The 72,089-nt window shown below is 37.0% G+C and overlaps 1 protein-coding gene across 1 annotated transcript; it reads right to left on the minus strand.

Annotated features, from left to right (window-relative positions):
* Positions 1-8,851: 8,851 nt before the first annotated feature.
* Positions 8,852-55,950, minus strand: LOC100969231 (zinc finger protein 676-like). The gene is given in 6 exon segments (XM_034945645.3): positions 8,852-19,397; positions 19,399-19,476; positions 19,478-21,690; positions 33,112-33,207; positions 36,696-36,822; positions 55,715-55,950. Coding segments are annotated over 6 exon segments (2,775 nt in total). The 5' UTR covers positions 55,718-55,950; the 3' UTR covers positions 8,852-19,139.
* Positions 55,951-72,089: the final 16,139 nt, after the last annotated feature.

Here is a 72,089-nt window from a genome sequence, read left to right on the forward strand (position 1 = left end):
CTTTGTTCATTTCTTTTTACTCTTTTTTCTCTAAACTTCTCTTCTCACTTCATTTCATTTATTTGATCTTCAATCACTGATACCCTTTCTTCCACTTGATCAAATCGGCTCCTGAAGCTTGTGCATGCATCATGTAGTACTCGTGCCATGGTTTTCAGCTCCATCAGGTCATTTAAGGTCTTTTCTATGCTGTTTACTCTAGTTATCTCTTCTTCTAATATTTTTTCAAGGTTTTTAGCTTCTTTGTGATGGGTTTGAACATCCTCCTTTAGCTTGGAGAAGGCTGTTATTATTGATCATCTGAAGCCTTCTCTCAACTCGTCAAAGTCATTCTCCATCCACCTTTTTTCCATTGCTGATGAGGAGCTGTGTTCCTTTGGAGGAGAAGAGGTGCTCTGATTTTTAGAATTTTCAGCTTTTCTGCTCTGGTTTCTCCCCATCTTTGTGGTTGTATCTACCTTTGGTCTTTGATGATGGTGATGTACAGATGGGGTTTTGGTGTGGATGTCCTTTCTGTTTGTTAATTTTCCTTCTAACAGTCAGGACCCTCAGCTGCAGGTCTGTTGCAGTTTGCTCGAGTTCCACTCCAGACCCTGTTTGCCTGGGTATCACCAGCAGAGGCTGCAGAACAGCAAATATTGCAGAATGGCAAATATTGCTGCCTGATCCTTCGTCTGGAAGCTTCATCTCAGAGGGCCACCCAGCTGTATGAGGTGTCAGTCAGCCACTACTGGGAGGTGTCTCCCAGTTAGGCTACTCGGGGGTCAGGGACCCACTTGAGGAGGCAGTCTGTCCATTCTCAGATCTCAAACTCTGTGTTGGGAGAACCACTACTCTCCTCAAAGCTAGCAATAGGAGCGTTTCAGTCTGCAGAAGTTTCTGCTGCCTTTTATTCAGCTATGCTCTGTCCCCAGAGGTGTAGTCTACAGAGGCAGGCAGGCCTCCTTGAGCTGCGGTGGGCTCCACCCAGTTCGAGCTTCCCAGCTACTTTGTTTACTTACTCAAACCTCAGCAATGGCAGATTCCCCTCCCCCAGCCTCCCTGCCACCTTGCAGTTTTATCTCAGACTGCTGTGCTAGCAGTGAGAAAGTCTCTGTGGTTGTGGGACACTGCAAGCCAGGCATGGGATATAACCTTCTGGTGTGCTGTTTGCTAAGACTGTTGGAAAAGCACAGTAATAGGGTGTGAGTGTCCCAATTTTCCAGGTACAGTCTGTCACAGTTTCCCTTGGCCAGGAAAGGGAATTCCCCAACCCCTTGCACTTCCCAGGTGAGGTGATACACTTCCCTGCATTGGCTCACACTCCATGGGCTGCACCTACTGTCCAACAAGCCCCAGTGAGATGAACCTGGTAGCTCAGTTGGAAATGTAGAAATCACCCATCTTCTGCATCACTCACGCTGGGAGCTGTGGACTGGAACTGTTCCTATTCAGCCATCTTGGAACCTCTATCAACTAGTTGTAAGTATTCTTGCAACAATATAGTTGTTTGCATCAATGAAACAAAAATCCTTTTTCTATTTTTTCATTCTTTTGAAACATAGTCTCGCTCTGTCTGTGGCTGGCATGCAGTGGCAAAATCTTAGCTCACTGCAACCTCTGCCTCCCAGGTTCAAGTGACTCTCCCACCTCAGCCTCCTGAGTAGCCAGTACTACAGGTGTGCACCACCACGGCCAGCTAACTTTTGTATTTTTAGTAGATATGGGGTTTCACAATGTTGGCCAAGATGGTCTTGATCTCTTGATCTGCCCACCTCAGGCTACCAAAGTGCTGTGATTACAGGCGTGAGCCACTGTGCCTAGCTGAAAAATCCATTTTCTTATGCAGTGAAACACAATAGAAAAATGCTAGTTCTTTAGAAAGGCTTTAACTGGAAGGGTGTGTTTTCCTTTAAGAAATCAAGTTTAAGTTGCAAAGCCAGTAACAGCCTCTTGGGAAAGCTGGTCTCATACCTGTAGTCTACACAGTTCTCATACAGATTTCCTGGCCTGTGGTGAGTAAAAAAATGTCTCTTTCTAACAGACTCAGAAACACTATGATCTTGGGACCTCAAAAATACAGGAGTTTACCCAACTCACAAATATTTAAGGGTACAAATCCATGGCTTAGCCCAGCTTTAAAAAGTCCTATCTAAGATTTCTTTTGGAACAGAGTTCCATCAAAGCTTATGAAAAGGGCCTATGGAGAGATAGTTACTCTTGCTGCACTATGTTCAAATAGGCCAAGTATAATAATAAAGTCTATTTTGCAAACAATTCAGTCTATTGTGAGTTGTTTTTAACTAAAGAAAATCTAAAAAAAAAATCATGTTTCAAAGCTTATCATACATTTCTCATGAACTTCTAGTCTCATTCATTGTTTTAGAGTTTTTGATGACATTTTAAACTAATCCTGCTTATTCCTGTAAGCCAACCAGCAATCTCTGCCTGCAGCTCAGAAAAAAAGATAGGGAAGGGTAATGTAAAAATCTAAATCAATATGCTAGTTCTGAGCAATTATTCTGTAAATCCAGCTGGAAATAAATAAGGTGCCAATAACCCAGAGGTTTCTTTTATCAGAAAGTAAAATCAAAGGAGCTAACCAAAGCCAAGCCTCATGCACCCAAATCTTAGCAAACATAACTATAGCTACCAGTTATCAGGGTGTGTCAGCAGCCTCAACATTTTTAGGCTTTTCCTACCCCCCTTAATTCATTTCAATGCCTCTCCTCTACTAAACCAGATTGTTTCTTTTTGCCTTAAAAACTATCAAGCTCCAAGTGGTAATGCAAATGGAATGATGCATAAACACATGTTTCTTCTGAGGACAATTAAACCAGCCATGGAAGAAGTCCTAGCTGCTGTTTTCTACACAGCACCCCTTTCCAGCGAGGAATAGCCAAAAATATCAATGCCTCTTCTCCCTAACAGCAGTTAGGGTCTCCACTCCTGAGGAGGAACTGAGAGGGATTAGCTAGCTAGCCTAAGGTAGACAGCAAGGGAAGGGTCCCTGGAGAGCCCCCAACCCATGAGTCAGTGCATCATAACTACATATCCACCAAGCCCGGCATAATGGCACACACCTGTAATCCCAGTGACTCAGGAGGCTGAGGCATGAGAATTGCTTGAACTTGGGAGGTGGAGGTTGCAGTGAGATCACACCATTACACTCCAGCCTGGGCAACAGAGCAAGACTCAGTCTTAAGAAAAAAAAAAACTCATCTTTCACCAATATTTTAATCGTTTTATGTCTGCACACTTAAGCATCAAGGACAGGGCCCTGGATGATGATAAGTGCATATTTCAATTTATAAAGTAAAAAATGACCATCAGAGTCTAATAAATGATGAATACAGCAACATCATGCTTCATAAAATCATTCCAGGTATGTTTGACAAACAAGAAGGTTGCATAGGACCTTCTTGTGCTACTCATGTGAAGTGCTCTTCTCTCTCATGTTAATCTCAACTCCCAACCTTACAAATACCACATACTCACATACACAGAAAAAGAAAAATTAACTTATTTTCATAGGAGGCTGTGATTCACATTTTATTCTATTACATCTTTTCCACATTGCTGTTACAATACTGTTGAAGTGCACCCTCTTTCACCAGAAGAATACTTTTGTGAACATGAATAGACTGACACTGGAGAAGACCAGCTCAGCACACTCACTTGAATGATCCCTTTGCTTTTCAGGCAATAAAAATCGGGGAGTGAAAACAAAGTGACTACGGATTAAGCAAAGAGTTATACATGGAAAAACATTTGTCAGTTGTTTGAAGATTACATTACATGGTCTACAACTTTTAAAATATAAAATGCATAGCATAAATGTTGCACAAGAAAATAGAATAAAAATGATGGAGTTGGCCACAAAGGATAGCTAAAGCTGTACTATAGCAATATAGAAAAATACATATTTACTGTCAGAAGAAGGTAACTTGAAGTATTTGAAAGATGTTCTCTAAGAAACTAAAAATATTTTTAGTTTTAGATTCTGTAAAAAATGTTTCTTAAGCATTTTTAATTTTCAAAAACATTTGAGTGCATTTTTGTCAGCTTAGTTTCTCTGAAGAATTTAAATATAATAGAGTAAAATAATACACATTAAAAATAACTTTTCTGGCAATAGAGAAGCTTAATTTTTAGATTAAAAAAGTAAAATTTTACACAATTTTATGCTGACCAATTTAATCAAAAGCTTCTTTCTTACAACTGGGAGAAATGACAAAAAGATTCAACTTTTATGTTGGGTGGGAGAGAAAATGATTACCAGGGGCTAGAAACTTGTTTCACTAATCAATGTTGATTTTTATTGCTATATTGTCTCAAATTATGTTAATAATAAAATAATGGCCTTGATCCAAAAAATTTTTTAAAAACTTATTGCTTCAATCAGCCAAAATATTAACCAAAAGAAGGCATAGAAATAGAGGTATTTAACAGTCATAATTTATAGTATAAAATTAAAATGTTTCTAGAAATAAAAAAAGAGATATATAAACAAATAAGAAAAGGAAAAAAAGTGGATTCCTCACAATAGGTAGGGTGTGAAATCAACATAAGGGTACATCAACAGTTGAATGAATTTTAAAAAGTGGTATATTTACACAATGGAATGCTCTTTATTCCTTAAAAAGAAAGAAGTCTTGCAGGTGGGCTCAGCAGTCTGTGTCTTAGCAAGCCTTGCAGAAAAGTTTGAGCATCACTGGAATGGATAGTGTCCAAATGATTGCTGGGTCACCCCACCTATCCTGAATGTCAGGAACATCCCGAGTGAGACCAGTCAGTACATTGTAGCTCTTTCTCCAGCCACAACCAGAAAGTCTTTGCTTCCCCTTTGCCTTCTACCACGATTGTAAGTTTCCTGAAGCCTCTCCAGCTGTGCGAAACTAGAAAAAGATGCACACCCAAAAGCCCCATTTGAAGCTTCTAGACAGAAAGCCAAGCATTTGGAGAGTGTCTTTGGACAGTTTTAAACACAATTGTGGAAAAGAAAGCAGCCCTACTCAGTGTGAAGATGATGAGAATGAAGACCTTTATGATGATCTACTTCCACTTAATAAATAGTGACTTCAGAATCCTTAACACAGCACTCAGCTACCAATGCCAATGAATAAAATTTTGCATCACTGTTGAAATCTGTTCACCACTCCTTTTGTAGATGTTCTGAGTTGGGTACCAGAAGTCAATTATCTCATTATTAAGATGGCTTCTAAGGTGATTCATTTTTGTGACACATAATCAGTGTTAGTTGAGGTCTAGCTGTATGCTGAAAAATGCTGATGAAAAATGTCTACAGAGAGGATAGTCAACTTATATTAACTGTGAGTTATACTAGGAGCTATACTTAATTCATTTAGACTTTATTTGGTCAGCTTTTTTAATATTTCATAAAAAGAAGAAAGATTAAAAAAAGAAGTCTTTTTAAATATATATTCTGCTCAAATCACCATTTCCTTTTTTTTCTGATTCAGAGGACTTTTTCAAGATCTTTCAGGGATTATGTTTTCTTTCACCTTCTATCTGCATTCTCTTTCTTCAGCCAATTGATTAAAAAAGAGATGCAGAGAAGACACATTTGCTTCTCATCCACACATCACTTCCACTTGCTATTAGTCATTGTGAGTAGAGCTGAGAATAGCAGTTTTCTAGTATGACAGCAACTTCTCAGAAAAAAGCAACACTCGGAAACAAAACTATAAATCTTTTCAAAAGCTAATGTATTTTAAGCAAAATAAGCAGATGCATCAATAATAAAATGCTTGTGGTAGAATCGATTTATTTTGTTGATTTCTATTGAGTTCAGATAAGATTTGACCAAAAGCTAGCAAATATAGAGCAGAAAGAAGAATATTATCTGAAATCAGAATATGGTAAATGAAGTTAATTTGTCAAAAGAAATAAGAATATTATGACCTCATGCTAATAGTCTCATCTATGGTTGTAAAACATCAAATGCTACTTTTTATTATAAACTGTATTTCATATAAGTATTCCATTTATATCACCCTCTTTCACTATTTCAATGTCTTCTCCACTTTGTATCAGTGGAAAACAGGCCAGCTGCTTCCAGGAAAGCAGGCAATGCTCTTCTTACTTTAACAATGATGATGAAGAGCACTTGTTTTGGTGATACTCCCATGCCAAAAACTGTTATTTTGCCTGAAGTACTCTATATTTGTTAATAAAATAAAATTATTAACCAAGAGGAATTTATCCATTCAAGTTTTATGGAATTTTGGTTACATTTAAGTGTCTCTGACTTTCGTGGAATATTGAAATTTTTATGAATCTAAATTGAGTACTATAAATAACCTGTTACTAAAAGACTTTTTGAAGTGGAGTGATATTTATAAAAACTTTTCATAGCATTGAAGAAATGTTTTAAACATGTTCCCAGTAACTACTCTGAGCACAGAATTTTCCATTTTTAGTATTCACTCTGAGTCACTCAGGGGAAATTGATATCTTTACGAATGGGCAAAAAAAGGTGCTGAGTGGAGGTGCAACACATTGCACATCAATGCTTTTCACATGCAACTATTAGGGTCTTAATTTAATTGAACTGTCATTTGCATAGCTAGACACTTACTGAATCTAGTCATACTATTTTTTGGCAACTAATGCCATGTTTGTTACCCATTAGTTTTATACACTTATTTGCTTGGCTGAAAAAACTAAATCTTCTCTTAATTTACTCTAAATTGAGAGACTAGATTTACAGTCTGGGTCTATAATAGTAGTTGAATGTTTTTAATACTATTCTTGGCAAATTCTCATATATTCACATTCAAAACAGATATAAATTTTATGAAAAGATAAGGAGTTGACAAAAAGTAAAAAATTTCAAATAGGTTAAGTAAGTTTTGAGATCTATTGCACAGCAGGGTAACTACAGTAAACTATAAACTATTCTATATTTCAAAATAACTAAGAGTAAATTCCAAATGTACCACCACAAAAATGATAGGTAAGCAAGTTCATAGATATGTTATTAAATGAAACTTAATTATTCAATATTTTATACATATACTAAAACATCACATTGTATCCCATAACTTTATGCAACTGTAATTTGCCAATCAAAAATACTACTAATACATTTTTTTAATAAGAAAGAGTGAAATAAACTTTAAAATATTGCACCAGAGAAAAATGTGGCTGTTAATCTTAAAATTTTAGGAAACATATACATATATGTGTATTTTATTTCAAATAGCTTGCTCATTTACAGATGTAGGTAAGTAAACTTTTTATATCATGAACAGTCAGAACCCAGCACTCAGAAATAGGCTGTTGATTTTTAATGTTCAAAATAATATAGTACTTTAAAAGACAGACTCTAAAGCAACTGTTTACAGTAAAATTCTGTTTTTAAATAAATGATTTCCTTCACTTGTTAGAAAAAAATTTTAATATATATTTTTAAACTATATTGAAATTTATCAAATTAACATAAATTTATTAAACAAGTAAATAAAAAAATGCCTTCTTGTCTCTAATTATAAAACTGACAGAGACTCTGCATTTAACCAAATACTTTGGTAAATGGATTTTAACAATGATATCTCTCATGACTTAAAAGAGCCACTAGTTTTAATTTAGAAGTATATTAAATTTTTATATTAAAATCTAGGATTAGTCTATTATTACATAGAAAATTTGTGGTCTGCATGTACATCATCATCCATTGAATGGTCCACAGTTTCTGAGTTTCAGAAATGTTAATATAAGAATACTTCTTCTGATTGAATAATTTAAGTTTTCTCAGGAACTAAAAAAGATTGGAATTATTGATCACTCACTTATAATGTGGTTTTAAATGTTATTTAATGAAGATATATAAAGTTTCTTTTAAAATCATTTTAACAACATATTTCTTTTGCTTTTCACTTTTATTAGAAAATAAGTATGAAAATTTATGTTACCACAAGCCTATAAATTTTATTTAAATCTAGACATAATGCTAATCTTAAAAGATCTGTATGTTTAAGATTATGGATAACCAATTTACACTTAAAAGATAAATAACTGCTTTCCAGTAAATCAAATGGGGCAATTTTGACTCTCAATTATAAGCTATTAAAATATTAATACTATCACCTATGTGGAAATTTTAGGTATCTGCATGTTCATGTTTTTTAGCATATAATAAATCAGAAACTATAAATTTTTATAAACTATAAATAATAAACTAAAAATTTTAAGTATCACTTTTTGTCAGTTTTGAAATACTGTCATTATTTCTAGGTGATATAACACTCAATTACAGAGGCTGTGGATGTTGAAATTAGAAATGTCATGGTTGATTCTTCTTTACTTGCTGCCTTTTTATTTCACACAAACTCAGCAGCACAAGGAAGGCAAGAAATGCTACACCTTGATTGCAAACACACCAGTGCCTTTCAAAGGAGAATAAATGTCTGAGCATATTCTCTTGAAATTCATGGCATCTTTTGCTCAAGTACAGACTTTCATATGGAAAATAATAAAGACAATAATTTCACATGGCAATAGCATAAGAAAAGTACTCTAAAAATACCTTCTGACCCATTATTTCTATTTTTCACAAGAATGATTGTGATGGAATGAGCACTTGCAGCACTGTGGTCATAAATAACCCCCACTTTCTGTTGAATTATTTTTGGAATGTGACCATAAGACTTTTGTGCTTTTTTTTTTTGGAAAAAACATTTTATATTTCTAATTCAGTGATTTAGCATAATTTTTAGTCTCACACTTTCAAAAATAGTTCATTCTGAAAAAAATAAGACTAAACCACTTACCACCTTTTCCCCCAAAAGAGTAACAAATTAAATCTATAGTCTACTGCACAGTTAATACATAAACGATAAAGGTGTAATTTGTTTTACCTGCACACTTGAAAATAAAACACTTTTTGGGCTATAGACCAAGAACTTTCAGAGAGGTTAGCTTATAAAATGTGAGGAGACCTGGTATAGAAACATTCACCACTATGCCTTAAGGGGTGAAAATTTGTCTTTCACCCCTAATTTCAACCATTAACCCAGAGCTGGAAAAATAGAACATGTCATTATACCAAAAAGCATTTTATTATTTTTATTTTATATTTAAGGGGTACATGTGCAGATTCGTAAAACAGGTAGACTACATGATATTGAGGTTTGAACACTTAATAATTCCATTGTCTGAGTAGTTTACATCATACCTAAGCCAATTTTCAATGCTTGTCACCCTTCCTTCTCTTATTGTTTTCATCTTTGTTTCCATGTGCGCCCAATTTTTAGCGTCCATGTATGAGTGAGAACATGTGGCATTTGTTTTTCTGATGCATCAGTTTGCTTAGAATAATGGCCTTCTGTTGCATTCATGTTGCGGCAAAAGACATTACTTCATTCTCTTCCATTGCTGCATAGTATTGGAGGTTGTATAAGTACATCATTTTTCTTATCCAATAAAAGATTCATGGGCAACTGGTTTAATTCTGTTTTTGCTATTGTGAATAGTGTTGCAATGAACATGTGAGTGCTTTTGTCTCTTTGGCAAAATTATTTATTCTTTTTTGGGGCAGATAGCCACTAATGGGCTAGATTAGTCAAATGGCAATTCTATTTCTAGTTCTTTGAGAAGTCTCCAAACTGCTTTGCACAGGCCCTGAATTAATTTGCATTCCCACCAACAGTGTAGAAAGATTTTCTTTTCTCTGCAACTTTAACATCTTATTTATCTTACTTTTAATAACAGTCATTCTTACTGGTGTGAAATGGTATCACACTGTCACTTTGATTTACATCTTTCTGATAATTAGGAATGTTGAGCAATTTTTACATGTTTATTGGCAGTGCTTATGTCTTCCTTTGAGAAGAAGCTGGCTATTCATATCATTTGTTTGCTTTTTTATTAAATGGTTTATAGATTCTGCATATTAATCCTTCATTGTCGGCAGTTTGCAAATATTTTATTTCATACTGTAGGTCATCTGTTTACTTTGTTGATAGTTTCTTTCACTATGCAGAAGTTCTTTGCCTTAATTAGATGTCATTTTTTATTTTTATTTTTGTCGCACTCATGTTCATGTTAGTCATAAATTCTTTAGAGAGGCCAATATTTTCTAAGTGTTCTTCTAAGAATTTTGTAGCTTGAAGACTCACAGATCAAGTTTTTAATTTATGTTGTTATTTTTTATAGAAAATATATATATAGAAAAAGGTAGGACTCCAGTTTTCTTCCACATATGACTAACGAGTTTTCCCAGTATTATTTACTGAATAGGGATTTAATTCTGTTGGCTTTGTAAAAATAACCTAGTTGTAAAGTATAGCTTAATTCAGGACTGTCTCTTCCATTTCATTGGTCTATATGTATATTTTTGTACCAGAATCATGTTATACTGGTTACTCTGATGCAATCTTGGCTCACTGCAACCTCCACCTCCCAGTTCAAGTGGTTCTCTTGCCTCAGCCTCCCAAGTAGCTAGAATTACAGGCATGTGCCACCATATCTGGCTAATTTTTTGTATTTAGTAGAGACGCAGGTTTCACCATGTTGGCCAGGGTGGTCTCAAACTTCTGACCTCAGGTGATCCATCCGTGTAAGCCTCCCAAAGGGCTGAGATGACGGGCATGAGCCACCACGCTCAGCCCAGATTTATTCTTTTAGTTTGAAGTTGTCTTGGCTATTTGAGCTCTTTAATTCTTTTGTATATATTTTAGAATAGTTTTCTTTTTCTAATTCTATAAAAAAGCATCATGGATAGTCTGATAAAAATAGCACTTAATCTGTAGGTTGCTTTAGTCAGAATGACCATTTTAATTATATTCTTTGAATCCATCAGCATGCAATATTTTTCCATTTATTTGCATTCTCTCTCATTTCTTTCAGCAATGTTTTCTTCTTCTTTGTACAGATATTTTAGCTCCTTGATTTAATGTATTTCTTGGTTTTTTTTTTTTTGTTTGTGGCTATTGTAAATAGAGCTGTTTTTTATTTTGTTCTGTTTGAATATTATTGGTGTATAGAAGTGCTATGCATTTGTGTTGATTTTGTATTCTGAGGTTTTTTTGAAGTCTTTTTTCAGGCTTCAGAGTCTTCTGGTGAAATCTTTAAAGTATTCTAGGTAGACAATTCTATCATCAGTAAAGATAACTTTACTTTCTTTGTTTTCTGTTTGGATTCCTTTTATTTCTCTGGCTAGGACTTCGTAACTTCAATAGGACTGTTTAGAATGGATATTCTTGTCTTATTTTTATTCTTATGGAGAATGCTTCCAGTTTCTGCTTTTTTAGTATGATGTTGGCTAAGGATTTGTCATAGATGACTCTTATTATTTTGGGGTATGTTTCATCAATGTCTAGTGTGTTGACAATATTTTTATGAGTCAATATTGGATTTTCTTGAATGCCTTTTCTGCCCCATTGTGTTAATTAAATATTTTTTATTTTATATTTACATGGTGAATCATACTTATTGACTTGCACATGATGAAACATCTTTGCATTTATGGAATAAAGTTCACATCATTGTAGCAAAATAACTTTCTGATTTGCTTTTGAATTCAGTTTGCTAGTATTTCATGGAGGATTATTGTTCCAATATTCACCCAGAATATTGAACTGTAGTTTCTGTTTTTGTTGTGTCTTCGCTAGATTTTAGTTTCATATATTTCACTGATTTCATATAACTAGTTAGGGTGAAATCCCACCTTGATTTTTTGGAATACATTCAGTAGGCTTAGGACCAGCTTATCTTTGTATATGTGGTAAAACTTGTCTGTGATTTCATATGATCCAGGGCTTTTTATGATTAGTAGGTCTATTATTACTTATTAAATGTCATTATACATCTTATACATTTTTGTTGTTAAAGATTGCTGTTATTAGGCCAGGGGCGGTGGCTCAGGCCTGTAATCCCAGCACTTTGGGAGGACAAGGTGGGCGGATCACGAAGTAAGGAGATCGAGACCATCCTGGCTAAAATGGTGAAACCCCGCCTCTACTAAAAATACAAAAAATTAGCCGGGCTTGGTGGCGGGAGCCTGTAGCCCAGCTAACTGGGAGTCTGAGGTGGGAGAATGGCATGAACCCATGAGGCAGAGCTTGCAGTGAGCCAAGATCACGCCACTGCATTCCAGCCTGGGTGACCGAGTGAGACTCCATCTCAAAAACAAAACAAAACAAAACAAAAACAAACAAAAACAAAACAACAACAAAAAAAGACTTCTGATTTTCTGGTTCAATCTTGAGAAGTTTTGTGCATCCGAAAGTTTATCTATTTTCTCTAAATCTTCTACTTTGCATGCATGTTCATAGAAGTCTCTGAGAATATTTTTAAATCTATGTAGAATTAGATGTGATTTCACATCTCTAACATTTAAATAAATGCAGAATAAGAGTTAAACAAAATTCAACATTCCTTCATGATAAATTTCTGAAAAAAGTAGGTATAGGACAAACGAACCTCAAGCCAATAAATGCCACATATAACAAACAAACAAACAAAAGCACAGCTAATAACATACTAAACAGGGAAATCTTGTAAGCTTTTACTCTAAGAGCAAGAAGACAAAAATGCCCACTTGCTTCAGTCTTATTAAACATAGTATGAACTATCCAAGACAGAAAAATTAGAAAATAAAATCAAAGCGCTGAGATTAGAAAAATTGTTAAATTATTCCTTTGCAATTTTTTATTTCTATACATAATCTTAAGTAAACAAAAGCCTAAGACATTACTAAAAATTAGTAGGACTAATAAACAAATTTATTGAACTTGCAGAATACAAAAGCAACATCCAAGTGTCAGTAGAATTTCTATATATTGACAACTATCTCTAAATGAAATGACAGAAATTAATACACAATTGGAAAATATTACTCCTTCATAAATTGGCATTACTAATATTGTTAAGCATCTGTATTATACAAAATGATGTACAGATATAATGCAACCTCTATCAAAATACCAGTGATATAATTAACAAATTTTAAAAACTACATCTAAAATTTATAGGGTACCACAAGAGAACCTGAATAGCCAAAGCAACCAAGCCATAGAAAAAGTGAAGGTATCACTACCTGACTTTGAAATATATTAAAAGTTTTAGTTAAAAAAAAAAAAAAGTATGGTACTTGCACAAAAACAGACACACAGGCCAGTAGAGAAGAAAAAGGAGACTAAAATATACTGATGTATTTACAGCCATCTGCTTTTTAAATAAAGGTGGCAATTTCTTAGGGAAAAGGCAGTATTTTCAATAAATGGTGTTGAGAAAACTTTATATCCACATGCAGAGGAATATAATAAGACCCTCAACTCACACCATATATAAATAAATTAGATATTTAAATAAAATAAAAACACAAAATAAATTTGATACTTAAATGTAAGGTCTAAAACTCTGAAACTACTACAAAAAATAAAGACTGAAAGCCCTGTAACATTGGTTGGGCAGTGACTTTTAAAATTTGACCTCAAGTCTCAAGGAGCAAAATGAAAAAACTAGATCAATCAGATTATTTAAATGAAAAAACTGCTGCAAAGAACATAATACGATCAACAGGATGAGACAACCAAAAAATGGAAGGAAATATTTGCAAATCATAAATGTGACAAGGGATTAATATCAAAACTATGTAACAAACTCAAATGACTATAGAACAAAAAACAAGTAACTATTAAAAATGAGAAAAAGGCTTAAATATTTTTCAGAAAAAGACATACATATGGCCAACAGATATATTTTTAAAATGCTCAATGTCAATTATTATCAGGGAAAGACAAGCAAAAAAAAAAAAAGAAAAACTATGAGCTATCAACTCGCTTCTGTTAGAATGACTCTAATTAAGAAGAAAACGTGTTGGTAGAAATCTGAAGAAAAGAAAATGCTTGCACACTATTTGTTTGAATGTAAGTGAGGACAGCCATTATGAAAAACTTAATAGAGTTTTCTTAAAAAACTTAAAAATCAAACTACCATATAACAATTGCACCATTGTATATCCAAAACAAATGAAATCAGAATGAAGAAACATTTGCACTTCTAGGTTGTTTGCAGCACTCTTCACATGTAAAATATATAAAATCAACAGTTCAACATCTAATGAGTAAATAAAGACAATGTGGTAGATATATACAATGGAATACTATTCATCTTTAAACAATAAAAATTCTGTTATTTTCAATCACAGGGATTAACCTGGAGGACATTTTATTAGTTGAAATAAGCAAGGCACAGAAAGATTCATGTCTCATGATTTCACTTACACATGGCTTCTAAAAAAGTTCATCTCATTGACGTAGAGAGTAAAATGGTGACCACCAAGTGCCAAGGTATTTAGAAGAAATAGGGGCATTGAAAGATGTCTGTCAAAGAATATATAATTATACTTGGATAAAAGAAATAATTTCCAGAGATTTATTGTACAGCATGGTGACTATAGTTCATAATAATGCATTTGTATTTTTGAAAAATGCTTACAATTTCATGTTGTCTAACCACAAAAATGTTACCAATATGAGACAAAGTATTAATCACATAGAACTAAGCATTTGACAATGTATATACACTTCAAAATGTTGTTTTATAAAATAAATACATTTTGTCAAGTTAAAAATATATTTTTAGACACTATAGAAGGATAACAATATTCCAAATACTGTCCGTTTCTTTTATAAAACTTAGCAGAATCCTATCGTATAGTTTTTTAGCTGTTTTGCCAGTCATAACCATAGGAACGTTGATGTTCAACAGCATGTTCTGAACCCAGCACAGGGCATGGGAGAAGCCAATGACTTTAGGGCTTTTATTTTAAGCTTGGGGCACCTGGAGTTACTGGTGCTTACGGTAACAGTATGAAAGACAGGAAAAGGGCGGGTTGCTTATGCTCCCATGACTGGCCACTGTGTGATCACAGTAAACTGGTTTGCATGCAAACTCACAGGAAATGTTTTAATCCAAAAGCTGCCATTATCTCCAAAAGTTTTCAGAGAAAATGATCAAGGAGATCGCTACACTTAGGTGACCAACAATATAAACTGTAGACTAAACTTCAGCCACTAAAAAATTTATTTAAAAAGTGAGCGATACATTTCTCCAAATTGTAGTATCAATATGGAAAATAAATATTATTCCAAATTTACAGGTTATTTTATTGTTTTGCAACCTTTAACATTCACACTTTAAAATAGACAATTTTGCATGGAAATGTAGGTTGTGCTGTAAGTACATCCTAAATAACTAAATTTAAAATTGCTTACTTACTATTCTCTTAAAAATTGAATCTTTATAATATACATATGGTCTAGCAAATTATGTATTTGCCACACTATGTATAAAAATCTAATATTTTTCTTTTACAAAGAAACACCATGTTGATTTAATCCTCTCTTCGGTAGACAGTGTATGTCTTTTATGTTAATTAACCAATCTTAAAGTTATACTGATAAGCAAACTTTCCAGTTAAAACCAATGTTTCAGTGCATTAAAAAATACCGATGTTCTCCTTAAAACCTACAACATACCATGTGAAATCGCATGGCATGAAAACAACAGTGAGAAAACTGTAGCCATAACACAGAAAAAGGACTGTGATGCATATATGGTTTGAGTGCACTTAAAAAGACAAAACTTAGATAATTAAGACATGAATGAAGCATTTCTCTTTAAATTCAGCAAGATTCAGCTTTGCAGCCTGGAAAAAGATGTTCTCCTCACATGAAGAATCAATGTTATTTCTTCATAATTTGTATTTTCCATCTCTGACTTGAAGTTGCAAACTTCAGCAGGAATATTTATAATTATAAAGCATCTGTTACACACTGAGCACTGTCATGTTTGTTTGCTACATTTATATATAAAAGCATCCACATGACTTATGAAGCTTCCCTAGTACTTACTGAAACAAATTGACTCAATAAATAAAATTTACTTTTGTTACTTATAAAAAGTTAAGGGAACAATAACTAAAGAAAAGTAAGCCTATATATGGTTCTCCCATAGAAGCTAATGGAATGTTTTAACTAAATAAAATGTAACAATACAAAAATTGTGGAATTATATCTAAAAATAATTTTGTGTGCATGATGAAATTTTACAAAAATTATTCTTTTAACTACAAATCAGCTCAGATAAATACTTCATAAACTATAAAACAAAAAAATAAGAAACAAAAAGATTATGGGTCTAGCATGAGTATCATGCAAGTAAAAACAAAATTTACATGGAAATATTCTAAATGATAAGCTATAAGATAGGTATATAAATTGAATACAAAGCAGAGAGTATACATTTGCTTTTATTTTATTTTATTTTTTTAATTTTTGTATTTTTAGTAGAGACGGGGTTTAGTAGAGGTCAGGGGTCTCGATCTCCTGACCTCGTGATCTGCCCGCCTCAGCCTCCCAAAGTGCTGGGATTACAGGCGTGAGCCACCGCGCCCAGCCTACATTTGCTTTTAGCATTTTTGAGGATTTTTGTTTCCTAGTAAATTAGACATCTTATTAAATGCTTTGTGGTTTCAATATTCCTCTTTTCTCCTGAAAATAGTTACAAACTTACAGTCAAACAAACACACTTACTCCTTAAACCTAAGTTATATCTTTAGACTAATAGATGTGTATATTTAACTCTATGTAAGTCAAAACTAAAACTCGATTATGTGCTTTCAGGCAGAGGCCACATGTGCAAAAAATACATAATAAATTTTTGAAAATTATTCAGGACTCAGAAATATATTGATTTTATTTACACTTATTTACAATTTTTATGATGACCATAAAAATAACCATGTAGTCAATAACAATTTAATTGTACAATTTAGAATAACTAAGACTGTAGAATTGGTTTGTAATACAAAACATAAAAGCCAGAGGTTATAGGTACCTTATTTATCACAATGTGATTATTATATATTGTATGACTGTATCAAAATATGCCATCTATGGCATAAATGTATACACATATTATGTACACACAAAAACTAAGAAAAATTTAAATGTAAAAAAAATTTAACCTGCAGGAACCATATTCTTTAACTTATTTGCAGTTTAAAGCCACTGAAAAAGAATACTAGAGATGTTAGTCTATTATGTTACCAAATAGTGTATTGTTACCATCTTTTAAATATACCCTTAAGTAAGGTGGAATAGGCTAAAACTAGTGGCATAATAACACTTTATTGAATGTATAACAGTATTTAACATGTTATAAATGTTGAAATAAAAAATTAACACATAATCTAAAACTTTAAAAATGTAATTTTATCACATAAAAGTACAATTAATAAAATGACATACTAATTTAATTAATTTTAACTATAATTAAGCATGATATTCTTTCATAATACTACATTAGTATATCACTTAGAGCCAGGTGCAGTGGCTCACACCTATTATCACAGCACTTTGGGAGGCCAAGGCAGACAGATCACATGAGGTCAAAAGTTCAAGAACAGCCTGGCCAACATGGCAAAACCTTGTTTTACTAAAATACAAAAATTAGCTGGATGTGGTTGTGGGCACCTGCAATCTCAGCTTCTTGGGAGGCTGAGACAGGAGAATATCTTGAACGTGGGAGGAGGAGCTTATAGTGAGCTGAGATCATACCACTGCACTCCAGCCTGGGAAACAGAGTGAGATTCCCTCTCAAAAAAAACAAACAAAAAAAAAAAAACAAAAAAAAAAACAACAAAAAACCTCTGAATGCCTACCTCATACATCACTCAATTCTATAGGTTAATCACAAATAGCCTTCCTACTTAGATTTTCATCATGCATCTTACATTTTAATGTCCTTAGTCATCCATAAGAAATGTCGTAATGACCATGTAAAAAGTCTCCCAAATCTTTGATGCAGAAAGAATTGATCACATGCTTTTATATGGGAATACAAGAGAAATTAAGAAATAGCATGAAGCAATTTAAGAGTTGAATTCCGTCATTATTCAGTTTCCAAATAAGCTTTTTTTTTTTCTTTTGAGACAATCTCATTATCACTCGGGCTTCAGTGCAGTGGCAAAATCTCAGCTCACTGAAACCTCTGGCTCCCAGGTTCAGGTGATTCTCATGCCTCAGCCTCCCAAGTAGCTGGGACTACAGGTGTGCACCACCATGTTTGGCTAATTTTTGTATTTATTTTTAGTAGACATGGGGTTCCACCTTGTTGGCCAGGCTGGTCTTGAACTCCTGACCTCAGGTGATCTGCCCATCTTGGCATCACAAAGTATTGGCCTTACAGGTGTAAGCCACTGTGTCTGGCAAAAAAAAAAAAAAAAAAAAAAAATCAGTATTTTTAAGATAAAAGTATACTTTAAATGTAAATGTAACTCTTCAAAGGTCTACTTCTTTCAAAGTCATATACAAATAATTTTTCTTTTTAACAACTTTAGTTTTGGATTTTTTCCTATACTCAGTAGTCTGATTTAGTGTAATGTCTGAAGTTTGAGAGATAGGTATTTCTACTGTGAATTATCTATATTTACATAAACAATTTTGGATTAAATATTTTTATATTTACTGTATCTGCAAAAATATATTTTAGTATAAACTCTTTTGTGTTTTATAATTCTGTAGTTTTTGTAAAAATGTTTTTCCAAATTTATTAAATTTGCACGGTCATTCAATATAAATTCCCTGATGTTGAGCAAAGCTGGAACAACTACCTGAGGTTTTCCTGTAGTACAAAATGTGTACAATAAAATCTGTGATACAAGTAAAGGCACGACAATCCTCTTTATATTTGTAATGTTTTTCCTCAAAATAAATATTCTTCTGTATTTTAAGGGCTTTTATCTTCTGAAAGATCTAGTGCCAATAATTGCACTTTTAATACTTTATTTAGTATGAACTCTCTGATGTTGAATAAGATGTGAGAAGATATTAGTGGCATTCACAATTTTTTTTTTCCCAGACAGTCTCTCTGTTGCCCAGGCTAGTATATAAATGCTTTCCTTTGCAATAAGGCATGAGTATTGGTTAAATGTGTGCCACATTGTTTATTCTAGTAGTTTTCTCCAGTATATTATCTTACCTACAATCAAGTGTGACAGCCATTTAAAGGCTTTGTCACATTCTTCACATTTCTAGGATTTCTCATTCATATGATTTCTTTTATATTCAGAAAAGTCTGAGGTGTTGCCAAAAGCATTGTCACATCTTTCAGGTTTGTAGAGTCTCTCATGTATGAATTAGCTTATGTTTCTTAAGAATTGAGGATCTGTTAGAGGCTTTCCCACATTCTTCACACATGCATGGTTTCTCTCCAGTATGAGTTGTCTTATATGTAGTAAGCCTTAAGGACTGGTTAAGGGCTTTGCCACATTCCACACAATTGTAGGAATTCCCTCCAGTATGAATTACATGAATGTTTAGTAAGGATTGAGGAACAGCTAAAAGGCTTGCCACATTCTTCACATTTGTAGGGTTTCCCTCCTGTATAAATTCCCTTATGTTCACTAAGGGTTGAGAACTAATGAAAAGCTTTGCCACGTTTTTCACATTTGTAGGGCTTTTCCTCCAGTATGAATTCTTTTATGAGTAGTAAGGTGTGAGGATCAGTTGAAGTCTTTATCACATTCTTCGCATTTGTAGGGTTTCTCTCCAGTATGAATTCTCTTATGTTCCACAAGGTTTGAGGACCGGTTGAAGCCTTTGTCACATTCTTCACGTTTGTAGTGTTTCTCTCCAGCATGAATTTTCTTATGTGTAATAAAGGTTGAGGACTGTTTAAAAGCTTTGCCACATTCTTCACCTTTGTAGATTTTCTCTCCAGTATGAATTTTCTTATGTTTACTAAAGACTGAGAATCAGCTGAAGGCTTTGCCACATTCTTCACATTTTTAGGGATTCTCTCCAGTATGAATTTTCTTATGATAACTAATAGTTGAGGATGACTTAAAAGCTTTGCCACATTCTTTACATTTGTAGGGTTTCTCTCCAGTATGAATTCTCTTGTGTCTAGTAAGGCTTGAGGATCTGCTGAAGGCTTTGCCACATTCTTCACATTTGTAGGGTTTCTCTCCAGTATGAATTATCTTATGTTCAGTAAGGATTGAGGACCAGCTGAAGGCTTTGCCACATTCTTCACATTTGTAGCGTTTCTCTCCAGTATGAATTATCTTATGTTTAGTAAGGATTGAGAACGTACTAAAGCCTTTGCCACATTCTTCACATTTGTAAGGTTTCTCTGCAGCATGAATTCTCTTGTGTTTAGTAAAGCTTGAGGACCAGGTGAAGGCTTTGCCACATTCTTCACATTTGTAGGGTTTCTCTCCAGCATGAATTCTCTTGTGTTCAGTAAGGCTTGAGGACCAGCTGAAGGCTTTGCCACATTCTTCACACTTGTAGGGTTTCTCTCCAGTATGAATTCTCTTATGTTCCATGAGCTTTGAGGATGAGTTGGAAGCTTTGCCACATTCTTCACATTTGTAGGGCTTCTCTTCAGCATGAATTGCCTTATGTGTATTAAGGGTTGAGACCTTACTAAAGGCTTTGCCACATCCTTCACATTTGTAGGGTTTCTCTCCAGTATGAATAATCTTATGTTTAGTAAGGATTGAGGATCGATTAAAAGCTTTCCCGCATTCTTCACATTTGTAGGGTTTCTCTCCAGCATGAATTCTCTTGTGTTCAGTAAGGCTTGAGGACCAGCTGAAGGCTTTGCCACATTCTTCACACTTGTAGGGTTTCTCTCCAGTATGAATTCTCTTATGTTCCATGAGCTTTGAGGATGAGTTGGAAGCTTTGCCACATTCTTCACATTTGTAGGGCTTCTCTTCAGCATGAATTGCCTTATGTGTATTAAGGGTTGAGACGCTACTAAAGCCTTTGCCACATTCTTCACATTTGTAGGGTTTCTCTCCAGTATGAATTATCTTATGTTTAGTAAGGATTGAGGATCGATTAAAAGCTTTCCCACATTCTTCACATTTATAGGGTTTCTCTCCAGCATGAATTCTCTTGTGTTCAGTAAGGCTTGAGGACCAGCTGAAGGCTTTGCCACATTCTTCACATTTGTAGGGTTTCTCTCCAGTATGAACTCTCTTATGTTCCATAAGATTTGAGGACGAGTTGAAAGCTTTGCCACACTCTTCACATTTGTAGGGTTTCTCTCCAGTATGAATTATCTTATGTTTAGTAAGGATTGAGGATCGATTAAAAGCTTTGCCACATTCTTCACATTTGTAGGGTTTCTCTCCAGTATGAATTACCTTATGTTTAGTAAGGATTGAGAACTTACTAAAGGCTTTGCCACATTCTTCACATTTGTAGGGTTTCTCTCCAGTATGAATACTCTTATAATAAGTAAGGGTTGAGGACAAGTTAAAAGCTTTGCCATTTTCTTCACATTTGTAGGAATTCTCTCCAGTATAAATTCTTTCATGTTGAGATAGGTGTGAAAGCATGCAAAATGAGCTGACATATTCTTTACATTTCAAACCTTTCTCTCCAGTATGCCTTATCTTATGTCTGTTTGAATTTGAACATTTATGAAAGACGTTTGCATATTTGCCACATTGAAATACTTTGCTCTGTGTAGTTGTTAAACTCTGGTTAAGTTTATTATAACCTTCTTTGTGCACGTTACACTCATCCACATTGGTACAACTAATTTTTAAGTGTAAATTCTCATGTCCACATTTGTCATATCTTCTCAATATCATTTTTTGGAAAGAATCTTCTATGCCTTGCTCTGGCCAAAACTCTTGAGAAAAATGAGAACATATAACTGAAAAGAAATAAAAATAACAAATTAATCTACATATTAGACTCAGATAAGTACAGTTTCCAAATCTAACCTATAAAATTATTCAAACTACATAAGCAAGATGACATTGCAATATGACACGGGCCCTAATTCTTCATAGACATATGAATGTAATAAAAACATATAGACCAAAATACATATGTGAATAATTTATACATGAGTTAAGTGTGTGCATTTCCTCAATTAAGCCCAATGCAAAGAGCCACATAGAAAACAAGAAAAGTTTGTTAAATTTACCCAATACAACTCTTTCTGCTCCTCAGTATTACCTAGTCCCTTCAGAAGCAAATTGTCCATTTCTGATTTTTTTTTTTTTAAGGAAAGTAAAATATTGACACATCCAATTTAATTTTTGTCTTCTATGGCTCTTTCCACACACTGGTTTCTATCTCTCATGACATAAAGTGCTGAAATACATGGTGGTATACTTTGAAATGAAAGTTTGAGCCTGTTGAGATCAAAGGTAAATGCACTGCAGCAGACCACTGCAGTGCCATAGAGAGAGTACAGGTGTACCAAGTGATTACTTTTCAGAAGAAACATAAATAGTCTCTTTTAACTAAAAATAAACACAAAATTTCAGACAAGACAAACCTGAAGATGTTTGAGAGACCCACATAATCTCTAGCCAAGAACATTATTTTCTGACTATGCCAGGACAAAGCTACATTATAAATTTTGTGACAGGTGGCCTTTTTAAATGTCGAAATCTCAAAGATTACAGTCTATACAAAATAGGGCAATATAATCTTATCTAAAATATAAAGTTTTCAGAAAGAAACCATTGAAAATGTATATACTAATTTTAAAAATTGAATAGCACTCAATGAGTGAAGCAGGAACACAAAAGACTATAGAAAATGAGAAAAATGAGGATAAGAACAAAAATAACCAGTGAATTGTCAACAAAAGATTTGCAGGATAGAAGAGAACAGTGTGATATAGTCAAAGTTCTAAAAAAAACAAACAAAAAACAAACAAAAAAAAGAAGCTATAAAGTGAGAATAAATACCATCAGCAAATCTGTCCTGCCTAAAAGAAAAAAAAAAAAAAGAGCTTTCAAAATAACCAAATTCTTAAAAAGTATATTTTGCACTGCATACGTCTTCCATAGGAAAGATGCTGAAAGTAGTTCTTACCACTGAAAATAACATAATGTAAGAAAACAACACCTAGTCATATAAAAATACATTATTTTCTAGGAAAGATATGCACACACAAAAAAATTGAATTTCTAGCATTATTCTAATGGTGCAGAAAACATTTTTAATTATTCTCTAACATTTGAGAGATAAAAGCACAGGAATTATTATAAACATCTGTTAATGAATATACAACATAAATAGATAAACTTAGCAACATCAGTGAAAAATTTAAGAGCAGACATAATAAAGAGGACTTTTTTATGCAACTGCAGTTAATTTTTCACCTGATTAAAATATATTGTTTTATTTTTAGAGGTTTTATGTAATCCCCAAGATACCACACAAAAAAATCTGTATACATACACAAAAGAAAAATAAGAAAATGAAAACATATCAATACGAAAACCAGAAAGAAACAAAGGAAGACAGAAAGAGAAAATGAGGGACAAGATGCAAGAATTAAATAGAATAGGTAATAAAATAAAAGTAACTCCTTTACTTTCAGAAAATTATTTAAATATATGGAAAATTAACTTTCAAATCAACAGAATTTTAATAGATTTATTAACATTTTTTCTTTTGAGACAAAGTTTTACTCTTGTTGCCCAGACTGGAGTGCAATGACACTATCTCAGCTCACCATAACCTCTGCCACCCAGGTTCAAGCAGTTCTCCTGCCTCACACTCCCGAGTAGCTGGGATTACAAAAGTCTACCAACACTACCAGTTAATTTATGTATTTTCAGTAGAGATGAGGTTTCACAATGTTGGCCAGGCTGGTCTGGAACCCCTCACCTTGGGTGATCCACCTGCCTTGGCCACCTAAAGTGCTAGGATTATAGGCATGAGCCGCCATGCCCAGGTTATCAAAAAAATTTTAAATGTCAAGATCCAACTTGCCTTTCTACAAGAGTCAGTTGAAATCTAATGTTAAAAAGACTCAAAGTGGCAAGATGGAAGTAGACATTTCATGCAAATATTAGTCAAGTGAGAGCAGAAGAGGTCAAAATAATATTACACAAGCTAAATCTTAAGTCAAAGACTCATATTTTATAAAATGCACTTGACAATGAAACTCCAAAGAGACAAAGAAAGATATTAAAAAATAATAGATTAACTGGGAATCTGTGAAAAATCTGAATGTGTGTGTGTATGTGTGTGTCTCACATTAGGATTACAAATATATAAAGCAAATATTGACAGAATAGAAGAAACACAAGGAGATCAATATAATTATAGTAGGATATTATTTTACCACACTTTCGGTAATAAAAATGAAAACAGAGGAGGCTGGCAAGATGGCCAAATAGGAACAGCTCTGATCTACAGCTCCCAGCAAGACTGACACAGAAGGTGGGTGGTTTCTGCATTTCCAACTGAGGTACCCGGTTTATCTCAATGGGACTGGTTGAACAGTGGATGCAGCTCATGGAGGGTGAGCCGAAGTGGGGTGCAGTGTTGCCTCACCCAGGAAGTGCAAGGGGTTGGGGAACTCCCTCTCCTAGCCAAAGGAAGGGTTTAGGGACTGTACCATAAAGAACAGTGCTCTCCAGCCCAGATACTGTGCTTTTCCATGGTCTTCACAACCCACAGACTAGAAGATTCCCTCTGGTGCCTATGACACCAGGGCCCTGGGTTTCAAGCACAAAACTGGGAGGCCGTTTGGGCAGACACCAAACTAGCTGCAAGAGTTTTTTCTTTTTTTTTCCCCATACCCCAGTATAGCGCCCAGAAGGCCAGTGAGACAGAACCATTCACTCCCCTGGAAAGAAGGCTGAAGCCAGGGAGTCAAGTGGCCTGGCTCAGTGGGTCCCACACCATGGAGCCCAGCAAACTAGGATCCACTGGCTTGAAATTCTGGCTGCAAGCACAGCAGTCTAAGCTTGACCTGGGAAGCTCGAGCTTGGTGGGGAAAGGGTGTCTGCCATTGCTGAGGCTTGAGTAGGCAGTTTTACCCTCACAGTGTAAACAAAGCCACCCAGAAGATTGAACTGGGTGGAGCCCACCGCAGCTAGCAAGACCAGACTGTATCTCCAGGTTCCTCCTCTTTGGGCAGGGCATCTTTGAAAAAAAAAAAAAAAGGCAGCAGCCACAGTCGGGGGCATATAGTAAAAACACCCATCTCCCTGGGACAGAGCACCTGGGGGAAGGGACAGCTGGGAGCGCAGCTTCAGCAGACTTAAACATCCCTGCTGGACAACTCTGAAGAGAGCAGTGCATCTACTAGCACGGAGTTCAAGCGCTGCTAAGGGTCATACTGCCACCTCAAGTTGGTCCCTGACACCTGTGTCTCCTGATTAAGAGACACCTCCCAGTAGAAGCTGATAGACACCTCATACAAGAGAGCTCTGGCTGGCATCTGGCAGGTGGCCTCTGGGACAAAGCTTCCAGAGGAAGGAACAGGCAGCAATCTTTGTTATTCTGCAGCCTCCGCTGGTGATACCCAGGAAAAAGGGTCTGGAGTGGACCTCCAGCAAGGTCTAGCAGATCTGCAGCAGGGGGGCCTGACTGTTAAAAGGAAAACTAACAAACAGAAAGGAATAGAAGCAACATCTACAAAAAGGATGTTTACTCAGAGACACCATCCGAAGGTCATCAACATCAAAGACCAAAAGTCAATAAATCCATAAAGATGGGGAGAAACCAGTGCAAAAAGGCTGAAAATTCCAAAAACCAGAATGCCTATTCTCCTCCAAAGGATCACAACTCATCACCAGCAAAAAAAAAAAAAAACAAAACTGAATGGAGAATGAGTTTGACGAATTGACAAATTCAAATTTGCAAATTTCAGAGGTGGGTAACAACAAACTCCTCCAAGCTAAAGGAGCGTGTTCTAACCCAATGCCAGGAAGCTAAGAACCTTGAAAAAAGGTTAGAAGGATTGCTAATGAGAATAATCAGTTTAGAGAAGAACATAAATGACCTGATGGAGATGAAAAACACAGCACGAGAACTTTGTGAAGCATGCATAAGTATCAATAGCTGAATCGATAATGCAGAAGAAAGGATATCAGAGATTGAAGATCAACTTAATGAAATAAAGCAAGAATACAAGATTAGAGAAAAAAGAATAAAGAGAAACAAACAAAGCCTCCAAGAAATATGGGACTATGTGAAAGGACCAAATCTTCGTTTGATTGGGGTACCTGAACGTGATGGGGAGAATGGAACCAAGTAGGAAAACACTCTTCAGGATATCATCCAGGAGAATGTCCCCAACATAGCAAGACAGGCCAACATTCAAATTCAGAAAATACAGAGAACACCACAAAGATGCTCCTCGAGAATAGCAACCCCAAGACAGAGAATCGTCAGATTCACCAAGGTTGAAATGAAGAAAAAATGTTGAGGGCAGCCACACAGAAATGTAGGGTTACCCACAAAGCAAAGCCCATCAGACTAACAGTGGATCTCTCTGCAGAAACCCTACAAGTCAGAAGACTGGGGGGCCAATATTCAACATTCTTAAAGATAGGAATTTTCAACCCAGAATTTCATATCCAGCCAAACTAAGCTTCATAAGCGAAGGTGAAATAAAATCCTTTACAGACAAGCAAATGCTGAGAGATTTTGTCACCACCAGGCCTGCCTTACAAGAGCTCCTAAAGGAAGCACTGAACATCAAAAGGAACAACTGGTAAACCAGCCACTGCAAAAACATACCAAATTGTAAAGACCATCGACACTATGAAGAAACTGCATCAACTAATGGGCAAAATAACCAGCTAGCATCATAATGACAGGATCAAATTCACACATAACAATATTAACCTTAAATGTAAACAGGCTAAACGCCCCAATTAAAAGACACAGACTGGCAAATTGAATAAAGATTCAAGATCCAACAAAGTGCTGTATTCAGGAGATCCATCTCACATGCAAAGACACATACAGGCTCAAAATAAATTGATGGAGGAATATTTACCAAGCAAATGGAAAGCAAAAGAAAGCAGGGGCTGCAATTCTATTCTCTGATAAAACAGATGTTCAGCCAACAAAGATCAAAAGAGACAAAGATGGGCATTACATAATGGTAAAAGGATCAATGCAACAAGAAGAGCTAACTATCGTAAATATATATGCACCCAATACAGGAGCACCCAGAATCATAAAGCAAGTTCTTAAAGACCTACAAAGAAACTTAGATTCCCATACTGTAATAGTGGGAGACTGTAACACCCCACTGTCAATATTAGACAGATAAATGAGACAAAAAACTAACAAGGATGTTCGGGACTTGAACTCAAGCAGACCTAATAGACATCTACAGGGCTCTACCCCAAATCAACAGAATATACATTCTTCTCAGCATCACATCACACTTATTCTAAAATTAACCACATAATTGGAAGTAAAACAATCCTCAGCAAAAGTAAAAAAACAGAAATAATAACAGTCTCTCAGAGCACAGTGCAATCAAATTAGAACTCAGGATTGAGAAACTCACTCAAAACCATACAATTACATGGAAAATGAACAACCTGCTCCTGAATGACTACAGGGTAAATAATTAAATGAAGGCAGAAATAAAAAAGTTCTTTGAAACCAATGAGAACAAAGACAAAACATACCAGAATCTCTGGGACACAGACAAAGCAGCAGTGTCTACAAAATTTGTAGCACTAAATGCCCACAAGAGAAAGCAGGAAAGATCTAAAATTGACAACTTAAAATCACAATTAAAAGAACTAGAGAAGAACAAACAAATTCAAACCCTAGCAGAATACAAGAAATAACTAAGAACAGAGCAGAACTGAAGGAGATAGACACAAAAAACCCTTCAAAAAAAATCAATGAATCCAGGAGCTATTTTTTTTTCAAAAAATCAACAAAATAGATAGACTGCTAGCCAGTCTAAAAAGGAATAAAGGAGAGAAGAATCAAATAGATGCAATCAAAAATAATAAAGGGGACACCGCCACTGATTCCACAGAAATACAAACTACCATGAGAGAATACTATAAACGTCTCTATGCAAATAAACTAGAAAATCTAGAAGAAATGAATAAATCCCAGGACACATACACCCTCCCAAGTCTAAATCAGGAAGAAGTCAAATCCCTGCATAGACCAATAACAAGTTCTGAAATTGAGGCGGTACTTATGGGCCTACCAACCAAAAATGTCCAGAATCTGATGGATTCACAGCCTTTGTACCAGAGGTACAAAGAAGAGCCGATTCTTTCTGAAAGTATTCCCAATAGAAAAAGAGGGACTCTTCCATAACTCATTTTATGAGGCCAGCATCATCCTGATACCAAAGCCTGGCAGAGACACAACAAAAAAAGAAAATTTCAGGCCAATATCCCTGATGAACATTGATGCAAAACTCCTCAATAAAATACTGGTAAACCGAATCCAGCAGCACATCAAAAAGCTTATCCACCAAGATCAAGTTGGCTTCATCCCTGGAATGCAAGGTTTGTTCAACATACACAAATCAATAAATGTAATCTATCACATAAACAGAACCAATGACAAAAACCACATGATTATCTCAATAGATGCAGGAAAGGCTTTCGACAAAATTCAACACCTTTCGTGCTAAAAACTCTCACTAAACTAGGTAGAGATGGAACATATCTCAAAATAATAAGATGTATTTATGACAAACCCACAGACAATATCATACTGAATGGGCAAAACTGTAAGCATTCCCTTTGAAAACCGGCACAAGACAAGGATGCCCTCTCTCACCACTCCTATTCAACATAGTATTGGAAGTTCTGGTGAGGGCAATCAGGCAAGAAAAAGAAATAAATGATATTCAAATAGGAAAAGAGGAAGTCAAATAGTCTCTATTTGCAGATGACATGTTTGTATATTTAGAAAACCCCATTGTCTCAGCCCAAAATCTACCTAAGCTGATAAGCAACTTCAGCAAAGTCTCAGGATAGAAAATCAATGTGAAAAAATCACAAGCATTCTTATACACCAATAATAGAGAGCCAAATCATGAGTGAACTCCCATTTACAATTGCTACAAAGAGAATAAAATACCTAGGAATACAACTTACAAGGGATGTGAAGGAACTCTTCAAGGAGAACTACAAACCACAGCTCAAGAAAATAAGAGAGGACACAAACAAATGGAAGAACATTCCACGCTCATGCATAGGAACAATCAATATCATGAAAATGGCCATACTGCCCAAAGTAATTTACAGATTCAATGCCATTCCCATCAAGCTACCATTTACTTTCTTCACAGAATTAGAAAAAACTACTTTAAATTTCACATGGAACCAAAAAAAAATCTCACATGGCCAAGACAATCCTAAGCAAAAAGAACAAAGCTGGAGGCATCATGATACCTGACTTCAAATTATACTACAAGGCTACAGTAACCAAAACAGTATGGTACTGGTATCCAAACAGATATATAGACAACTGAAACAGAACAGAGCCCTCAGAAATAACCTCACACATCTACAACCATCTGATCTTTGACAAACCTGAGAAAAACAAGAAATGGGGAAAGGATTCCCTATTTAATAAATGATGTTGAAAAAACTTGCTAGCCATATGCAGAAAAATGAAACTGGACCCCTTCCTTACACCTTATACAAAAATTAACTCAAATTGATTTAAAGATGTAAAAGATTTAAAGATGATGTAATACCCCAAACCATAAAAATCCTAGAAGAAAACCTAGAGAATACTACTCAGGACACAAGCATGGGCAAAGACTTCATGACTAAAACAGCAAAAGCAATGGCAATGAAAGCCAAAATTGACAAAAGGGACCTAATTTAACTAAAGAGCTTCTACACAGCAAAAGAAACTATCATCAGAGTGAACAGGCAACCTGCAGAATGGGAGAAAAATTTTGCAATCTATCCATCTGACAAAGGGCTAATATCCAGGATCTACAAAGAACTTAAACAAATTTACAAGAAAAAAAACAAACAACCCCATCAAAAATTGGGCAAAGGATATGAACAGACACTTCTCAAAAGAAGACATTTATGCAGCGAACAGACACATGAAAAAAAGCACATCATTACTGGTCATTAGAGAAATGTAAGTCAAAACCAAAATGAGATACCATCTCACACCAGTTAGAATGGAGATCATTAAGAAGCCAGGAAACAACAGATGCTGCAAAGATGTGGAGAAGTAGAAAAGCTTTTACACTGCTGAGTGGAGTGTAAATTAGTTCAGCCATTGTGGAAGACAATGTGGCGATTCCTCAAGGATCTAGAACTAGAAATACCATTTGACCCAGTAATCCCATTACTGGGTATATAATCAAAAGTTTATAAATCATTCTACTATAAAGACACATGCACATGTATGTTTACTGCAGCACTATTCACAATAGCAAAGATTTGGAACCAAGCCAAATGCCCATCAGTAATATACTGGATAAAGAAAATGTGGTACATATACACCATGGAATACTATGCAGCCATAAAAAAAATGAATTCACATCCTTTGCAGGGACATGGATGAAGCTGGAAACCATCATTCTCAGCAAACTAACACAAGAACAGAAAACAAAACACAGCGTCTTCTCAAATATACAGGAATTTAACAAAACACTCGAGCACGCTCTTATGCAAAGGTTGTAATACTTAATACTGTAAAGATGTTCATCCTGCTCAATGTAATCTACACAGTTAATGAAATGTTCCTCAAATTTCTCACTGCATTTTTGAAAAAATAGAAACAGCAACCCTAAAAGTATATAGAATCTCAAAAGACAATACCCAACAATCTTAAAAAAATAATAATAATAAAGCAATGTTGCAGGCATTACAGTTCCTGATTTCAAAAGACATTCCAAGCTACAGAATTAAAACAATCTGGTTAAGTATAAGGATGAAAAATTAGACTAATAAAATAGAATGCAACATATATATATATATATATATATATATACACACTTTAAGATATATGGTCATATGAGGAGTCATTTACATAGCAATAATTATTACCGTAAACTAATAAGTAAAGGCAATGCAAATTTGTTACCAAATCATTCAGTAAATATAATTTGAAATATAAAAATACTGGAATATCACTCAGTTTTCAAAAGCAGAAATTATAAAGCAATTATAAAGATAAATCTTGATAACATTATGCAAAATGAAATGAGTCAGCCACAAAAAGACAAAGATTCTATGAGATAGATAGATATAAAGCAATTACACTCTTAGAAACAGATAAAAAGAAAAAGGTCCCCTATTTGCTTAACCCCCAACAGCAAGAAAGTCTGTCAGTCATCCACGACAAAAATGTCTTAATGAGAGAACCAGACATCATGGTTAACATCTGTAATGACAGCTACATGGTATAGAAAGGTTGGAGAATTGCTGCAGGCCAAAACTTTAAGACCAACCTGTGTTATGTAGTGAGACCTTATCTCAAAAATAAGTGCCTTTAAGAGAGCTTTGAGATCCAGTGAGGGAATTGTGAAACTTTGCTAAAGCCCAAGATTGAGGAGCACCCTTTTCAGAAGGCAAGCTTTCATTCAGGTGGCAAACTACAGGACCCCTGCTCTTGACTACAGACCAGAAAATGTCCCACCCTACTTGGTCCCACAGAGAATTTTGAACTTACTCTGTAACCATCCCAAATTCCTCCCAGCCACAGTCTGTGAGAGGTCTTGGTCTTCCAGAGGCTTGGAGACTGATACCCATTTAGAGCCATGCTGGCAGGCCTGCAGACCTTGGTCCTTACTGTCGTCCCAATAGCAGTTCCATGACTCAGTTCCAGCTTCCTAAGCCACAGTTCATGGCCAGTTCTGCCTACATAGAATCCCACAGTGACCTCAGAAATCCTCTCTGGTACTCAATGAAAGCCATACTAATCCACATCCTAATATAAAGCCCACCATATGCAGACTTGACTGTAGAAACCTGCCCTAGCGTCTACCCTACTGAGCAACGTCCTGAAGGATATTTACTCTGTCCAAAAATAAAATGGGAATTACAACTGCCCAAGCCCCTTGTAATAAGCCAACCCTAGTGCAGAGCCAGCAGCCTTGTGACCAAGCTACAACCCCACTCTACTACAAACCCAGAGGGCATTCTATCACCCTGGGGGCCCCAAAAAAGAAGATTTTTACCCTCTGAAACCAGTTTATAAAAATTTTAAGAGGTGTTTACTCCTTCAAATTCAGACACCAACGCAAAAGCATATTGTGCCACTGTCAATGCTTCTATCTTAACACAGCACTTGAAGTATGTGGAAGAAAAATTAGTCAAAAAAATTTTTAAGTCACTGAAATTGAAGGCAAATAAGTAAAACATTGCTGTTTGTAGATCATGCAATGTTCTCTATAAAAAACCATAAACAGTACATTAAAATCTTTTCAAACTAATAAATACACTCAGCAAATTAGCAAAATATAAAATTAACATACAAGTATAAGTTATGATTCCATACACTTAAACTATCTGATAAAATAGAGAAAGAAAACCATCTTATTTACAATAGCACTAAAATAATAAATATCTGAGAACAAATTTAATTGAGGAGCTGAAAAACTTTTCAAGGATTTATCAATGAAAAATGAGAGAACACAAATAAATTTAAATATATTTTATGTCTATAGATTCAAATAAATGTTAAAATACCATATTACCCAAAGTGATCTCTAGATTCAGTAAACTCTGTCAATATTCCAGTGTTTTTCTTTCACAGTAATGAAAAGTACAATCATAAAATTTACATGAAGCTACAAGAAACTGTGAATAGCCAAAGCAATCTTGAGGAAAAATAAAAAAGCAGAAGGATATTATACTTTATAATTTCAAACTATATTTCAAGACTATAGTAATAAAAACAGAATGAAATGTGCAGAAAAATGAACCAAAAAAACCCCAATGATACAGAAACCACTACTCTCACACACTTCAGAGATGATGGAAAAAGAGAACTTAAAAGATAGTTTAACATGGAGTACCTTAAAATTACGCGGATATCTATGTGTCCACAAAAACAAACAAAAAAAAGTCAGATTGCACTCTCTTGTATGCCATGAACAGTACTTTGGCTATCACTGTAAACTTGAAGGAAAATTACTTAAGGGAAAGAAGAATTCTTAGAAATTTTAAAAGCATAAGATAGAAGATGCCCCTGTGTGAGAGAAAATTAAAAAATAAAAATAAAAATTAGCTTTCTAGAAACAACTACTTTTGGAACACAGCTTCCCAAATGACTTTAAGGACTGGTTTCCTCATTGACTTTGGACTTCTCATTCATGTTGTCTGTATTCACTCTCACCTACCTGGGGGTTCTTCCACCATATCATGTCTCTTCATATTCCAGGGCTCTTTTCCTTGCTCCAGAAAAATGATCAGGTCTGGCTTAAAGGCAGCAATACCTGTTTTATTAAAAATGAACAACATCCATCTTGCTCATATTCTCCAATTACCAACTTAGTAATGTGCTCAGTAAAGAGGATGTAATAGAATATTCTAATACATTTATCCCAAAATACTAAATTATAACATGTCTGTTGAAGAAAAACGTTATGTGCAGTTGCTTAAAGTTCTGTTGAAACAGTCTGGAGCTCAAGTTAATTCACAAACATTAAGCTTCTTCAGGAGGTTATTGCGCATAACCCATGGTTTCTGCAGGCAAGTACTCTCACTGTGGAAAACTGGAACAGAGTAGGAGATGGATTGAAATGGGTTCGTCAAAAAGGTCTTAAAGTAGACCCTTCTTGTTTTTTCTGCTTGGGGTTTGGTTTTGCACGGTCCTACTGCCGCTGTCTCCTTCTTATTCTGTCAGACAACAGGAGTCAGGTTTTGAGTCCCAAGAATTAAAAAGATAATTTCTTCCTCCAACAGCGCCTATTGAAAATAATGAGCAGGAGAAAGGGGAGAATTGTCCATTTGCTAAGCAGGAAAAAGGAGAGGAGAATTGGCCTCTGCTACCCGCTCCAATAACAGAAGTAGAAACTCCCATACAAAAAATTTTGCATGCTGATGCTGTGGCTAGGGAACCTTTAGGACCTTGTGCTTTTCCTATTACTGTGAGGCCTGATCCAAACAATCTGCAACATCTTTTACATGAGCACACTCCTGTACAGTTTAAATTACTGAAAGAATTAAAAGCTAGTGTGGTTAATAATGGAGTGCAAAGCCCATTCACTATAGGGCTGTTAGAATTGGTGTTCAGAGCCATGCACCTCCCACTCTTTGATATAAAACATTTGGGTTGCACTTGCTTATCCGCCAGTGCCTACCTGATATGGAGCTTAAACTGGCAAGAAATGTGTGCAGATCAGGCTAGGTAGAATCACACTGCTGGTCAAGGAAACATTAGAGAGAAAATGATGACAGGCAATGGCCCATTTTCAGATCTGGTACAATAATTAACATTCCCAGATGCTGCTTACCACTGGTCTGCCTTAGCCGCCAAGCATGCTTGGAGCACAATTCCTGAAGAGGGAGTTCCAGTGCAGTCTTTCTACATGTCATGCAGGGATCATGAGAGCCCTATGCACAATATATCACATGGCTGCAAGAGGCAGTGTGGCATTAGATCCCTAATGCCCCTGCTGCAGAAATGCTTACCATAATTCTAACCTATGAAAATGTAAATGCAGATTGCAAGTGTGCAATGGCTCCTGTGAGATCCACAAAAAGCTTGGGGAATTACCTTAAAGCTTGTCAGAATGCAGGAACTGAATTTCATTGTTCTACAATGTTAGCACAAGCAATGGCTAGTTTAGTAGTTGACAGATCTAAAAGGAGCCAAGGGTCAAACCCTAAAGTGGGAAAATGTTACAACTGTGGAAAAACTGGACATTTCAAAAAGGAATGCCACCAGATCTCAGGACAGAAAGGACCTTACAATGCGGTGCTCCCCACCCTGAGCAGAAAAAACACCAGGATTCTGTCCTCGCTGTAACAAAGGGAATCACTGGGCTGTAACAATGGACATCATTGGGCGAATCAGTGCCGCTCAAAATTTCATCATAATAACACCCCCGCTAGGAAACAAGAAGGGGCCCTGGACCCAGTCCCCTCAAACAATGACGGCATTCCCAGTTCAGGCCACAACCCCACTTCAAGGGTTGGTCCCAGGAGAAACATTGATTCCCTCTCCCCAGGAACACCAGGAAGTGCACGATTAGATCTCCCAGTCAGAGAAAGAATTACATTAGTTATAGGAGACAAACCTACCAAAGTACCCACTGTCATTTGGGGACCTATACCAGCAGGATACATAGGACTAATTTTAGGCAAAAGCTGCCTTAACTTGCAAGGCATCATTGTAATCCCAGGAGTAGTTGACTCCGATTATAAAGGAGAAATCCAAGTAGTTTTAATGTCACAAGATCTTTGGGTTTTTGAACCAGGGGAATATATAGTGCAATTATTGCTTATGCCCTGCAAATTACACCCTTTTCCACAAAAGGAGAAATGAGGAAATAAAGGGTTTGGGAGCACAACTACATGAGAAATCTATCCATCACAACTCATAGCCTCTAATAGACTCACCTGTGTAGTACAAACTAAAGGAAAGAAATTTTATGGGCTTATGGAAACAGGAGCCGATGTGTCAGTAATACCCAGTAAGGATTAGCCCCCGTCTTGGCACATTTTGGGTCGCATCCCTGGGCTATGGATTTCTAATAATCTGTCCAAGCCTTGGGCTGCCACCCCTGCTTTGCACTTTGTGAAACTTCTTCTAACTCAACTTGCTTATCGTGTCCGCAGACCCTTAGGCATGATAATTTTTGCTATTGTTTCCTTGGTCACACTAATAACTTCTATTGTGATGTCCTCTGTAGCTTTGCATAGTTCTATTCAACAGCTCAGTATGTGGAGAACTGGATGCAGATGCATACAGCCAACCAAGCATGGCTACTAAAGAATAAAATTAACACTGAGTTATAAACAAGTGGCAATGTTGAAATCCATGGTTCTATGGTTAGGAGAACAATTACAAAACTTACAATTGAAAGAGCAATTGTGCTATCATTTAAATCACACTCATATATGTGTAACCAACGTAAAATATAACCAAAGCGAGTATCCATGGGACCTTGTGAAAGCCCATTTGCAGGGAGCTTTCACACCCAACATCACCTTTGATATTGGTGAATTACAAAACAAAATTCTTGATTTAAATAAGCAAACTCAAGAGTTTCAGCCTTCTTTAGAAGACTGGACCGAATTCCAGCAAGGCCTGGAGAGCCTCAATCCTTGGACCTATCTAAAGCACCACACAAACATCTCATATGTAGTTTTTGGAGTAATGCTGTTCTGTCTGTTTTCTGTTCATAGTCTGTAAAATCCGACGGACCAATCACAAAATGAGAGCTGCCCAACCTGGCCTTACGTTTATTTGATTAATGCATAAACAGGAAGGGGGAAATGTTGGGAGCTGAATGCCTGAGTGTTGTGACCAACTCAGCATTCCACTGGAGGCTATATGATCAAACAGCAAACTGTTTATCATGAGTGTAGAATGTGGGCAAACTTGCTTCTGCTCCTGCCACCAGAAGGTATACTGAGGACAGTCACTCCCTGGTGCCATGCTCCTTGGAGTTATCTACTGGAACATCTGGAGAGTACTGTTCAAAGAATACAGTCATGCAGGCCTGCATTCAGTCAAGCAGCTCACCACAACCTCCCCCTTCTCCCTATCTCCTTTACTCAATAAATACAAAGGGCTATAGAAGCTCAGGACCCTTGTTCACCAGAAGCAAGGAGTCCACGACCCCTTCCTCCAAATATACTCTTTTGTCTTTGTCTGTATTCTCACATTCATCCTCCTTTGTTCAGTCCAATAAGGTCTGCAGCAAAATGAAACCTGTAGTATATACTAGGAATTGCGTATTAAAGTTATTCTCACCCAGGAAGACCAGGTTTCTGTAGTTCTCTAACATCACATTCCTATATAAATTCTGCTGTGTAGAGTCCAGGCATTGCCACTCCTCCAGAGAGAATTCTATGGCCACATCCCTAAATGTCAATGCTCCCTGGAAAACACACACAAACACATATATTTACCAATTGGTCATGGGCAGAATTTTTAATTTGACTCAAGGTAAAATGGAGAGAGTAGAGAGAGCTGGTTCTGACTTATATGAATGACTGAAATTATTCAATAAAATAGTTTTCAACACAGAAACGTTCACTAATGTATTCTCTAACTCTGAGAAAAGAAAGTGGTATAAGATCCATAACATCTGTGTATATGTAATATTTTTCTAGATAATAAAGAATAAAATTGAGGGCAAAAACACTAACGTGTACAATTTTGAGTGCTATATTTACATCATACAGAATTGTGTGCCAGGCATGGTGGCTCATGCCTGTAATCCCAGCACTTTGGGAGGCTGAGGTGGGCAGATCACCTGAGGTTGGGAGTTCGAGACCAGCCTGACCAACATGGTGAAACCCCGTCTCTACTAAAAACACAAAATTAGCCATGCATGGTGGCACATGGCTGTAATCCTAGCTACTCGGGAGGCTGAGGCAGGAGAATTGCTTGAACCCAGGAGGCAGAGGCTGCAGTGAGCCAAGATTCATTGCACTCTAGCTTGGGCAACAAGAGTGAAACTCCATCTCAAAAAAAAAAAAAAAAAAAAATTCATCGTGTGTATTTTTCAGATGGAAAAGACATAGTTTTGTATATTATTCAGATGGAATAGACATGTTGAGTTAGAAGGTATGACTCAAATTTTAATGTGTGCAATAAGCTAGAGATCCTGTTAATGCAATTTTTTTTTTTTTTTCAGAAGATCTGGGATAAAGTCTGAGTTGCTGAATTTCTAATAAGCTCATCAGTATGCCAATGTTTTTGGCCCAAAAAGACTATTTTTTAAAACATCCAGTAATAGAATGAGCCTGTGTTTTTCTGTTTTTCTGGTTTGTAAACAAAGATAAGAGCCTTCATTTTCCAAAAACAGACAAATGCAAAGGAAACCTAAGAAAGAAGGGCAGCTGTCAGATTAAATGTTTTGGTTTATTCACATCAGCTGCATAAAGATACTTAATGATGAAGAGGAAAATGATTAATTCCATAGTAAAAAAATGTGTCAGAGAGCTTATCAACCAAGTGATTTATTAACATCAACTACACTAGAACACATTTTTTAAATGTCCTGATGTACCCAGAAGGACACAGTATTACTGCTGAGATATTGCCCCCCCTCCGAAAGGTAAATTATAGTCTGAATTTAACCATAAGGAAACATTAGTTTTATGGAAAGTTCAAGATAGAGATATCTCCCATGTTCTGTAACTTTTAGTAGTCATTTTAAATAGTATTTCTTCAGCACTGAGAGAGCAGGTATCTCCTAACAATTTTTTTAGAATTTTCTGGGTAATAAATACCATACTGCTTCAATGAGTGTTTTCTTAATCTTGTACTGCATAGACATAATAAAGAACACAGATGAAACCACAACATTACATGTTCTCTGTCTTCACTAAAAACCCCAGGTTTTCCCCAATATGAATTTTGAGTATCTACACTTTCCCATGTTCAACAGCCACAAAGGGACATTTTTAATATTGCAGATTATAAATTCATAGTGAGATTTCTGCATGGCATATAAGAAGCCATAATATAGAGAAAGCTCTGGTATATAGAAAAAAATATATTTTTCAGAGACCTTGATTATTGTAAGAATTTTTTAAAGCAGTTAAGACAAACTCATTAGGGAGGAAAAACACAGGTACAGAAGTACAGGTTTGCAAGTACTAAACGTATGTTTCCTGGAGGAAGAATAGTGGACACAGATCTTGATCTCAGACATGTTTAGGTGAAAAAGAAAAGGCCATTTTTTTCTCCTTCTCCTCCTTCCCTAGGATTCTTTCTCAGATAAAATTTTCTAGACAAATTACACCTGCATCTTGAGAATATGCCTTTAAAAGTGTCAGCACCACAGGTCTACCTGCTGTCACCACATCCACAGGCAGAAGAACCAAGACAGAAAAACTCCATCCATTTCTGTCCTTTATAGCAGAAGAGATGAAGAAACAATGAGTAGCTCCACAGAGATAAAAATATGCTTTTCTTTATTTTGTCCTCAGGAGCCATCCCCTGACACAGGCACCAGCAATTTCTGCCACAGTAATGTAAATATGGGCCACGGTGTACTGTCCCTACCAAATCCAAACAGAACAGGTTCTTGGACCACCCTTTAATGCAAAGATGGAACTTAACTCTCATGAATGTATTTTGAATTCCTCATACTTGATTCTGGCCTCACCTTAGAGTCACATGAGCCACTTAATTAAAACAACATGGATGCTTCCACCAAGAACAATAAACAGAATCCATGGAAAGGGCACAAGTAAAGAGAGTTCTGCAAAATGGCCAGGTGATACTAATTAGAAGCCTGGGCTGATAACCCCTTAACTAAGCATTTCCTCTCAAGCTCTAACGAGCTTATAAATGACTTGGTAATTTTGGCCCCACTCTATGAAATGTAATTCTGCAGGTATGGAAAGGGTCCATAAATGGGTCATTTAAACAAGTGCGCTGTCAATAATGATGTTGCTCCCACTGGGCTTATTGTTAGCATTAGTTAGAGAAATGAGGCAGAACACAGATACTTCTGGTAGAAATGAAAACAATCATTCTTCATCCTGAAGTATTATATTATTTGCTGACTCTTTAAAATTTACAGAGAAAACAGAAAGCAGCAATTTCTGAGTAAGTCAGCATTTGGAAAACAACGTGTGCGCATGTACTAATGCAATGTTTATTAAGCAGGTACTATGTGCTCAATAGGATGTTAGAGTACTGTGATAGCACATTATGTGATTTAATCCTAATAACACCCTTTCAGTTGATACTAAGTGTTCAATAATTCCAAGGCTTTAAAGGACCCAGCATTTTTATTTCTATTTGTTTATCTGTCATTGATTTTTCAAAAAATGCATAGAATAAAAGCTAACTATAGACAGATGAAAGGGATACAGATGGAAAGAGCTTAATAAAATTTAGATAAATTTTTATTGTGTCTATATTTACTTTCTTGTGACTTGTGAATCAACCGCAAAGAATAGAAAACAGAACAGAAAACAGAAATCACCTGCAGGAACAGAAAACAAGTTGCTAAATAATGTCTCTGCAAGCACTGGTTTTAATAAAAAATTTGTAAAGTAAGATTCTATAATACATACTTTATATTTCCCATTTATCTGCTTTTAAGTCTCAGAAAATGTTGAACACCAGCTCTGAAAAGGCAACAGTATTCATGACCCAAAACTCTGATCTCTTCGAATCAGTTCTTTGAGGCAAGACTCCAGGGTAGGGCCAGACATAAATAAGGCCTCCAAAAAGGGTGAATATGAACAGGGCTGGGGCAGAGTGTAGAGCCAATGTACAATTCTGTTCTCTATGGCACTGGGGGGTATTGTAAGTTCTTTTTTTTTTTAATCTTACTTAAGTACACTTAAATCTGAGTTTGTATAATTTTAATCTTTTTTAGCCACTGCCCTGTAAATTTTATATTACATACTAATAAGAAATTTAAAAAAAAAATCCTTTAAGGTTTTCTATAATAGTTTTTTTAGAAGAAAAATAAGTATTCTTAGCAGGGTAAAAGAACTACAAATAATAATAACAACTCTTCCGATTATAAGTTCAGGTGTAGACATCAGAAACCACAATATAAAGAGTGGCTCAAATAAAGCCCAAGTTGCTTTTTGCACATCTATTTATTGTACCCACCATATGATGCATAATTCAACCATTTTTCCAGTTGTTAGTTTAGACTAAAACTTCCAGGATGGTAGGAATCATGACTGCTTCATCAATTTTTTTTTTTTTTTTTTTTTTTGAGACTGAGTCTCACTTTGTTGCGGAGGCTGGAGTGCAATGGTGTGATCTCGGCTCACTGTAGTCTCCACCTAACAGGTTAAAGAGATTCTCCTGCCTCAGCCTCCCAAGTAGCCAGGACTACAGGCATGAGCCACCACACCTGGCTAAAATATGTTGGTTTATTCAACACATTATTCAATATGGTGAAATCCCTATTTCACCATGTTGGCCAGGCTGGTCTCGAACTCCTGACCTCAGGTGATCCACCGTCTTGGCTTCCCAAAGTACTGGGATTACAGGTATGAGACACTGCACCCAGCCTGCTTCATCTATTTTTTTTTATGACTATATGAAATTGAAGCAATTAGTTTATCTCTTTGAGCCTCCAGACCTCCTGATTTTTTACTCAAGTACCAGGGATCTGTTCTGGACATTTTCAAATGTCTCAGAGATTCGTAGGTGATTGTGAGAGGGTCCCCAGTGAACCTGGGCTGATGGTCCAATGATAAGACAGGCAGAGAAGACTCAGGATGATTCTAAATAAAAAATGGAACTACTTTGGCTGAACTCCAGAATCTGGGTTGCCTGTCCTGATTTGCTAGCTGTTGCGTAAGTAGAAGGACAAGAATACTCTACTCCAGTATCACATTTTACAAGTAGGTATAGTTGTGGTGTGGCTCTGGATACTTTGTGGCCTTAAGATGCTTGTTTACACTTACAGATTCTGCCATCAGATTCTATTTACTCCTGGAGCCTCTCACATAACTGGGGCAGGTTAATGAAGATGTGAAAGGTCAAAAAGCCACACTCTCAAAAAAGGAAATTAAAATGTCTATGTTGATATCTCACAATGCAGAAAATGCCTCCTGTTGGTTTTCTGTAAATTCTCAATCCAAAGTCTGGCTTTGCCTTGTAAATTCCAGGCAGAGGCCAGGTCTTATTTGCAAATTCTAGGTGAAATCAACCTCGCTCTGCATTTTTGGGTGTTACAGCAAGTAAAGTGAAATGAAAGGAGAGATCCCCTCATAGAGGCTGCTCTAGAACATTCTAAATAATATTTTACCTGAAAAAAGCTGACACAACATGAACATAAGCAGACAGTTTATTTGGGTCAAGCTTAAGGATTTTAACTTGAGACAAAATATTCAAGTTGCCTGGAATCTACGCTTTCATTAGCAGCACTTACAAGTGGATTTGTAAAGGCAAAAAAAAAAAAAAAAAGAGGTACAGTGAATGAGCTGATACGAAATTGGTTGTGAGAAATTTTACTTATGTAAAGAAATAATTTTAATAATTGATTGCATATACATCAAGGTTAAGGGTATGGAATTTAGTGTCCAGAGTGGAATTATTGGTCTAATTTAAAGCTACTTGTGGCAATAGTGAACAGTTTCAAGAGATAAATACATAGCTGAAGAAAAGGGAGAAAAACATAACTGTGCTCACTTTAATGGCTCTCTGACTTTGATAACTAAAAGGACTTGCATTCCTCAGATAAAAACTTTTTTTTTTTCTTTTCAATTCTCAAGACCTAGATTTAGAATTTGGAGCTGCAAATTCAGGTCCTGCATGGGTAAAGTAGCAGCAGGTGGTATCTGAATATTTGTGGGCATTATAGCATGAGGAGGGAGGGAGAATTGGATTCTCACGTCTACAGGTCTACTCAATGCACATATTTTACTCTGATTGGGTTTCTGTGCCCCATGGTCACTGAATCAGTTTCAGGTCTGAAGACACAAGTCATTGAAAGAGGTAAAACGGTTAATATCTGACCTATAAAGTTTGTAGAAATCTGTTCTAGCCTCTCTAAAAGTGACTGCAGAGGAAGATAGATACCAAGTAGGCAGAGACACAATTCCACCTGCATATTTAGGGTACAGCATGCACTTCGCAGCACAATTGTGAATGGACTGGAAGCCTGAGTGGAAAAGGCTCATCTATAGTAAAGCTTAGTTGGTACCCTATGTGTTTATATTATGTCTGGTAATTCTAGACAAGGTTTGGAAAATACAGTTAGAAGCAAAATTTTCTTCAGCCCCAGAGGAATTAAATAATAACAGAACAGAAAGAAAACTGTTTTATTACACAATTACATGTGAATGTGACATGCATTACAGTCAATTTGCTCAAGAGATTGCAAAGACAGAAAGACAGTCACCATAATTCATCTACAAGTAGAATTTACAGCACCATGTCATACATAGTTCATCCTGAATTCATCTGGTAGTTGGGAAGGCCATCCCTGTATACTAACTGGTTATAATCAATGACAAAGTAAAGTTTTCACATCTTCATGACTAGAGGTAGTTTTGCAACTTGAACCCCAGGGCCTGCTGAAGGTAGGCTTTGACTCTTCTACAAAAAGTGTTGATTTGGGTGCTATCTTTTTGGCTATTTACATTTTAAAGCAATAGCTCTCTACTCCCTGAGCACTGGGCTAGAACACTCCTGCTTTCCCTCTCTTGGTGGCTAGTGTACTCTCTTGACCCCACCATCTGCCACTGAGGCACAGCCCACAGCACAGGGCTCACAGCTGGAAACTCACATCTTAGGTGAACCCCAATTGCCACAGCAGCACTCCAGTGGCACATCAGACAGTGAAGCCTGAGCAGCACGAGGAAAGTCTGCAGACCTCCTGGGTAGAATTGCACCTTCACAATAATAGAAAAGGGAGCAGTGTTTCAGCCTCAGTTTTTATTTATAATGGTGACATGAAAAAAATACTGCTGGATTTTAGCATGAGTCCAGATAGAGATAGCTCTGAGAGTTCTCACTGTGACAGCCCACGTCTTTCACAGACACCATGGAATACTAATAGGGCTTCTGAAACAGATACACAATGCATTAGAGAGAAAAACAGCTCTTATTCTGAGAAAGATTATATTGAGAGAAAAAAGTTAAAAATGTCTTAAGAAAAAACTGAGATTAGATATAAGATTGATCAAGTCAGCCAGAAAATATTTCCCTAAGAAGAATTTCTCTCCAAACACCCAAAGTGCATAGCTACTCTCAGCAAGAGAAACATGAGCATTATTGAATAAAGGGGGTATATTCTCAGCACAATTTTTTTTTTTTGAGATGGAGTTTCATTCTTGTTGCCCAGGCTGGAGTGCAATGGCATGACCTTGGCTCACTGCAACCTCTGCCTCCTGGGCTCAAGCGATTCTCCTGTCTCAGCCTCCCAAATAGCTGGGACTATAGACACGCACCACCACACCTGGCTAATTCTGTATTTTTGGTAGAAACGAGGTTTCACCATGTTGTCCGGGCTGGTCTCAAACTCCTGACCTCAGGTGATCCACCCACCTTGGCCTCCCAAAGTGTTGAGATTACAGGCATAAGCCACAGCGCCCAGCTCTCAGCAGAATTTTAAAAGATTTATCTTCCATCTCTGCTGCTCTCTTATTTCCTAACCATTGAATGTGAGATCTACACTGGAATATATCTGACAACTTCCACCAGCACTTTTTTATAAAAAATTGAAATCTGACTGTGTTAATATACTAGAATATATTAGAGCTTGCAACATACCTAACTGGAGAGCTATTACAGTTTTTGAGTAGCCATATCACCTGTCTTTATTTATCCTGTAATAGCAGCATACTAATTTGGTAAAATATATGACACTAAAATTATGCCTACCTATAATTTTTCCTATTGGATAAATTAATAAGCATGTCAGACTAACATCTACTGTAACAATTTAATGGTAAAATTTTTGGGATAGCAGATATGAATATATAAGTATGAATAATTTTATGTACTACTCATAATGTATGTAAGATTTTTTAAAATTATCTGAACTATAATTCAGTTGAAACACTATATTTCAAAAGTATGAATAACAATATTAAAATAAGGAATTCAATCAAAGTAAATATTGTGGCCTTAAATTTATACTATTCTAGAAAATACTGTTTAATTTACATGAATGCAGGTTGTCTGCAAACACTACACATAACTATACTAACTGTACTGAAGCAACTCAAGCACAACAGACTCCACTGTTCAGTTTATACACTGAACTCTTCTGGCTTTCGCAGTGTAAGTATTTCAGCCTGCAAATAATCACCTTGGATAATCGGGTTTCTGCCAAAGAACTTACTCAGGATCTTTTAGTCTTTATTATTCTGTATTGCTAAATTAATCTGATCTTTGTGCTTAATTTTATTAGGCTCTTGAAATAAATTTTACTCTCAACAAATCTGTGTCTACTTTAAAGACTAAAGATAAAAATATATATAATCTTTTGCCAAGAAAAAAGGAAAGCAATGAATCTCAGGTCCCAGATAAAGACAATTCTGAGTCAAAAGAATGACAAAAGGTTTGTTTCATTTCTAATAAAATTTACATATATTTCAAAAAGCAGAAGAAATATATACATATAATCTAAACCTTTTTTTAAAAATCAGCAAGTTATCCACCCTTATTTTCACATATGAGAATAAAGCCTCTTATTTCTCATTTATATTTTCTCTTACAAAAGCCAGGTCTCTGGACAAGTTCTTGAACTCTTGGACATCTGAATTTTGCACACTGTGTGCACTTAAAAGAATGTTTATGGGGGGAAAAGCAGAAGAGAGAAAATTGTTATAAAAAAAACCATGGGTTCACATGAATAAAGCAAATTCTTAGAGACCTATGAAGAGACTTAGAATCTGACAGTAATAATCGGGGACTACATCTCACAGGCACTAATGGAGAGATCACTGAAGAAAATTAACAACAATATTAGGACCTGAACTCAACACCTGACCATATAAATAGTCCTAATAGACATCTACAGAACTCTTCTCATCACCACATGGCACATACTCTAAAATTGACCACACAATCAGAAATAAAACAATTCTCAGCAAATTCAAAAATTCCAAAACGATACAAGGCACACACACAGTTTACAGCTTAAGAGAAACACAATTCAATACCAATAAAACAACTGGAAACTATACAATTAAATAAAAATTAAATGGCCTACACTTGAATAACTTTTTTGGTAAATAATGAAATTAAGGCAGAAACCAAGAAGTGTTTTGAAACAAATAAGAACAAAAATACAACACACCAGAATCTCTGCAATACAGCTAAGGCAGTGTTAAAAGAAAAATTTATATCATTAAATCCTCAGATCAAAAAGTTAGAAAGATCTCAGTTTAACAACCTGACATCATAAATAAAAGACTGAGAGCAACAAAAGCAAATCAGCCCCTAAGCTAGCAAAAGACAAGAAATAACCAAAATCAGATCTGAACTGAAGGAGATTTAGACATGAAAAACTACAAAATATCAAGAAATCCAGGCATTAAATCTATTTAAAAAAAGTAAACAAACTATGAGCTAGATTAATGAAGATACAAATAAACACAATTAGAAATGACAAAAAGAGACATTACCACTGACCCCACAAAAATATACTCAAGTCTGCTATGCACATAAAAAAAAAAAACTAGAATAAAAAAATTATTGAACAAATACATCCTCCCAAAACTCAACACACACACACACACACAAAATCAAAGCCCTAAATAGATAGATAAGCTCAAAAAATTGAATTAGTAATAAGTAGCCTACCAACTAAATGAAGCTCAGGACCAAACATACTCACAGCTGAATTCTACCAGATGTACAAATAGAAGCTGATATTATTTCTACCAGAACAATTTCAAAAGATTAAAAAGAAGAAACTCCTCCCCAACTCATTATGTAAGAACAGCATCATTCTGATACCAAAACCTAACAGAGATAAAACAGAAAAAGGCAACTTCAGGCCAATATCCTTGAAAATTGATGCAAAAATCTTCAACAAACAGCTGGGCCCGGTGGCTGATGCCTGTAATCGCAGCACTTTGGGAGGCCAAGGTGGGTTGATTCCCTGAGGTCAGGAGTTCAAGACCAGCCTGGCCAACATGATGAAACCCCGTCTCTTCTCAAAACACGAAAAAATTAGCTGGGCATGGTAGCACACACCTGTAATCCCAGCTACTTGAGAGGCTGAGGCAGGAGAATCACTTGAACCTGGGAGTCAGAGGTTGCAGTGAACCAAGATTGCACCACTGCACTCCAGCCTGGATGACACAGTGAGACTCCATCTCAAAAAAAAAAAAGAAATCTTCAACAAACTACTAGCAAACCAAATCCAGCAGCATATCAAAAAGCTAACCCACTATGATCAACTATGGTTTATTTTGGGGATTCAAGGTTTGTTCAACATACACGAATCAATAAATGTGATTCATCACATAAACAGAATTAAAGACAGAAATCACAAGATTATCTCAATAGATGCACAAAAAGCTTTCAATAAAATTTAACATTTTTCATGTTAAAAACCCTCAACAAACTAGGCACTGATGGTATATACGTCAAAATAGTAAGTTATCTATGACAAATCCACAGCCAAAATACTGAATGGACAAAACCTGGAAGCATTCCTTCTTGAAAACTGGCACAAGACAAGGATGCCTTCTCTCAACACTCCTATATTCAACATAAAATTGGCAGTCTTAGCCAGAGCAATCAGGCAAAAGATAAAAATAAAAGGCATCCAAACAAAAAGAGAGGAAGTCAAACTATCCCTATTTGCAAACAACATGATTCTCCATCTGGAAACCCATATACTCTCAGTAGAAAAGCTCTTTAAACTTACAAACAACTTCAGCAAAGTCTCAGGATATAAAAGAAATGTATAAAAATTAGTAGTAACCCTATATATCAAGAACATCTAGACGAAATCCGAATCAAAAACACAATCCCATTCACAACTGCCACAGAAAAGAATAACATATCTAGAAATACAGATAACCAGAAAGGTAAAAGATCTCTATGACAAGAATTACAAAACAATGCTTAAAGAAGCCAGAGATGACACAAACAAATGGAAAACCACTTTATGCTCATGAATAAAAAAGATCACTATCATAAAAATGGCCATACTGCTTAAATAAATCTACAGATGTAATGCTAATTCAATCAAACCACCAAAATATTTTTTAACAGAACTAAAAAAACAACTATTTTAAAATTCACATGGAACCAAAAAAGAGCCTGAATAGCCAAGGCAATCATAAGCAAAAACAAGAAAGCTGGAGGCATTACATTACCTGACTTCAAACTACACAACAGTGCTACAGTAAACAAAGCAACATGGTACTGGTACAAAAACAAACTCATAGGCCAATGCAACAGAATAGGGAGCCCAGAAATAATGCCACACACCTAAAACCATCTGATCTTCAACAAAGGTGACAACAGGAATGTGGGAAGAATTTCCTATTTAATAAATGGTGCCAGAATAACTAGCTAGCACTATGTAGCAGATTGAAACTGGACCCTTTTATAACACCATATAAAAAAATCAACTCAAGGTAAATGAAAGACTTAAATGTTAATCTTAAAAATTATTAAAAAAAAAAACTCTGAAAGATAAGAAGTGCCATTCTAGACATAGAAATTGTCAAAGATTTCATGATGAAGATATCAAAAGCAATTGCAGAAGTTCACAAATGGGACCAAAATAAACTAATGATCTTTTTTCACAGCAAAGGAAACTAGCAACACAGTAAAGAGACACCCTACAAAATAATAGGAAATATTTGCAAACTATGCTTCTGACAAAGGTTTACTATCCAGAATCCATAAGGAACTAAAACAAGTTTACAAGAAAAAAAAAACTAACTTAAAAGAAGACCAAAAAAAAACATGAAAAAGATGTTTGTCTTCAAAAGGAGACAAACATGTGGCTAACAAGCATATAAAAAAATGCTCATCACTAATCATTAGAGAAATGCAAAAGAAAACCACAACAAGAAATCATCTCAAACCAGTGAGAATGGCAATTATTATAATTCAACCATTGTGAAAAGCAGTGTAGTGATTCCTCACTAAACTAAAAATAAAATTACCATTTGACCCAGTAACCTCACAACGGGGTTTATACCTAAAAATATATAAATTATTCTATCATAAAGACACATGCACAATCACATTCATTGCAGTACTATTCACAATAGCAAAGACATGGAATCAACCTAAATGCCTATCAATGGTAGACTGGATAAAGAAAATACGGTATGGTTGGGCATGATGGCACATGTCTGTAATCCAGCACTTTGGGGGCTAAGCCAGGTGGATTGCCTGAGCTCAGGAGTTTGAGACCGGCATGGACAACATGGCAAAATCCCATCTATTAAAAAAAAAAAACAAAAAGAAAAATTAGCTAGGCATGGTGGCACAAGCCTTTAGTCTTAGCTACTTGAGAAGCTTAGATAGAAGAGGATTGTTTGAGCCAGAGTGGGTGAGTTTCAGCGAGCCAAGATCACACCACTGCACTGCAGCCTGGGGAAAAAAGTGAGATCCTGTCTCCAAAAATAACAAAAAATAAAAAACCTAATGAAAACAAAATATGGGCCGGGTGCAGTGGCTCACACCTGTAATCCCAGCACTTTGGGAGGCCAAGGCGGCAGATCACCTGAAGTCAGGAGTTCAAGACCAGCCTGGCCAACATGGCAAAACCCCATCTATACTAAAAATACAAAAATTAGCTGAGTGTGGTGGCACACACCTGTAATCCCAGCTACTTGGGAGGCTGTGGCAGGAGAACTGCTTGAACCCGGGAGGTGGAGGTTGCAGTGAACTGAGATCATGCCACTGCACTCCAGCCTGTGTGATACAGTGAGATTCCATATCAAAACAAACAAACAAACAAATATGGTACATAAACATCATGACATCATGAAATACTGTGTGGCCATTAAAAAAAAAAAAAAAGAGTATGTCCTTTGCAGCAACATGGATGAAGCTGGAGATCACTATTCTTAGAAAACTGATACAGAAACAGAAAACCAAACACATGTTATTATTTATAAGTAAGAGATAAATAAGAACACATGAACACAGAGGGGAAAAAAGACACTGAGGCCTAGTTGAGGGTGGGAGGACTAAAAGGGTCAGAAAAAGTACATTTTTGGTGCTATGATTAGTACTGCAGTGACAAAATAATCTCCACACCAAACTCCCATGACACAATTTTAGCTGTATAACAAACCTGCACATGTACCCCTGAACCAACCAAAAATAAAAGTTAAAAGAAAAAAATCCCTCGATTGGAGAGAGTGCAACGCAGGTGGAAGGACTGGTTTGTGCTATAGATAGTGGCCCAGGTGGGGCTGTACTCTGATTCATTTCTGGGTCCATGCAGCCAGATAAGATTATGAATCCTAGGCTGGTGGAGAAACCTAGGTCGAGAACCCTAGGCTGGTGGAGAAAACAGGATGCTACTGCAGATTCCGTGTCTGAAAACAGGGATATGCCAGGAGACTTGTAGACACTTTTGTAGGTTTTTGGCCAAAAAAACCACTAGGATCAAAAATGGCTGTGGTAAAATTCCTGAGGGTGGTGCCTTGTCCAGAGAGGGGTGTGGACACATCAATGTCTAGTGGGTGTTTGTGAGTGGGTGGAAATCCTCTGCTGGCAGCTGTGGCAAAAGGGGGTTTGTCATCAGATCTCCTTTAAGTTTTCAGTCTTCTGTCACCCTGGGAGGAGACCTGGAATCAAAGAACAAGGGGCAGTGTGACAGCCTGTGTAGAGGAGAGCAGAGCTTCCCATTCCCAGACACCCGGAGTTTCATTCTAGGCCAGGAGTCTGTGATATCTTTCTTCTGGCACCAAATCTGCAGAGTTTGATGAACACCAACAATTCTCCAACAGCAACTCATTGTCTAACACTTGAATTCTGACACCACCCAGAGTCAGCACAGACCCTGATTCAGGGCTCAGTCCCACAACATTGTCCTCACTGCAGATGCCAGTCACAAACCCCATGGGCTCATCTATGCTTCTGACCTACTGTTTAAAAATTGGGGACTCCCATAACCTTTTTGAAATTCAGTAATCTGATACAGCTACTCACAGAACTCAGCAGAACACTGTAGTTATATTCACTGGATTCAAATAAAATATACAACCCCCAAAAAGTCAAATGGAAGAAAAGTATAGAACTAAGAAAAAAGGTGGGAAAAGATGAAGCATATAGATAACAAACAGCCAGGATTAATAAAATTCTCTATCCTCTGTGTTCTCCAGGAACACTTATGAAAAGAAACACCCTTCCCATTGTGAGTTAGATGGTGCTCTCTTTTCTTACCTACTACACAGCCAGGAAAACACTCTGCATATTTTCTTCTTCTTCTCATTAAAAAAATCAGCTGAATTTGCCTTCAGTGGTCAACATAAAATACTTCTTAATCAAACTTCACTTATTTTCTTCCCACAGGCTCCTGAACTCTGAGCTACTCTCAGTCTGAGCCACCATACAACCTCATTTTATGCTACTGCAGATTCAGTGCCTGAAGAACACTCCTAAGAACACACTGACTTCAGGGTAAAACATTCTCTGATCTAAAATCTGATTATTTCACCCTTCATTTAAATATTCCCCTCACCTTCTTTCTAATCTTATTTGTTTTCCCTAGGAAAAAAAGGCCTTTTCTACCTAATCTTTGCAATCCTTAAAGATCTTATACTTGGTACTTCCTCCTGTTGCAATACTCCTTTGGAATTCTTTTTTTTTTTTTTTAATGTACATCTAGCTGGTTATTTTAAAACCTCTCAAAACTGCCTCAAAACAGTAACAATTTTATCTTCAATAAGACACTCCCAAACCCCTTCTATCTTAACCTTAACTGCATCTGCCTGTGGGGCCCCAGCTTTCCAGGGCTCTGTAGCTTCTCTCACTATAGAGGCTTCTTCCATGGCTGCGGTAAGCAGGCCGGGACATCTGCAGGAAAGGCTTTCCAGAAGGAACTAAATGGGCCTTTAATAACCTCCGTTTGCTAGGTCAAAATTAACCTTAGCTTGCAGTCATTGGGCTCAAGCTTTAATTACATGTCAGAGTCATTCACTTAGTTTTTGAAACTAAGTGTTTGAAAAATCCAGCAAAATGATTCAAAAACAGTGTTCATATAAGAAAATTTTAAGGTGCTTACCTTTTGTACCTCAGTGAGAAGCAAATGTATTTATTTCTTTTGGACAATAAAGCATTATTTTATTTTTTGTATTAAAAATCATGAGGTAAACAGTTATATGGGAACACTTCTAGGAGGTACCAAGTTTCATCACATAAAATTTACCATTAAACTCAGAAATCAAAATAACAGGATATAGAACAAAGATACTTACTTTTGCAAATTTACCCTGCAAAAAAAGAAACTGATGTTTTCACAAATCTATGTAACTCACCAATTATCTACCACATTTTCTTGTGGAAATATATTAATTCTCTATAGCCAAAACGGAAGAAAAAATGTTCTTATTTTTTTTCCCAAACATTCCAAAAGCTAGATGGAATTGTTTGAAATCACTCAGCTATAAAAAGCACACCTGAGGGCAGGGCGCAGTGGCTCACACCTGTAATCTCAGCACTTTGGGAGGCCGAGGCAGGTGGATCATGAGGTCAGGAAATCAAGACCATCCTGGCTAACATGGTGAAACACTGTCTCTATTAAAAATACAAAAAAATTAGCTGGGTGTGGTGGCAGGTGCCTGTAGTCCCAGCTACTTGGGAGGCTGATGCAGGAGAATGGTGTGAACCTGGGAGGCGAAGCTTGCAGCGAGCCGAGATCCCACCACTGCACTCCAGCCTGGGTGACAGAGCGAGATTCTGTCTCAAAAAAAAAAAAAAAAGAAAAGAAAAGAAAACCACACCTGAGAAAACTCCTAAATTCACTCTGAGAAAGAAAAAGGTGAATGAGAATTTTCAACAAATGAAATATATAATTAGATATTATTTTTTGATACTCACCTTTTTATGCCCTTTGTAAATATTTTCTTACCTTTCAAGCCCTACTAATAAGATGCAATTTACAGTTAAAAAACTGAGGTCAGCCGGGCACAGTGGCTCACACCTGCAATCCCGGCACTTTGGGAGGCCAAGGCGGGCAGATTACTTGAGGTCAGAATTTTGAGCTCAAACAGCCTGGCCAACATGGTGAACCCCCATCTCTACTAAAAATACAAAAAGTAGCCAGGTGTGGTGGTGGGCACCTGTAGTCCCAGCTGCCTGGGAGGCTGAGGCATGAGAATCACTTGAACTTGGGATGCAGAGGTTGCAGTGAGCCGAGATTGCACCACTGCACTCCAGCCTGGGCGACAGAGGAAAACACTGTCTAAAACAAAAAAGTCCGTGGGCGGTGGCTCACGTCTGTAATCCCAGCACTTTGGGAGGCCAAGGTGGGTGGATCACAAGGTCAAGAGTTCGAGACCAGCCTGGGCAATATGGTGAAATTCCATCTCTACCAAAAATACAAAAATTAGCCAGGCATGTGGGTGCACGCCTGTAGTCCCAGCTACTTGGGAGGCTGAGGCAGAAGAATTGCTTTAATCCGGGAGGCGGAGGTTACAGTGAGCAGAGATCATGCCACTGCACTCCAGCCTGGGCGACAGAGGGAGACTCCATCTCAAAAAAAAAGAAGAAAAAAAGAAACTAAGGTCAAAATAAGTGAACAAATCATTTAAACGTTTCAAGGTAGAGATATGTCTGATTCATGTGTCAAGTCAGGCCATCCAATTACTGAGAGATTCAGCCACCCCATCCTGTTCACTTAAGTGCTCAATAATCATTCTCTCAGGAGACTCTGAACTATGCCCCAGTGAGTGCCCCAGGTACATTTTACTTTGCAAGTTCTTGCACCATCTCACTGGGGTCAGTTTCTTTTTCTTTGTCTTTGGAGTGCTATTTTTTTCCACAAACTTTTTACCATTTTTCTTTCACTATTTTTCTGTCCCCTAGGAGAATCCAGGGGCAAAAATTATTTTGGTTTCCCCTTCAATACCGGCATCTGATTGTCTGAACAGCAATGTGTCTCCAAGAAATGGAAGCTGGGTTGGGTAAAGACAATACTAATACCTCAAGGGGTTAGCTTTCCAAAAAAACAGGGCACCAGAAGATGCCTCTCAGCCCCAGGGCATTCACCTGCTCTTCTGAAAGGCTACATTCCATACCTCGGTTTGTCCTACAGGAGATGAGAGGCTACACTCCATACCTCAGGTTGTCTTACGAAAGATAAGAGGCTACACTCCATACCTCAGGTTGTCTTATGGGAGATGAGAGGCTACACTCCATACCTCTGGTTGTCTTATGGGAGATGAGAGGCTACACTCCATACCTCTGGTTGTCTTATGGGAGATGAGAGGCTACACTCCATATCTCTGGTTGTCTTATGGGAGAAAATGACCCAGGAGCTGATATTCACTAGATACTCTTGCAGACACAGCCATGGCCAGTATCTTGGTTTTTCCCCAGACAGTACTGAATCTCAGGTCCAAGGAAAAAACTGAAGGGTGGCTGAGGACACGTCTTCCTATAACTTTTCCAAAGGGAAACCCTGACCCAAAAAAACATTCTGATAAGATATCTGTGTCTAGGGAAACTAGAAGAAAAAAACATTTACAAACAGAAAACAAATCTTTTTAAATGTGCCATCAAATGCTTTGTCAAAAAATGATTACAATAGGTATCAAAATGTACACTAAAGGACAAATAGTTGATCATGTGAATAAGGGAGGGGAAATTGGCATTTGGGAATGTCAGAAGGAACTGGAAATTAAGTATTTTACTGCAAGTCAGAGTCAGGCTGGAGAAATAGGGGGTGGCAGATAGACTTGAGGCCCTGCTTGGGACACATGTGAAAAATGCAAGGAAACAGCAGTTCCCTGTGGGGTGTGAAAATAATTAAGTGGCTGGCAGTTAGACTGAGGAGGCTCTATTTCCTAATTTCTACTTTTAAAAAATCTAATTCGGCCAGGCGTGGCGGCTTACACCTGTAATCCCAGCACTTTGGGAGGCCGAGGCGGGTGGATCACTTGAAATCAGGAGTTCGAGACCAGCCTGACCAACACGGTGAAACCCCGTCCCTATTAAAAATACAAGTGGCACATGCCTGTAATCCCAGCTACTTGGGAGGCTGAGGCAGGAGAATCGCTTGAACCTGGGAGGCGGAGAGTCCAGTTAGCCTAGATGGCGCCATTGCACTCCAGCCTGGGCGACAAAGTGAGACTTGGTCTCAAAAAAAAAAAAAAAAAAATCTAATTCAAATGTATTTTTTTAAAATTACTACATTGGGGGAAAAAAATTCAGGCTTAACACACTATAAACTGCCAATTAACCTCTGATTACATAACCAAGAAATTTCCATCTTCATGTTACAAATTAAGAAACCATGAGGCTGGGCGCCATGACTCACACCTATAATCCCAGCACTTTGGGAGGCTGAGGCGGGTGGATCATGAGGTCAGGAGATCGAGACTACCCTGGCTAACACGGTGAAACCCCGTCTCTACTAAAAAATACCAAAAAATTAGCCGGGGGTGTTGGCGGGCGCCTGCAGTCGCAGCTACTCGGGAGGCTGAGGCAGGAGAATGGCGTGAACCCGGGAGGCGGAGCTTCCAGTGAGCCAAGATTCCGCTACTGCACTCCAGCCTGGGCGACAGAGCGAGACTCCATCTCAAAAAAAAAAAACAAAAACAAAAAAACACAGGAAACTACATAACTGTACCTAACCAATTATTGAATGTGGTTTTCTTCATTATGCACCTTATAAAACTCTTTCCATCAAACCCCTTCAATAGACCATAAACTACAATCCATAGCTGGGTGCTCTACAATTTTGGAATCACTCTTAGATTAAATTATTTAATATTTTTTCGGCGACTTCCATAAATTTTTAATGGGAGAAAACAGGAACTGGGAGCCTCACGGACCAAAGCTCTTCCCATTCATGAACCCACACCTCAAGTCAGGATTCTCCTGTGACGACCCTCCCACAGTCCGTGCACAATCTGGGAGAGACTCCGCGCTGAAGGTGCAGAGCTGCCCCAAGAGGGCTCCAGGCCAGGGCACAATCACAGCGCAGGGAAGAGACAGGACGCCCGGCGGCCCGCGCAGCCGCCATCTTATGGCTGAAGGGGACTGAGGTCGAGCTAGGCAAGGAGAACTTGTGGAGCTGACTGCGGGGAGGCCTGAGTCCCGCCACAGCCACTTCCCGCCGGTTCCAACCAGCCCAGGCCACTCTCTCAGTGTGTCGGACCCGGCACACTCACCATTTCTAGGCTTCCAGGGGGTCCTGGCGACTTAGTTGTGGATCTCCCAATACCTGCAGGTCATAGGGCCACAGAGGCTGGGAGTCTAGGAGCAGAGGACACACAGCAGTAAGGACAAGGCCTTTACCTCCGGCTGCAGCGAGAGACAAAGGACCGACCACATCCCGGAAGGCGACCTGTCCCCTCCAGCTGCCTGCCTGATTGGACATTCCCAGCCCAGCATCCCTGATTGGATAATGTTTAAGGCCCCGCCCTTTCAGGCCCTGAGTGACAGAAGATGTGATCAGATGCTGGGCTGAATGAAGAAAGAGAGCCAGCGTAGGCTGCAGCCTTTTCAGGCAGGTCTTCCTCCCTGAGCTGAGCCAGGCCCACCCCAGAGCATGGGAAAATTCTATCTCTTCTTTATTCTCTCTTTTTAAATGTATTTGAAATGTGAACAAATATATTTTACTGTCATGTTAATAATACATAAAACTTTTGTACAAGAGTAAATCAATTTTTACTTTAGTAATAGTGTATTATCAATACTAAAGGCCGGGTGCAGTGGCTTACGCCTTTAATCCCATCAGTTTGGGAGGCCGAGGCGGGTGGATCACCGGAGGTCAGAAGTTCAAGATCAGACTGGTTGACATGGTGAAACCCCTTCTCTACTAAAAATATGAACATTAGTCAGGTGTGGTGGTGGGCGCCTGTAATCCCAGCTATTCAGGAGGCTGAGGCAGGAGAATCATTTGAACCCGGGAGGTGGAGATTGCAGTGAGCCAGGATCAAGCCATTGCACTGCGGCCTGGGCAACAAGAGTGAAACGCCATCTCAAAAAACAAAACAACAAAAAAGCTAAACCTAATGTTAGTAAAACCTTATAAATAAATCCATGAAATTTGTCATTTTTGAACACTCTAGATTTTCATATATATTTTACAATCTCATATTTAACTTTTTCTATTTTATTTTAATAGCCTTTTTTTTTTTAACTTGAAACAACCTTAAGCTTTTTTTTCGAGACGAGTCTTGCCAGGCTAGAGTGCAATGGCATGATCTCAGCTCACTGCAACCTCCCTCTCTGGGTTCAAGCGATTCTCCTGCCTCAGCCTCCCGAGTAGCTGGGATTACAGGCGCCCGCCACCACACCCAGCTAATTTAGCATGGTAGCCTCACCCTGTAGTACCAGCTATTCGGGGGCTAAAGTAGGAGGATTGCCTGAGCCCAGGAGGTTGTGGCTGCAGTGAGCCCTGATCAAGCCACAGCACTCCATTCTGGGTGACAAGAGTGAGACTCTTTCCAAAAAAAAAAAAAAAAGCCAAAGCATATAAACTTAAACTTATGGGAGTTTGGGGGTTTTTATTTTTGTCTTAAATTATTATATTTCAATAGTTTTGGGGTACATGTAGTATTTGGTTACATGGATAAGTTCCTAAATCTTTTCTGAGATTTAGGTGCACCAATCTCCCAAGCAGTGTGCACTCTACCCAATGTGTAGTCTTTCATCCCTCACCCCCTCTCCTACCCTTCCCACTGAGTGCCCAGAGTCCACTATATAATTCTTTTTTTTAATTATATTTATTTATTTATTTATTTATTTATTGAGACAGAGTTTCGCTCTTATTGCCCAGGCCGGAGTACAGTGGCGCGATCTCAGCTCACCGCAACCTCTGCCTCCCAGGTTCAAGCGATGCTCCTGCCTCAGCCTTCCCGAGTATCTGGGATTATAGGCATGTGCCACCATGCCCGGCTAATTTTGTAGTTTTAGTAGAGACAGGGTTTCTCCATGTTGGTCAGGCTTGTCTCGAACTCCCAACCTCAGGTGATCACCCGCCTCAGCCTCCCAAAGTGCTGGGATTACAGGCGTGAGCCACCGTGCCCATCCCCATTACATAATTGTTATGCCTTTGCATCTTCATAGCTTAGCTCCCGTTTATAAGTGAGGAAATACAATATTTGGGTTTGTATCCCCTAGTTCTTTTTTCCTTTTTTTTTTTTTTTGAGATGGAGTTTGCTGTGATTACAGGCATGAGCCACCATGCCTGGCCTATTTTTTGATGTTTTAATTATGGTCTTTTCTGTTTGTTTGTTTGTTTGTTTGTTTTTGACATGGAGTCTGTCACACAGACTGGACTGCAGTGGTGCGATCTCGGCTTACTGCAACCTCCACCTCCCGGGTTCAAGCGATTCTCCAGCCTCAGCCTCTGGAGTAGCAGGGATTACGGACACACTCCATCGCGCCCTGCTAATTTTTGTATTTTTAGTAGAGGTGGGGTTTTACCATGTTGGCCAGGCTGGTCTGGAACTCCTGACCTCAGGTGATCCACCCGTCTTGGTCTCCCAGAGTGCTGGGATTACAGGCATGAGCCACCATGCCCGGCCAATGATGGTCATTCTTGCAAGAGTAAGGTGATATCACATTGTGGTTTTGATTTGCATTTCCCTAATCATTAATCATTAGTGATGTTCAGCATTTTTTTTTTAATGTTTGTTGGCCATTTGTATATCTTCTTTTGAGAATTGTTTAAGTCCCATCTGTCTTTGTTTTTGTTGCATTTGCTTTGAGGTTCTTGGTCATGCACTCTTTGCCTAAGTCAATGCCTAGGAGAGTTTTTTCAATGCTTTAGAATTCGGGTAGTTTCAGGTCTTAGATTAAAGTATTTGATCCATCTTGAGCTGATTTTTGTATAAGGTGAGAGATGAAGATACTTTATTTTTATTTTTATTTTTTTGAGACGGAGTCTCGCTCTGTTCCCAGGCTGGAGTAGAGTGGCATGATCTCGGCTCACTACAACCTCTGCCTCCCGGGTTCAAGCAATTCTCTGCCTCAGCCTCCCGAGTAGCTGGGATTACAGGCACCTGCCACCACACCCAGCTAAATTTTTTTTTTTTTTTTTGTATTTTTAGTAGAGACGGGGTTTCACCATCTTGGCCAGGCTGGTTTTGAACTCCTGACCTCGTGATCCACCCACCTTGACCTCCCAAAGTGCTGGGATTACAGGTATAAGCCACTGCACTCAGCCGAAGATCCAGTTTTATTCTTCAATATGTGGCTTCCCAATTATCCCAGTACCATTCTATTCAATAGAATAGGGTGTTATTTCCCCACTTCATATCTTTGTTTACTTTGTCAAAGATCAGTTGACTGTAAGTATTTGGGTTTATTTCTGGTTTCACTATTCTGTTTCATTGGTCTTCATATCTATTTTTATACCCATACAATGCTATTTTGGTAACTATAGCCTTGTAGTATAGTTTGAAGTCAGATAACGTGATGTCTTCAGATTTTTTTGTGTGTGTTTTTGATTTTGTTGTTTTGTTTTGTTTTGTTTTCCTAGTCTTGCTTTGACTATGGAGGCTCTCTTTTTATTTTATATAAATTTTAGGATTTTTTTTTTTTAGTTTTAGGATTTTTTTTTTTTTGGTATCCTGAAATTTTACTGCATTTATGTATCAGATCGAAAAGTTTTTTGTTTTGTTTTTTTTTCTTTTTGAGACAAGGTCTTACTCTGTCGCCCAGGCTGGAGTTCAGTGGCATGATCTTGGCTCACTGCAACCTCTGCATCCCAGGTTCAAGTGATTCTCCTGTCTCAGCCTCCCTTGTAGCTGGGATTACAGCCACTTGCCACTGCAACCGGCTAATTTTTGTATTCTTAGTACAGATGGGGTTTTACCACGTTGGCCAGGCTGGTCTTGAACTCCTGACTTCAAGTGATCCACCTGCCTCCATGTCCCAAAGTGCTGGGATTACAGGCTTGAGCCACTGCATCCAGCCCTAAAAGCTTTTTAGATGAGTTTTAGGGTTTCCCAGGTACACAATTATATCATTGGTAAACAGTGACAATTTAACTTCCTCTTTACCAATTTAGATTCTGTTTATTTTTTGCTTTACTCTGATTGCTTTGGCTAAGACATCCATTACTGTGTTGAATAGAAGTGGTGAGAGTGGGCATTATTGTCTTGTTCCAGTTCTCAGAAAAAATCCTTTCAACTTTTTCCTGTTCAGTGTAATGTTGGCTGTTTATCACAGATAGATTTTTTTTTTTCTCAGACGGAGTCTTGCTCTGTCACCCAGGCTGGAGTGCAATGTCAGGATCTCTGCTCACTGCAATCTCCACCTCCCAGACTCAAGCGATTCTCCCGCCTCAGCCTCCCCAGTAGCTGGCACCACAGGCACCCACCATCATGCCTGGCTAATTTTTGTATTTTTGAACAGACGAGGTTTCACCATGTTGGCCAAGCTGATCTCAAACTCCTGACCTCAAGTGATCTGCCCACCTCAGCCTCCCAAAGTGCTGGGATTACAGGCATGAGCCACCACGCCCAGCCTGTCATAGATGGTTTTTATGACCTTACAATATGTTCCCTCTATCCCGATTTTGCCGAGGATTTTAATCATAAAGTGATGCTGGATTTTGCCAAATGATTTTTCTGCATATATTGAGATAATCATATAATTTTTGGTTTTAATTCTGTTTATTTGGTGTATAACATGTATTGACTTACCTATGTTAAATCATCTCTGCATCCCTGGCATAAAATGTTCTTGATTATGGTGTACTATCTTATTAATATGTTGCTGTGCTTGGTTAGCTAGTATTTTATGGAAGATTTTTGCATTTATGCTCATCAGGAACATTGGTGTGTAGTTTTCTTTTATTATGTCTTTTCATGATCTTAGTATTAGAGTGATACTGGCTTCATAGAATAATTTAGGAAGGATTCCCTTTTTCTCTATCTTTTGGAATAGTTTCAGTAGGACTGGTACCAATTCTTTGAATTTTGGATAGAATTGAGCTATGAATCCATCTTGTCCTGGACGGTTTTTGTTGGCAGTTTTTTTTTTTTTTTTTTTTTTTGAGTCTTGCTCTGTCACCCAGGCTGGAGTGCAGTGGTGCGATGTTGACTCACTGCAAACTTGCCTCCTGGGTTTAAGTGATTCTCCTGCCTAAGCCTCCCAAGTAGCTGGGATTACAGGCACAAACCACCATGCCTGGCTAATTTTTGTATTTTTAGTAGAGATGGGGTTTTGCCATGTTGATCAGACTGGTCTCAAACACCTGACCTCAAGTGATCCCCCCACCTCGTCCTACCAAAGTGCTAGGATTACAGGCATGAGCCACTGAACCCAGCTGGCAATGTTTTATTACTAGTTTAATCTTGCTACTTGTTATTGGTGTGTTCAGAGTTTTTATTTCTTCCTGATTCAATCTAGGAGGGTTGTATATTTCCAGGAATTTATCAAACTCCTCTAGGTTTTCAAGTTTGAGCATGTAAAGGTATTCGTAGCAGCTTTGAATGATCTTTTATTTCTAATTGAGCATATTTGGATCTTCTTTCTGCTTTTCTGGGTTAATCTTACTAATAGTCTATCAATTGGATTTATCTTTTCAAATAACTAGCTTATTGTTTTATTTATCTTTTATATTTTTTAAAATTTCAAATTTATTTAGTTCTTCTCTGATCTTTGTTATTATTTTTTTTTTCTGCTGGGTTTGGGTTTGGTTTGTTCTTGTTTCTCTTGTTCCTTGAGGCTAAACAATCTTAGGTTGTTTATTGTGGTTTTTTGAACTTTTTGATGTATGTATTTAATGCTATGAACTTTCCTCTTAGCACCGCTTTTGCTGTATCCCAGATGTTTTAATATGTTGTGTCACTATTATTCAATTTAAATAATTATTTAATTTCCATCTTGATTTCATTGTGGAACCAATTATTCATGAGCAGTTTATTTAATTTTCATGTATTTGTATGGTTTTGAGTGTTCCTATTTGAATTGATTTCTAATTTTATTCCACTATAGCCTAAGACAGTACTTGATATAATTTTGATATTCTTAAATTTATTCAGGGGCTGGGCATGGTGGCTCATGCTTTAATCCCAGCACTTTGGGATGCCAAGGCAGGTGGATAACCTGAGGTCAGGAGTTCAAAACCAGCCTGGCCAACATAGTGAAACCCCATCGCTACTAAAAATACAAAAATTAGGCAGGCATGGTGGCACATGGCTGTAATCCCAGCTACTCAGAAGGCTGAGGTAGGAGAATCCCTTGAACTTGGGAGGCAGAGGTTGCTGTGAGCTGAGATTGCACCATTGCACTCCAGCCTTGGTGACAGAGCAAGACTGTCACAAAAAAAAAAAAAAAAAAATCAGACTTGTCTTTTGGCCTATTATATGGTCTATCTTGAAGAATGTTTTATGTGCTGATGAAAAGAATGTATATTCTGCAGTTGTTGGGTAGAATATTCTGTAAATCTCTGTTAAGTCCATTTGTTCTAAGGTGTAGTTTAAGACCATTGTTTTTTGTTTGTTTGTTTGTTCATTTGACTTTCTGTCTTGATGATATGTCTAAAGCTGTAAGTAAAGTAAAAAAGTCCCCCAATATTTTTATGTTGTTGTCTCTCTCATTGCATTTCTTAAGGGACAACTTAGGTGAAACAAGAAAATTTATACTTCTGAAGCACAGAACTAACATTTTAGGCTAAAATATATATTTTTTTCTTTGAGATGGAGTCTCACTCTGTCACCCAAGCTGGAGTGCAGTGGTGTGATCTTGGCTCACTTGCAACCTCCACCTCCTGGCTCAAGTGATTCTCCTGCCTCAGACTCCCGAGTAGCTGGGACTGCAGGCACCTGTCACCACGCATGGCTAATTTTTGTGTTTTTAGTAGAAACAAGGTTTCACCATATTGGCCAGGCTGGTTTCAAACTCCTGACCTCAGGTGATCGCCTGCCTCGGCCTCCCAAAGTGCTGGGATTACAGGTGTGAGCCACTGTGCCTGGCCTTAAAAGTACTGTTTATGTTTTTTTTAATATATAAGATTAAATGATTTGCAAACAGCAACTTTTTATTTATTTGTCTTCAATTTCAATGGCTTTAAACAATTTTTTTGCCTAGTTCTTCTGCCTAGTTCTTCCAGGGTTATGTTAAAGTAGAAGCATTGACAATGGGGACAATATAGTTTTGCATTGCATTGGTTTTTGTAAATTTCGTGGAGCAAAAGCCTGTTCAAGTTTATATAAACTGGTTACAAGGGGTAAAAATCTTCTTCTGTTGGGCCCCCATATTTATAGGATGCCCTCTTTATTTGTAATAGAGAGAGGTGGTAGACACAGCAAAGCAGCTGCGTCTGCATAGGATTTACCTTTAGTTGGCTTGTTACAAAAGGCTTGGGTAGTTGTAATTCGCATTTTATTATTGAACAGATTGAATATCCTTCAGGACTTTCATCTGTAGAGCAGACACTAGGGGAAGTTGTTGCAGTCAGATCTTCATATGGTGGGGCTTACATCAGGATGTGGATGAGGATGCCTTTCACCGAGTACTAGAGAGGGTCTTCCCAGGTCACTGTGTGGGATTCTACCTAGGCAGAATTGGCCATAAACTGTGGATTGGAGTTAGAACTAAAACATTAAACTGTATGGCTACAAATGGGTGTCTTCCTCCAGGCCTCTGGAAGGGCAGGAGCTCTCCCAGGCTGTGGCTGGGAGGAGTTTGGAATGGTTATAGGATAAGTTCAGAATTCTCAGTGGGAGCAAGTTGAGTTGGCTATTTTTTGGTTTGTGGCCAAGAACAGAAATCCTGTAGTTTGCCACCTTAGTGGAAGCCTGTCTCATGAAAAGAAAGTTCCTCAGTCTTGGGCTTTAGCAGTTTCACAACTCCATCCCTGGATCTCAAAGCTCTTTTGAAGGTACTTGTTTTAGAGATGAAGTCTTTCTACATAACACAGGCTGGTCTTGAAATCTTGGCCTGAAGAAATTCTTCAACCTGAATGTCTTATGTAGCTATCATTACAGATATAAGCCAGGATGCCTGGATCTCTCATAAACACATTTTTGTCAGGGCTGGCTCACAGTTTTCTTGCTGTCGGGGGATAAGAAAATAGGTCACCTTTTTTTTTTTTTTTTTTAATTTTACTGATGTCGCTCTCCCTATACATTTTTACTTTGTATTTTCTATTTCAAATTTCTCTGTTATTTTAGATTCAGACATTTAGGATAATATGTTAGAATTTACATGTTATGCCTGAAATAAATTAGATTATTAGTAGGCATTCCTTATTTACTAAAATATTTAGTTACAAATTTAAGTTTGCTGCAGGCAGAAAGGAATTATATGATTTCCATTCACTTTCTTCAGCCTATATTTAAATAATAAAATAAGTTCTTCCCTGATAATTGTTTTATATATCAGAGGCTTTAATTATATTCTGCAGACTTTTTTTTTAATTTAACAAAGTAAGACTATTCTTTGCTTCTAAAGTTAAATTACAGCAGTTTCATTTTGTGTAAGAATAACACATATTCTTTAAGAATATATGTAGCATATATTGTGTAAGAACAGCATATATAAAGTTGAAATTTACCTCTAGTTTTCTTTAGTGCTTATTTATTAAAAGCTTATCATTAGAATCTTCTATTTATGATTATACTGCAATTTCTCTTAAGTTTTACTGCCATGCAGTGCATGCTGATGACTCAAACTACCTGCCTTCCATGAGTACACAGACACAGTCAAATATTGTAGTTATCTAGACAAATTTTTGTAATGGTACATCAATGTTGCATACTAGATCTGATGAGTAAACATTTCTGTTATTATTATTTTGCAGTTCTATATGTGTGCTTTTTAGTGTCAGTTTCTTAATATCAGTGAATTTTTTTTGTTTTACTTACATATTATAATTCTAGACAATTTGCAATTCTGTTTGTACACTTTAAGTCAATGTGGGGTTTAATTGAGAAATAAATTAGCCATATGTCTATCACAATCAGATTATATATTTGTGTGTTTTTATCTATAAATATGACTCCAATTATGGTTATGGCTTATCTTGTATATATTCTTTCTTAGCTGATTTTCAGTGGTTGTTTTATCTTGTCTAAATGAGTAGTTGTGGAAATAATCTTATTTTTGCCTTGTGTTTAATAATGAATATATATTTTCTTCGTGTGAGAGAAACACTTTTGTGATTTGAAGGTAATTCTAGAAAAGATTTATAATTCTTCATTTAGTTTTTCTTCTAAAATAATTTTTGTAAAAACAGATAACATAAAATTGATTCTCTAAAATCTATTTAAGTGTACATTTTATGGCCAGGCATGGTAGTGGCTCACCTCTGTAATCCCAGAAATTTGAGAGGTCAAAACAGAAGGATCACCTGAGCCCAAATGTTTGAGATCAGCCTGGGAAACATATAAAGACCTGCTGTATCCAAAAAAATTTTTAAATAACAAGCCATGGTGGTGTGCACCTGTGGTTCCAGCAACCTGGGAGATCAAGGGAAAAGGAGTACTTTATCCTGGGAGTTTGGGGCTGAAGTGAGCCATAATTTTGCCACTGCACACCAGTTTGGGTGACAAAGTGAGACCCTCTGTCAAAAAAAAAGCTGTGGATTTCAGGCATGTTAAAGTATATTCACCTGGTTATGCAAAAGGCTTCTAGAGGTTTTACATCTTGTAAAACTAATACTCAATACCCACTAAGTAACAACTGCCCATTTTACCCTCTCTCCAGCCCTTGGCAAATATCTTTCAGCTTTCTGTTTTTATGAGTTTGGCTATTTAACTTATCTCAGGTAAATGAAGTAATGTGGTATTCATCATTTTGTTACTGGTTTATTTCATGTGACATAGTATTTTCAAAGTTTATCTTAAAATGTGACAAAATTTTCTCTTTTAAGGCCAAATGATATTCCATGTATGTGTATGTTAAATTTTTTGATATATTTATAAATCAAGGGACATATAGATTACTTCAGCCTTTTGGCTTTTGTGAAATCTGGTACAATAAGCATAAATGTTTACATGTCTCCTCCAGGTTCTGTGTTGCATACTTTGGAAATCAATTTATAAATAAGATTGTTGTAATTGATTACAATTTTATTTTTAATTATCTGAGGAACATTTATAACATTTTAAAATAATGGCTACATCTTTGTTTTCCACCAACAATCAGCATACGTTTCATTTTCATAGCATCACCAACAGATCTGGTTTTCTTAAAAAATTGATAGTGGCCGTTCCAATGGGTGTGAGGTTATTTTGTATTTCACTGTGATATTTATGCATTCCTCTACAAATTAGTAATTTTGTGAGTCCTGTCAAATGCTCTTCCCATTTATGCTTTTGATAAAAATTTAGTTTAGTTTTCCATTTCTAAATCCTGTTATTCAACTTTATTGTTCAGTTTTAAGAGTTGCTTATATATTCTGAATATTAACTTCTATCACATGTGATTTGCAAATATTTTCATTGATTTCCTAAGTGGCATTGTCACTCTCTTGAAGTTTTTTTTGATGTGCAAAAATTTTGAAGTATATTTCAGTTAAATTTTTCTGTTCTTTTCATTGTTGCTTATGCGTTTAATGTCACCTAAGAAAATGATTCCAAGGCCAATGTCATGTCTTTTCTCCATGTTTTTTTAAGACATTTATTAGCTATTTTTTATATCTAAGTATTTTATATAAATTTTTTTGCCTATGGTTCAAGGAAAGAATCCAGCTTTATCAGTATAGATATTCAGTTTTCAGAATTAATTTTTGAAGATATTATCTTTTCTCTATTGTGTGCTCATGGCAGCTTTGTGTAAGATCATTATTTACAGAAGGGTTCATTTCTGGGCTCTCTATTCTGATTTATCATCTGTTTATCTGTCTTTGTGTCAGTACTATATTGTTTTCATTATAGCTTTTAATATGTTTTGAAATGGGAAAGTTTATTACCTCCTCTTTTTCATGGGTGTTTGGCTAGTTATAGTTAATAATCAAATTTTAAAATGTTAAATAATATTTCTGTTTAAAAATCCTGTGCTATTAGGAATTCTATAGAAATTATGTCAAATTTGTTTACCACTGTAGGTTGTACTGACATCTTAAAAAAATTAAATTTTTTGACTCTTGAGCAAGAATATGTTAAAGAGTGTTTTATTTTTATTTTATTTATTTATTTATTTTATTTAGAGAGAGAAGGGATCTTGCTTTTTTTTTTTTTCTTTGAGACAGAGTCTCACTCTGTCATCCAGGCAGGAGTGCAGTGGCACAATCTCAATTCAACACAACCTCCACCTTCTGGGTTCAAGTGATTCTCCTGCCTCAGCCTCCTGAATAGTTGGGATTACAGGCACTCACCACCATGCCTGGCTCATTTTTTTGTATTTTTAGTAGAGACGAGGTTTCACCATGTTGGTCTGGCTGGTCTCAAACTCTTGATGTCAGGCAATCCACCTGCCTCGGCCTCCCAAAGTTCTGGGGTTACAGAGGTGAGCCACTGCACCCGGTTCATGTGTTTAATTTTTATATACTTTTGGATTTTCCTGTTTTACTTTTACCTTAGGTTCAAATAATAGCATCAGCAAATCTGTCCTGCCAAATGAAAAGAGGAAAACCTTTCAAAATAACCAAATTTTGAAAAAGCATACTGACACTGCATATGCCCTATAAAGAATGCTGAAAAGCATCCCACTTATTCTAAAATTGACCACATAATTGGAAGTAAAACACTCATCAGCAAATGCAAAAGAATGGAAATCATAACAAACAGTCTCTCAGACCACAGTGCAATCAAATTAAAACTCTGGATAAGTAACTCACTCAAAACCACTCAACTACATGGAAACAGAACAACATGCTCCAGAATGACTACTGGGGAAATAATGAAATGAAGGCAGAAATAAGTAAGTTCTTTGAAACCAATAAGAATGATGACACAATGTAACAGAATCTCTGGGTCACAGACAAAACAGTGCTTAGAGGGAAATTTATAGCACTAAATGCTCACAAGAGAAAGCAGGAAAGGTCTAAAATCAACATCCTAAAATCACAATTAACAGAACTAGAGAAGCAAGAGCAAACAAATTCAAATGCTGGCAGAAGACAAGAAATAACTAAGATCAGAGCAGAACTGAAGGAGATAGAGACACAAAAGACCCTTCAAAAAATTAATGAATCCAGGAGCTGGTTTTTTGAAAAGATCAACAAAATAGATAGACCGCTAGCCAGAATAATGAAGAAGAAAAGAGAGAGGAATCAAATAGATGCAATAAAAAATAATCAAGAGGGTATTGGCACTGATCCCACAGAAATACAAACTACCATCAGATAATACTGTAAACACCTCAATGTAAATAAACTAGATAATCTAGAAGAAATGGATAAATTCCTGGACACATACACCCTCTGAAGACTAAACCAGGAAGAAGTCAAATCCCTGAATAGACCAATAACAAGATTTGAAATTGAGGCAGTAATTAATAGCCTACCAACCAAAAAATACCCGGGACCAGACAGATTCACAGCCGTATTCTACCACAGGTACAAAGAGGAGCTGGTACCAATTCTTCTGAAATTATTCCAAACAATAGAGAAAGAGGGACTCCTCCCTAGCTCATTTTGGGCCAGCATCATCCTGATACCAAAGCTGGCAGAGACACAACAAAAAAAGAAAACTTCAGGCCAATATCCCTGATGAACATTGATGTGAAAATCCTCAGTAAAATACTGGCAAACTGAATCCAGCAGCACATCAAAAAGCTTATCCACCATGATCCAGTCAGCTTCATCCCTGGGATGCAAGGCTGGTTCAACATACACAAATCAATAAATGTAATCCATCACATAAACAGAACCCATGACAAAAACCACGTGATTATCTCAATAGATGCAGAAAAGGCCTTCAACAAAATTCAACACCCCATTCATGCTAAAAACTCTCAATAAACTAAGTATTGATGGAACATATCTCAAAATAATAAAAGCTATTTATGACAGACCACAGTTAATGTCATACTGAATGGGCAAAACCTGGAAGCATTCCCTTTGAAAACTGGCAAAAGACAAGGATGCCCTCTCTCACCATTCCTATTCAACATAGTATTGGAAGTTCTGGCCAGGACAATCAGGCAAGAGAAAGAAATAATGAGTATTCAAATAGGAAAAGAGGAAGTCAAATTGTCTCTGTTTGCAGATGACATGATTGTATGTTGAGAAAACTCCATCATCTCAGCCCCAAATCTCCTTAAGCTGATAAGCAACTTCAGCAAAGTCTCAGGATACAAAATCAATGTGCAAAAATCACAAGCATTCCTATACACCAATAACAGACCAACAGAGAGCCAAATCATGACTGAGCTCCCATTCCCAATTGCTACAAAGAGAATAAAATAACTAGGAATACAACTTCCAAGGGATGTGAAGGACCTTTTCAAGGAGAGCCACAAACCACAGCTCAATGAAATAGAAGAGGACACAAACAAATGGAAGAACATTCCATGCTCATGGATAGGAAGAATCAATATCATGAAAATGGCCATACTGCCTAAGGTAATTTATAGACCCAATGCCATCTCCATGAAGCTACCAATGACTTCACAGCATTGGAAAAAACTACTTTAGAGTTCATATGGAACCAAAAAAGAGTCCACATTGCCAAGACAATCCTAAACAAAAAGAACAAAGCTGGAGACATTACAGTACCTGACTTCAAACTATTGTAAAAGGCTACAGTAACCAAAACGGCATGGTATTGGTATCAAAACAGATATATAGACCAGTGGAACAGAACAGAGGCCTCAGAAATAACACCACACATCTACAACCATCTGATCTTTGACAAACCTGACAAAAACAAGAAATGGGGAAAGGATTCCCTATTTAATAAATGGTGTGGGGAAAACTGGCTAGCCATATGCAGAAAACTGAAACTGGACCCCTTCCTTACACCATATACAAAAATTAACTCAAGATGGATTAAAGACTTAAATGTAACACCCCAAACCATAAAAACCCTAGAAGAAAACCTAGGCAATGCCATTCAGGACATAGGCATGGGCAAAGACTTCATGACTAAAACAGCAAAAGCAATGGCAACAAAAGCCAAAATTGACAAATGGGACCTAATTAAACTCAAGAGCTTCTGCACAGCAAAAGAAACTATCATCAGAGTGAACAGGCAACCTATGGAATGGGAGAAAAATTTTGCAATCTATCCATCTGACAAAGGGCTAATATCCAGGCTCTACAAAGAATGTAAACAAATTTACAAGAGAAAAACAACCCCATCAAAAAGTGGGCAAAGGATAAGAACAGACACTTCTCAAAAGAAGACATTTATGCAGCCAACAAACATATGAAAAAAAGCTCACTGTCACTAGTCATGAGAGAAATGCAAATCAAAACCACAATGAGATACCATCTCACAACAGTTAGAATGTAATCATTAAAAAGTCAGAAAACAACATATGCTGGGGAGGATGAGGAGAAATAGGAACACTTTCACACTGTTGGGGGGAGTGTAAATCAGTTCAACCATTGTGGAAGACAATGTGACAATTCCTCAAGGATCTAGAACTAGAAATACCATTTGACCCAGCAATCCCATTACTGGGTATATACCCAAAAGATTATAAATCATTCTACTATAAAGACACATGCACACTTATGTTTATTGCAGCACTATTCACAATAGCAAAGACTTGGAACCAACCCAAGTGCCCATCAGTGATAGACTGGATAAAGAAAATGTGGCACATATACACCACGGAATACTATGCAGCCATAAACAAGGATGAGTTCATGTTCTTTGCAGGGACATGGATGAAGCTGGAAACCATCATTCTCAGCAAACTAACACAAGAACAGAAAACCAAACACTGCATGTTCTCACTCATAAGTGGGAGTTGAACAATGAGAATGCATGGACACAAGGAGGGGAACATCACACACTGGGACCTGTCAGGGGGTGGGGGGCTAGGAGATGAATAGTATTAGAAGAAATACCTAATGTAGATGATGGGTTGATGGGTTCAGCAAACCATCATGGCACGTGTATACCTGTGTAACAAACCTGCACATTCTGCACATGTATCTCAGAACTTAAAGTGTAATAATAAAAAAGGAAAAAAAAGAATGCTGAAGTTTCTTTTATTGAAAATGAAATGACTCAAGAAAATGACACATAATCATATCTATATATGAATGCATATATATGTGTATATATGTATGTATATTATATATATGTATGTGTGTGTGTGTGTATGTGTATATATATATATATATATATATATATATATATATATATATATATATATTTTGAGCCGGAGTTTTACTCTTGTTGCCCAGACTGGAGTGCAGTGGCCTGATCTCAGCTCACTGCCACCTCTGCCTTCCAGTTTCATGTGATTCTTCTGCCTCAGCTTCCCAAATAGCTGAGATCACAGGTGTCCGCCACCACACCCGGCTAATTTTTTGTATTTTTAGTAGAGATGGCGTTTCACCATGTTGGCGAGGCTGGTCTCGAACTCCTAACCTCCTGATCTGCCCACCTCAGGTTCCAAAAGTGCTGGGATTACAGGCGTGAGCCACTGTGCCTGGCCAAAAAATAGGGGGGGGATTATTTTCTTGGATAGATATGCACATACAAAAAAATGAAATTTCTTAGCATAATCATAATGGTGCAGAAAACATTTTTAAGTATTTTCTATAATTTGAAAAAAATTTAGAAAACAATTAAAATTTTGAGAGTAAAATCTTTGTATGCAACTGAAGTTCATCTTCTACCAGGTTAAAACATATTGTTATATCTTTTAGAAGTTTTATGTAATTTCCAAAGTACCACAAGATATCACAAAAAAAAAATCTGTATAGATATGCAAAACAAAATAAGGGAAAAGTAAAAGCATATCAGTACAAAAATCAAAATGACACAAAGGAAGACACAGAGAGAAAATTAGAGACAAAGATACAACAATCAAATGAAACAATAAAATAACATTATTAAGTCTTTTTGTTTCAGAAAGTTATTTAAACATGTATATAAAATGAACTTTCTAATTCAGAGACATACATTTAATAAAGGAATTAGATAATTTTAAACACCAAGATCCAACTTGCCTTTCTACAATAGAGTCATCAGAGATCTAATGATAAAAAAGACTGATAGTGGCAAGATGGATGTAGATATTCTTTGCAAATATTAATTAAATTAGAGCAGAAGAGGTCAAAATAATGTTACTTTAGCTGTATCTTTATTTATTTATTTATTTTGAGATGGAGTCTTGCTCTTTTGCCAGGCTGGAGTGCAGTGGTGTGATCTTGGCTCACTGCAACCTCTGCCTCCTGGGTTCAAGTGATTCTCCTGCCTCAGCCTCCCAAGTAGCTGGGACTACAGGTGCGTGCCACCATGGCCAGCTAATTTTTGTATTTTCAGTCGAGACAGGTTTTCACCATGTTGGCCATATAGTCTCGATCTCTTGACCTTGTGATCCACCCGCCTCAGCCTCCCAAAGTGCTGGGATTACAAGCGTGAGCCACCGCGCCCAGCCTTGAGCTCTATCTTAAGTCAAAAACTGTCATATTTTATAAAATTTTTTTTAAGTCAAAACTCTACAGAGACAAAA

This window comes from Pan paniscus, chromosome 20 (assembly GCF_029289425.2).
Source record: "Pan paniscus chromosome 20, NHGRI_mPanPan1-v2.0_pri, whole genome shotgun sequence".
Classification (NCBI taxonomy): Eukaryota; Metazoa; Chordata; class Mammalia; order Primates; family Hominidae; genus Pan; species Pan paniscus.